We start from the raw sequence: 72,089 nt of genomic DNA, 5'->3' as shown, positions 1-72,089 counted from the left end.
AGTTTGCCATAGAGATGCTTTAGTTTTATTTGATCCAGGATCTACTTATTCCTATGTGTCCTCCTACTTTGCTTCATATTTGGTTGTGCCTCTTGATTCTTTAAGTGCTTTTCTGCACGTGTCCACACCGGTGGGGGATTCTATCACTGTAGATCATGTCTATAGTTCGTGAGTGGTTACTATTAGGAGTCTTGAGACTTAATGTGGATCTTCTACTTCTCGACATGGTAGATTTTGACGTCATACTGGGTATGGATTGGCTGTCACCTTATCATGCTATATTGGATTGTCATGCCAAGATGGTGACCTTAGCCATGCCGGGGTTACCTTGATTAGAGTGGAAAGAAACTTCTGGTCATTCTACCAGTAGGGTTATTTTCTTTATAAAGGCTCGTAGTATGGTCGAGAAGGGATGTCTAGCCTATTTGGCTTATATCCGCGATCCCAGAGCGGATGTTCCTTCTGTGGATTCAGTCCCAATTGTTCATGAATTTCCAAAAGTATTTCCTGCAGATTTGCCGGGGATGCCACCCGATAGAGATATTGACTTTTGTATCGATTTGTCTCCAGGTACTCAGCCCATTTCTATTCCACCATACCGTATGGCCCCGTCGGAGTTGAAAGAATTGAAGGAGTAGTTACAAGACTTTCTTGATTAGGGATTCATTAGACCTAGTGTCTCGCCTTGGGGTGCACCAATGTTATTTGTAAAGAAGAAAGATGGTTCAATGCAGATGTGTATAGATTATCGGCAGTTGAACAAGGCTACTATCAAGAACAAGTATCCATTGCCAAGAATCGATGATCTATTTGATCAACTTCAGGATGCCAAGGTGTTTTTGAAGATTGACTTGAGGTCTGGCTATCATCAGTTAAAGATTAGGGCATCTGATGTCCCTAAGACAGTTTTTCGGACCCGGTATGGGCATTATGAATCCTTAGTGATGTCATTCGGGCTTACCAACTCCCCAGCAACATTTATGGATTTGATGAATCGGGTGTTCAAGCCCTATCTGGATTCATTTGTGGTTGTATTCATTGATGACATCTTTATTTACTCCAGCAGTCGAGAGGAGCATGAGCAACATCTTCGGATTGTGCTTCAAACTTTGAAGAATAATCAGTTATATGCCAAATTTTCAAAATGCGAGTTTTGATTAAACTCAGTTGACGTTTTGGGGCATGTTGTATCTGCAGAAGGCATAAATATGGATCTTAAGAAGATTGAGGCAGTTCAGAACTGGCCTAGGCCTACTTCAGTTACAGAGATACAAAGTTTTCTAGGTTTGGCGGGTTATTATCGTCGGTTCGTGGAATGGTTTTCATCAATAGCAAGCCCATTGACCAGACTAACCCAGAAAGGTGTCCCATTTAGATGGTCAGATGAGTGTGAGTTGAGCTTTCAGAAGCTCAAGACTACTTTGACTACGGCGCCGGTGTTGGTACTGCCCACAAGTTCATGATCTTATACGGTATATTGTGATACATCTCACATTGGGCTTGGTATAGTATTAATGCAAGATGGTAGAGTGATTGCATACGCGTCACGACAATTGAAAGTTCACGAGAGGAATTATACTGTTTATGACTTAGAATTGCCAGCCATTGTTCATGCGATGAAAATTTGGAGGCATTATCTTTACGGTGTCTCGTGTGAGATATTTACTGATCATCGTAGCCTACAGTATCTGTTCAAACAAAAAGATCTCAATCTGAGGCAGAGAAGATGGTTGGAGCTGTTGAAAGACTATGATATCACCATTTTGTATCACCCCGGAAAGGCCAATGTGGTGGCCGATGCTTTGAGTAGAAAGGCTGTGAGTTTGGGCAGCCTTGCGCATATTCCAGTTGGTGAGAGACCATTAGTTGCATATGTTTAGACTTTGGCCAATCAGTTCGTGAGGTTAGATGTTTCAGAATCCAGTCGGGTTCTATTCTGCACAGTCATTTGGTCTTCTTTATATGAGCGCATCAGAGGGTGACAGTATGATGATCCTCATTTGCTTGTCCTTAAGGACATGGTGCGGCATGGTGGTGCCAAGCAGGTTGATGTAGGAGATGATGGAGTTCTGCGGATGCAGGATCGTATTTGTGTTCCTAATATGGATGGGCTTCGTGAATTAATTCTTGAAGAGGCCCTCAGTTCACCGTATTCTATTCATCCGGGTGTCACCAAAATGTATCAAGATTTGCGGCAACATTATTGGTGGAGGAGAATGAAAAAGGTTATAGTTGCATATGTAGCTCGGTGTCTGAATTCTCAGCAAGTTAAGTACGAGCATTAGAGACCTGGTGGTTTGCTTCAGAAGTTAGAAATTCCTGAGTGGAAGTGGTAGTGTATCACTATGGATATTGTTGTTGGGCTCCCACGGACTCAGAAAAAGTTCGATACAGTATGGGTCATTGTGGACAGGTTGACCAAGTCGGCACATTTCATTCCAGTAGCAGTTACCTATTCTTCATAGCGGTTAGCAGAGATTTACATCCGCGAGATTGTCCGCCTTCATGGTGTGCCCGTGTCTATCATTTCTGATTAAGGTACACAATTCACCTCACACCTCTGGAGGGCTGTACAATGTGAGTTAGGCACGCGGGTTGAGTTGAGTACAACATTTCATCCACAGACAGACGGACAAGCAGAACGCACTATTCAGATATTGGAAGACATGCTTCGCGCTTGTGTTATAGACTTTGGAGGTTCTTGGGATCAGTTCTTGCCACTTGTGGAGTTTGCCTATAATAACAACTACCAGTCAAGCATTCAGATGGCTCCATATGAAGCATTATACGGGAGACGGTGTCGTTCGCCAGTTGGCTAGTTTGAACCAGGAGAGGCTCGGTTATTGGGTACCGATTTGGTACAAGATGCCTTAAATAAGATCAAGATTATTCAAGATCAACTTTGCAAAACTCAGTCTAGGCAAAAGAGTTATGCCGACCGTAAGGTTCATGACGTTGCATTCATGGCAGGAGAAAGAGTATTGCTCCGAGTTTCACCTATGAAAGGTATAATGAGATTCGTAAAGAAGGGCAAGTTGAGCCCTAGGTATATCGGACCCTTTGAAATTCTTGAAAGGGTGGGTGAAGTAGCCTACAGGTTTGCACTACCACCTAGTTTATCAGCAGTTCATTCGGTATTCCATGTATCCATGCTCTGGAAATATCATGGTGATCCGTCCCATGTGTTAGACTTCAGCTCAGTTCAATTGGACAAAGATTTGACTTATGAGGAGGAGCCGATAACTATTCTAGATTTGCAAGTCCGTCAGTTGAGGTCTAAGAGTTATCCTTCAGTTCGGGTATAATAGAGAGGTCAGCCAATTGAGGTAGCTACCAAGGAGTCTGAGTCGGACATACGGAGCAAATATCCATATCTTTTCACCAGCTCAGGTACTTCTCTAATTCCGTTTGAGGACGAACGTTTGTTTTAGAGGTGGAGATTGTGATGACCAAAAATGTCATCTTTAATTTAAACATTCATTTCTGTGTTCTATGAAGATGTTGAGAGCTTACCTGCTATGAGTTACGTATCACCTGAATAGTTGATGTTAATGGCGCTCCTTTTCTAGTAATATATTGCTTATGATGCCACTATTAGTATTGTTTTCATGTTATGTTACGTTGATTGGATTATGTATGTGTTGTTAGGATTGGTTTCTGGGATTCTCTGGCTGGTGGATAGTCCCAGTTACAAAGGAAACTCTGGCAAAATATTTGGTAATTTTGGGAGTTAGAAAAAATTCGGGAAATTGAAATGGGTGACAGAAGAGATAAGTTATATTATGTGTTTGGGGGCGGACTCTACTTCTCATTTGAGTACTACTAATACTATGGATACCAATTGGATATGATAACAAGTGTACGAGGCATATTATAAGTGATGTGGGGTCTAAGGAGAGACCTAAGTCTAAGTCAAGTTGGAAAATTTCATAATAGACTAAAGTTTCAAATGGGTACGCACAAGACCAAACTTTGAACGAGCATATCTACCTATATATAAGGAATTATATGATGTACCTAGATAATGAAATATCTTCGAGTCTAGTTTCTAACTCTTCAAACCGTTTGTCATTTGGACACTCCTACAAGAAGTTATGACCAAATTACCAAAGGCTGGTAGAATGCGAGTCTGTGGCTAAATCTACGATCGCAGAACCATTATGCGATCGCAGAAGTGGTTATGCGACCGCAAAACTGGTTGCAGACCTGTCCAGAGAAGCCCATTTCTGGGCATCGATTCTGTGGTGCATTGTGCGACCCGCATACCCATTCTGCGGTCTATTATGCGACCGTAGACCCGATTTCGGAGGTTTAATTTACCTATTTTCATAACCCGTCCCCATTTTGATAAATAGGCTTTGGGGCTTATTTTGGGGCAATTATCTGATGATTTTAGAGAGAAGTGAGAGTGTTTTAGAGAGAGAAAGAAGCTCAAGTGCTTTGTTCATCAAAAATCTTGTTCAATCTTTGAAATCCAACAAGGAATTATGAGTGTGATTCTTGCATGTGAGAATATTAGTTATGCATGCTTGTACCAATAAGGTTATAGGAAGATTGTTGAGTTCAAATGGGTAAAGATTAGATTGAAAATGGTAGAAATCTTCAAACAAAACTTTAATTGAGGATTTGAAAGGCAATCTGATGTCGGAATTCGATAATCTTTGTATGGTTGAACTAGTATTGGAACGGGTGTTCGGATTTTGTGATTTTTTTTCGAGATTCGAGACGTGGTTCCCACTGTTGATTTTTAAAATAAATTTTGGATTTTAATCCAGAAAATTTATAATTTCATATAGAATTAGTTCCTACGATTCGTGTTGAGTATGTTGAATTGTTTGTGATTAGATTTGAAGCTTTTAGACACGAATTTGCAAGGCAAAGATGTATTGAAATCTTGAAATTTGTTTGCAAAGCGAGGTAAGTATCGTGGTTAACCTTGACTTGAGGGAATAGAACCCTTAAATTATTTGTTATGTGAAATGCATGTGAACAACGTATAGGCGAGGTGACGAGTGTCTATACGTCGTCAAATTAATTGTTTACATAATTACTTAAAAAATTATAAATCTTTTTAAATCATGAATTAATTATTATATTAATTGTTTCTCTCGTGTTCTTTGCTCAATATCATGCCTTGAATCCATGCTATAATTGCTACATGCTTATTTGATTTATGTGACTTAATTGCCACTTGACGTTTAGCATACTAATTATTAAAATGCCTATTACATCCTTAATTTCCACAATTAATTGTTACTTGTCATTACTTATTTCTAATAAATCATAATTATTGTATGCTTGTTGTCTTATAATTTCATATTAATTGTTGCATTTATTGGAGTAATTTCTTTTATAAGAATTGGTAAATGAATATATTGGAGGAGCGTGTAGCACGCCGAAACGGAAATGAAAGTGAATATATTGGAGGAGCGGGTTGCACGGTGCAACAGAATTGATTGAAATGAATATATTGGAGGAGCGGGTTGCACGCCGCAACAGAATTGATTGAAATGAATATATTGGAGGAGCGGGTTGCACGCCACAACAGAATTGATTGAAATGAATATATTGGAGGAGCGGGTTGCACGCCGCAACAGAATTGATTGAAAAGATATACTGGGATCGGGTTGCACGCTGCAACAGAATTGAATATGAATATATTGTGGGATCGGGTTGCATGCCGCAACGGAAACTGATTAAAATAATAATTGGTTTTGACTACAGAGTTGGCTTCAACTGTTGAAAAAAGATATTTGTTTTATTTCTATTATTGTTGTTATTATTGTTATTGCATACATATTAATGTAAGTGACCTGCCTTAGCCTCGTCACTACTTCGTCGAGGTTAGGCTCAGCACTTACTGGGTACATGGGGTCGGTTGTACTCATACTACACTCTACACTTCTTGTGCAGATACCGGAGTTGGTCCCAGCGGCGTATAGTAGATTTGCTCGGATTCAGCTATTCGCAAGAGACTTGAGGTATAGTTGCATGGCATTCGTAGTTCTGATATCCCTTTCCACTTTATCATAGTTGTGTATTTCTTTCAGAAAACTTTATTTTCATTCAGACCTTTATTTGTATTATTCTAGTAGCTCGTGCACTTGTGACACCAATTCTGGGATGGTATTTAGACATCGCTATTATTATGGATTATTCACTACGTTTCAGACTTTACTTCCGCATTTGTTTCTTTGTTATTAATTAATTTAAAAATTATTTTAAAATGGCTAATATTATTCTAACGTTGGCTTGCCTAGCAAGTGAAATGTTAGGCGCCATCACGGTCCCGAAGGTGAGAATTGTGGGTCGTGACACCGATAGGAGAGGCAAAGGCGTTGCCAAAGATGGTTATGAGACGGGTTCAGATATTGATGTAGCTGACCTGAGGATGATGAAGAAAGGGATTACCCAACTCGAGGTGAGGTAGGAGGGGTCTACGAGGACCATTGCGATCCACATGGATCACGATCTGTTAAAGAATACAGAGAACGTAGTCCCTTCCCTCGGCCCTCTTTGCTCCGACGTAGAAGGTGAAACCCTCAGAGAATTAGACGATGTTACTCTGTCGAGGAGTATAGCCGGTCTTGCGCTCAGGGTGAGTATTTTAGGACTTCGTTTTTCTTACTGTAGTGTTTTTTTGTTATAGTGTTTTGCCCTCGTTAGCGGAGACGTTCTCACTTTTGCTTTCCTTCTTTTTCTTATGATTGCAGACCATTGATGGTAGGCTATAATTACATATTTTAGTCGCTTATTTCACTCTAATTTACTGTACTTTAACTGAGTTTGAGCTTTAATTGCTAGTGTTTTGCATTATTATATGTTTTATGCCTTGTAGGAGTGATTCCGAGCGATGTAGATGTTATGGAGCTAATTCGAGAGATTTGGAGCTTTGAAGTCTAAGTAAAAGCCTAAGGGATTAAGCCGGGATCGTGTTCTGGTGTCGAGGACCAAGATTGGATGTCAAAATCGAAGCAAAATCCGTACTCTGAGAAATTTGCACTAATGCGACGCACTATGTCACGCACTGTGCAATGCGCTAGTGCAAATTCTGCCCAGAACTCAAATTGCAAATCGTATTGGAAATATCCACTACCGCGTCGCATGGTGCGGCGCGGCATGCGGCGCAGTAGTACAAGTTTGTTAGAGTATCGTCCCATTTCCGCTAAAAAGGGTATTTTCGTCCGTGGTTTATTGGTGGATGGCTTAAATACACGGCAAAATACCATTTTCGGTACTTTTGACACAAATTCAACCTAAGGAGGTAAAGGAGGCTAAGGAGGGGTTGGAAGAACACAATCACAAGGATTTCATCATTCCTTCCTCACTCAAGATCCGGGTTTGGATTATATTTATGTTTTCCTATACTTTTGTTACATTTGTGAAGAACTTCTCCATGTCTATGGAGTAGATCCTTTTGGGTTTTGATAGATTTGGTGTATTGATGATTGTTTGTGGATTATAACTCTATTTTTATGTATTTGAATCATTTTTGGAAGATTTAATTGTTGTATCTATATTCATTTGTTCTTGTAATCGAAAGAGGCATAACTTGTGATATTTTTGCACTATATTGTTGGTTGAGTTCATAGATTCTTCAAAGTAATCGAAAGAGGCTAGTTGAATCATTGATTAAATCTAGTTAGGAGAATAATCGAAAGAGGTTTTCCTAAAGACCAATCCACTACGCATTCTTGCATATTTTTACAGAGCTTAAATTGGTTCATATTGTGAGGTTGAGACTTAATCGAGAGAGGAGTTTCTAATAAACATTTGAACTGATAATTACGTGAATTCGAGAGACTCACTTGAAAATTAGAAGTGAATTATCTAGAGTTAAATCCCAGACAATTATCTTGCACCTATCTTATCCAAACCCTATTTTCTCCCGTTGATAACTTCCTTGCTTACCTTTATTGCGATTGTCATTAGTCAATAGCTGTAGATTTTATATTATTAATTATAAATCTCAAATGTTGATCCTACTGGATAGCAATCAAGCTATAAACTACGAGAATTCTATTTAAATCCAACCCCTGTGGACATGATAATTATATTATACTATCTTTGACTAGCGAGCACATTTTAAGTGTATGTTTTGCTCTTGTCAACCATGATCTTGGAGATTAAGAGCACTGAAAGGGAGGAGAGGTGTAAGAAAATATTTGAGAAGTTAGACCGCAAGTACTTTGAGTACCGCGGCAAGTACCGAGAGATTCGCAGGTGTTTTGGAGAGGGCGATAACTTGCAGGCCCTTCGTGATGAGTTGAAGGAGAAAGATGAAGAGATGGTGAGGGTTATCGAGAAGTGTACATGTCCTTGAAGTGATGTTGAGAGGTAAGGAGGAAGAGCTCGAAGTCAGCAAAGGGGTCGAATCCCAATGTAGCGATATCCACGCTCAGGTGGTTTTGTTGCATGCCCAGCTTGAGGAGTATCAATTCAGAGCGGATGCTCTAAGTGGCGAGGTCACTGAGAAGGCAGAGGATCTTGTGAAGGCAGATTTCGATCGGAGGCTCTTGAGGTAGTGATCTGGACTCTCCGTTCTGAGCGAGAGAATGACTTGGAAACGGCAAGGCTTAAAGAAGAGCGGATTGTTGAGAGGATTGGAGAGTTGGAGAGTTGGAGAAAGAGACCTCTAGCCTCTACGACCGAGTTGCTGCTCTTGAGGCTGAGAAAGCCCGATTACTGGCGCAACCATCCTCTTCCCATACTTCATATTTTCCTAATGTTCCTCCAGAGTTGTACGAGGAGTGGATTCATGGTGAGTCCCAGTTAGATGTGTTTCGAGATTTGCATGCGGCGGGATCCGTTTCTGAGGCCTCCCTCGAATATGCTCGGGTTAAGGCTCGCGAAGCTCAAGTCACTTGCGGGTATGACTCTGCTATGCCAAAGGCCGGCGAGGACAAGGGGGATGAAGGTGTAGACCGGCTGAACATAATGCCTGGTATGACGCTGCATATCCTGAGGGCAAAGGCGGCGATGGCAAGGATGTTGAAGGTCAAGGGGGCGACACTGTTGAGGACCAAGTTGGCGGGGATGTCGAGGGCCGTAATGGTGGTGGCCAGTAGTTTTCTCTTTTGCTTTTTGTATATTTTTACGTGTAGTTGGTGGCATCTTCATGAGCCTTAGTAAAAAATATTTCAAGTATGAAATGCCAACTTCGTTTTTTGCATCTGATTCTCTTCCTGCAGTTCGTTTTTGCATTTGTATGTTTTTTAATTCTGTCGCTTGGTTGCCTTGATTTTCTCTGATCGTGATCACTTAATGGCGAATGGCGGCCAGAGGTTGGTGGGCGTTTGTTCGAACACAATTTTAATTATGGTCGAGGGCTGGTAGGTGTCAGTTCGAACAAGGTCGAACATAACCTAAATTTTATTATGGTCGAGGGCTGGTAGTTGTCAGTTCGAACAAGGTCAAACATAACCTAAATTTTATTATGGCCGAAGATCAGTAGGCGTCAGTTCGACGAGGTCGAACATATCCTAATTTTAATTATGGCCAAGGGCCGGTAGGTGTTAGTTTGAACAAGGTCGAACATAACTTAAATTTAATTATGGCCGAGGGCCAGTAGGTGTTCCGATAAGTGCGAAGTTTGTCGAAATCATAAACTTTAAGCATTGTTGCTTTGGTCATACATTTGGAGAAATTTACAAATTTTGTTACTTTAGTCCCTTCATTGGTTGACATGGAGAGTGATTTAGAGGTCGAGCAATGAATTAGCTGCCTCGCCCCATCTTTGTGTACTTCGACTTAAAGTAGTCCCTTCGTCGCCTCGTTAAAAACCTCCTTGACAATACCCAATTGGGACAAAACTCAAGTGAGGGAAAAAAGAGTATGACTTGAGGGATGATTTATCTTTTAAAGTTGAAGTACTTGAGGTAGGTAATATTCTAGTTGTTTGGTAGTTGTTTTCCTTCCATTGTTTCTAGTTGGAATGACCTTTTGTTCTCTTTTTCCGTGATTTTGTATAGGTCATGCTAATTTTTTCCTAGTTTGCCTACCTGTGGGTATTTGCTCGCTTGTGTTTTAACTTTAAGCACGTAGTCTCCGACTTTGAGCATCCTGACCTTTGCCCTCTTGTTATAATAGCATTCTTCTTGTTGTTTTTGGGCGATCATCCTTATGTAGTCCATGTCTCTTCGTTCCTCAAGTTCGTCGGGCTCCTGCCTTCTTCTTTCGTCGTTCCTTGGTCCGCTCTCATGGGAGTACCTTAGGCTGGGCTCTTCGACCTCAACTGGTATTACTACATTGGTCCCATAGACCAAAGAGTAGGGCATCTCTCATGTGCTCGTCTTTGGCATTATTAGATAGGCCTATAGTACTTCTGGTAATATTTCTGGTCACAGTGTCTTGTCGTCTTCAAGCTTTTTCTTCATAATGTTTAGTATCGACTTGTTGGAGGACTCTTATTGCATGTTGCCCACGGGGTGATATGGCGTCGAGAGTATCCTTTTGATATGGCATTTCTCAAAAAACTCGGTGGTCTTCTTTCCCGTGAACTGGAGTCCGTTGTCGCAGCTGATCTCTTTGGGGAGGCCGAACCGACATATGATGTTTTTCCATATAAAGGCGATCACTTCCTGTGCACGTATTTGGTCGGATGCTTCTGCTTCCACCCACTTAGAAAAATAGTCAGTTAAAATCAAAAGGAATCGTACGTTACCTAGGCCTTCCTGGAGGGGGCCCACTATGTCCATTTCGCATTTGATGAACAACCAAGGTGAGGTGACCGAGTGGAGATGTTCGCCCGCTTGGTGAATCATCAGGGCATACTTTTATCATTTCTTGCATTATTTCACAAAGTATACGGCCTCCTTTTTCATGGTGGGCCAGTAGTATCCTGCCCATATGAGGCATCTGAACAGAGCCCGATTGCCGGAGTGAGCTCCACGATGGCCCCCGAGGACCTCTTCAAGAACACACCGCGTCTGGTTTGGGCCCAGGCATTTTGCTAGAGGGCTGCCGTAAGTCCTCTTGTACAAGTCGGTCTGGATGATACTGTACCCGGCCGCTTACATTCTCAGTTTCTTAGCTTCTTTTTTATCATCTAGGAGTGTGTCGTCCTGCAAATATGTAATAATACGATTGCGCCAGTCCCAAGTTAAGCTTACGGTTCTTACCTCAATTTGATCAAGCGATTGATCGGGTCCAAGCCTGCACTACTATTGAGTAGCAGGGATGGTCGATGCAGTTTTACCCAACAAGGTCGGGATCGAATCCACAAGGATTTAATTGATTTGGAATTAGGTTTATATCTAAGTGTAGAAGCGTGTTTTGTTCCTAATTACGCTTCCACACATTTTGGTTTTGATTCTACTTCTAATTCTATTATATTGTATGCAATGATTAAAGCTAAGTACAATATTTTTGATGTTGATTTTCAAGTGTTTAAAAAGGACTAGGGTAGTGACTTCCACCTAGGTGGATATCTAAGGGGTAGCAAGAATCTAGGGCAAGCTTGATTAATTTGGGGTCGTAATATAGCTATCACACTTAAGTACTCACTCTATACCTCTCGATAGTTTGAGTGATTTTGCCCAATTTGGCTTTCTCAAGTCCAAATGGGTATTCACGCAAGTGACGTGATATTAGCTCAAGTAGGGTATTACTATCTCTAGGTTTAACCTTTTAATTGGGGCTATCAATTTCTTGAGTTCACCCCAATTCCTTGTTAGCCTAGTTTTCCTAGACTTAGTCCCTCTTTCTCAAGCAGAGACTAAATCATAAATGCATGAATCAGTGTTTGCAACCACTAATTCTACAATTCTAGAAAGAACTAGGCTAAATATCACTAACCCATAAACATTCAAGCGCTAAAATTCAGTACCCATTAAATACCCACACTAGGGTTGGGTCACAACCCTAGCTATGAGTCTAGCAACTCATAGAAATAGCAGAAATCAAAGATGAAAAGAAGATAAAATTCATAATACTAGATTAAAAGATGAAAATCAAATGTTATAAGGTGAATCTAATACAAAATTGCCCAAAAAGGAAGTTCCAGCCGTCTCATGTGCTCATCAAATACACAACATAACCTAAAAGTGACAAAAAGTTCTATTTATACTAAGCTGAAATTTTCGGACAAAAATATGCCTGCGGAGGTTACGCGGCCGCATAATTCTAACCGCGGCCTCACTCTTGCTTTAGCGGCCGCGTAATTCTGATCGTGGTCCGCGTTCTTCACTTCTGGATCTGGGTTGAGCATGGTATCGCGGACCGTGTAATTTCCATCGCGGTCGTGTAGGAGACTTCCGCGGCCGCGTAATCTTTACGCGAACCGCACTTCTTGTTTTTTCTTAAAATGTAAGCTCTCTGAACCTCAGCAACCGCGGTTCGCATAATTCCAATCGCGGCCGCGCAGGACTTTCGCGGCCGCACCCTTCTGACATGGTCCGCGTTCATGTTTTAGACCAAAAATCCATCTCTCTGAATCTTCCTTTTGCTGACCTTGAAATAGTGCTCGCGACTGCGTTGTAGCTTTCGCGGCCGCACAATATTTGTGCGGTCCGCGTTTCACATCTTTTGGCCCAGTCTTGGTTTTTGTTCAAGTATTGACTCCTTTATGAGTTGAATATGACTCCTTTGGCTCATTGTGAACAATCCCTACAAGCAAGCATATTACATTAGTTTCCGGGAATACCTTCACGCATTTTTGGCCCTAAACACAAGTAAAAGAGAGCAAATAATAGGTTAAAATCCCTACTTATCAACTCCCCCAAACTTAAGCTTTTGCTTGTCCTCGAGCAAATAAGGTAATTCCCACCTCCACAAGAAAAAGAAAAGGATATTTCAGTTGGCCTAGGGTGACTCCATCAAACATCAATTGGGACTAACAATTAACCTTAACACAAATGAATTATCAACAACATCATGTTATGACCTTTTGAGTACTATAGTTCTAATGTGACACTAGAGCATCAAGGGTTGACTCAATTCATCAAGGGAGCTCGCTCTATCACTTAGGTCATTATGGATCCCAAACTCCTCCTCCTATACTCTCCATGAGCAAATCTCACTTTTTAGAATGTATCACTCAAAACAAGGATTGTGAAGAAGTGCGCTCATCACTCTCAAAAGAATGCCACAAGTCCGGCTCTAAGTACCATAAGCTTGCCCCTTATGTAAATCACCACTAATGTAAGCTCACTCAACTTGAAATCATATAGGGCTTTAATGGGATGTAATGAAGGCTTTTGGATCAAGGTAGGACTTATCGAACTATGATGGTTTCATCTTTCCTTAAGCACTCCATTTTCTCATTTCGGCTCATATTTTCTTGAATTTTTGAGTCATTTTCTTCTTCCTTAGGGGAACTAGAGAGACACACCGTCACTCTTTATTACTCATGACAATAATTTTTCTCCTTTTCTCATCATTCCATGTCTTTCATCATTGCGTTCTTTAAATCCCTTCAACCTTCACTTTCTTTTTGACGTATTTCTTTTTGGCTTTTCTTCCTTTTCTTTGCCTTTACTTTTCATCAATTCTTTTTCTTCTTTGAACCTTTTATCACTTTCAAATTCCTTGTCTCTCCCCCAAACTTATACTTTTGCCAATTGTTCATCATGAATGCTAAGGAAAGATTGGGTGCCAAGAGAGGGTCATTATAGAATGGATAAAGGCTTGTAGTGTGGCTATTGAATGAAAAAGGCTTAGGCTCAAAAGGGTTGACTGGGGATATCATATTGGCAGGCTACAGAAGCTTTCAAAGTTCAAATTGGACCAAGGAGAGCCTACAATCATTTCTCAAGTCGAGCTACACTTAGAATTTCGCCTAGACAAACATTTAGGGCAAGTTCTAGACTTATTGGCACGAGACTTGGACTTGCAATTCAATACCTCACCTCTCAAGCTACTGGATTATTAAAGAGAACAGAGTCGAGGGCCCACAACAACCCTAGCTAAGATTGAAAATTACAAATGGCTCAAGGAAACCACTCGATGATTGTTTTAGTCAACTCAAGAGTCTAAAGGTCACAACTAGAGCTAATCTTTGACAATCAACTTGTCTCTAACCATGAGGTCGAAGGTAAATGTGTTAGTACCAAGTGAAGCCTACCTGAGACACTTTTATTCATTACTAATACTATATATACCAAAACAAAAAGAAAACGGACTCGATCCCTTAAGAAGGTTGTCACGCCATCCATCATTGGGAAGAGCCACCCGGTTCACACAACATCCACCTTTGGAAATAACCATAGCATTAAGAAAACCAAAGGCTTATTGTTCACACAAAATATAAAAAGAAGCTAAAAACTTAAAAAGAAGCTACTAGAGGAAATAAGAAGCTAAGCTATTAAGGAAAAATAACGAAAGAAGTTATGAAGTAAACAACGGAAAGTAAACTGAATATGTACATAATGGAAATGAATATATACATCGAATGGTAAAATTATATACATACCAAAAGTGAAAATAATGGTAAATAAAGATAAAGAAAAATAGTATCATAGTTATTACATACCAAATGTCATCACAAATCAAATCAAAATGGACCACCCCTCCCCCCCCCCCCCAAAATAAAAAATAGCATTGTCCTTAATGCTAATATCAAAATAAGATCAGGGAAATGTTAGAGAGTAAAGAGAACTCCTTATGTGGTCTCTGTCTGCATCGGGTCAGGAACATGAGTGAGGTTCTCAGACTGCATAGGATCATCAGCTCCCTCCGTGTCCTCTAACTGGATCTCCACATCCTCTGACTGAGGGACCACGGGGTTGCTGAGCATTTGGATCATCTCCTCAGCAATATGTGTAGTGGCAGCCGGTTCCTCAGACTGGCCAACTGCTGCATCTGACGCCTCATGCTCTACTTCCTGTGCTGCTGGGGCTGTCTCCTCCATGATCAGGTCTAGTGGAATATCACCAGCATAAGCAATCTTCTCAACCTCTTTGCTCAACTTCTCCAACGACTCCTTAGATGCCTGAGTCTTACGTATCTTCTTCACCTGCTTTACCAATCCTTGATAATCTTCCCATGTGTATCAAGAGTCTCCCGGATATTTTTCTAGTCATCCAGAATCTTCTTCTGGTTGTCCAGAATCTTCTTCAAAGTGTCCTCCACTGATGGAGGTACCTGAAGCTCTGATGGGGCTGAAGACTGTGCTGCCACTGCACTTGATATGGCAGTCAGCTTTGTGGTAGTTGCATGTATCTAGTTGTTGAGACTAGATAGTGTCTGTGAAGCCCGCAGTGCAGTTTGAGGGTAGGTAGAAGATGTGGGCACTGACAGTGGCACTGAGAGTGAAGGTCTGGAGGAAGGAGAAGGCATGGCAGCTGCTCCGGCAAAAGTACCAACTGATGTGGAGGGCTCGGCAACTGATCTGGTGGCCACTACCCCTGGGTATTTAGACTGGCCAGTGGAGGTAGTGGCTTTACCCCTGAATTTAGGGTTGTCCGCTCCCTGGAGGTGGTACCATAAGAAAGGCTTTTTAGCCTTCACCTCCACATCAAAATGTCTCGGCTCTACCCCTTGGTCTTGGAAATACTCTATGAGGAAGTTGGGGTAGGGATACGATCTCTCTTCTTTCTGGACTGCATTGGAGATATTGTAGGACATCAAGTTTCCCATATTAATAGGATAGCCGGACATGATGGAAGCTACCAATACTGCCCGAGGGAGTGGAAGGACATTCTAATGTTGGCACGGGTCAAGACGGCTACACACGAATGTTTCCCACCCTTTTGCTTTAAAGTTGAGGGTGGCTCTGACAATTTGAACTCCTGTTGTGAGCCATGCAGGTGTTGTCCCCGGAATAGCAAGTATCTCAGCTAGCCATGGGCGAACTGTATCACCCAATGCTAGGTTCTCCAGGTATTACACTGCCTCGACATCCTCAAACCCTACATATGTGTTCAGTGCGTGGCCATCACCTTAGTACCTTTTTTGATGCAGGCAACATTGGCATAAAATTCCTTGACAAGGTATTCATTAGCATCATGCATCCGGCAGGTGAACCATTTCCATCTTTTTCTCTTCGTAAATTGCCGTAGGACATTTGGATTGTGCTGGCTTAGGTCTTTGGTTATGAATTGTCACTCAATAGGGAGCGACCTTTGGGGCCACCATTCCCGAAATTTTCCATACGCCTTCTCACTTACAAATCTATCAGCCCACACCTCCGGCCTCTTTGATCTAGCCAGGCCACCCATAATTGTGTCACCCTCTCTCCCGTCATCCAGGACCTCATCATACTCATCTAAAATAATTGGGGTAGCTATTGGGGCAGTTGTTGTAGCAGGTGGGGAAGATGGTTCGGATTCCTGACTACCTTCCTCTGAGCCATCAGAAGAACTAGAGGAGGAGGTAGGTTCATCGACTAAATGGAATATGTCGTGGAATTGTTGTGATTGTGCCCCCAATTATGGTTGTACAGAATCCCCCTCAGACGTTTTCCAGGATGGGAGGTATTCACTGGTGTCAGAGGAGTCGGTAGGAGGTCTAACAAGGGTAGCCTTTTTGCATACTACCCTTTGGGTTGCTAAGGGTAAGGTTTGCTTTCCTTTACCCCGGCCTCGGGAGGATTCTATCCTCTTCTTTGAAGTGTCTCCTCTCCCACGAGAACGCACAATTTTCTGCAACACACAAGTAGTGAAAGACAGTTAGAATTGGGGTTCAATCATGTGCTAAAGCAGTACAGATAAAATGAAAAACAATGCTTCTCAGAACAGGGCATCGCGGACCGCACAAAAATGAGTGCGGCCGCGAACTTCCCATCGCGGACTGCGTAAAAGTGAAAGCGGCCGCGAAGAGTCTAGGCTCAAACTACTAGCTCTCTGAACTTGATCAACCGCGGACCGCACAAAAATGAGTGTGGCCGCAAAAGGCTAATCGCGGACTGCATAAAAATGACCGCGACCGCAAATTCTAAACAACCATCAGTGCCTTGAAGCTAGGGTATCGCGGACCGTGTAATTTTGGATGCGGCTGCATACCCTATCGCGGACCGCGGAAAAATGACCGCGGCTGTGGAATTCAAAATAAATCGGCACTGATGAACTCTTAAAACTAAGGTTTTTACTAATTACCCAAGAATTGTAGCAATTAAACATGCAAAGTTACTAACCCCAACCCCCATTATACATACAAACACTACCCATATGTTGTTAATCAAAAATTAAGCATTAATTTGACATTTTGGCATGATTCTAACCCTATCTAAAAAGAAAAATTAAAACAAAGAGAAAAGAAAAAGATAAAATCAAATTATTGAAATGACCATATCAGTTGTAAAATGTGGTAGGAAATCGACAATTGATGAGAATAGGATGAGTTTGAAACCAAGTAAGGATGCACAGTGCTTTAAGTGAGTTTGAGAGGTTAGGGTTTGTAAAGTGTAAAAAGTTTCAAGAACTCCTATTTATACTCAGAACCTAGTGACCCCACCGCCTTACCTGAGTGCGGCCGGAAATTTTGTCGTACCTTTCTATAGATCTGCCTCAGATGCACGGGTGCGGTCCGCGAAAAACTGGCCGCGGTCGCACAATTTGTGCAGACTGCAAAAATTTGAACGCGGCCGCAAACTCTGAAGGAATTTGGACAGGCCAACTTCAGAGAGTGGCATTTTGCCCATTTCAGCTACGCGACCGCACGTAGAATTGTGCTGCCGCAAAGTGCTCATGCGGTCCGCAAAAGTTCACCACTTAGACAAATTTATTCCTTATCAATTTCCTGCACTGCACAACCAATTCCTACAAACACTTCACAACCAGTTATTCCAAAACAATGTCTAATCTACGAAGAAAATCAAAAGAAAGAAAAATACATAGGTTGCCTCCCAAGAAGCGCCTGATTTAATGTCGCGGCACGACGCATGTTACTATCATAATTTGAAATGGATCAATGCCACAACGTGGCTATCATCAATCTTTCCAAGGTAGTGCTTCACTCGGTGCCCATTAACTCTAAAGATCTCACGATTCTTGTTTTTCAAATCTAGAGCACCGAAAGGAGTCACATGTACCACTTCGAAAGGACCACTCCACTTCGACTTGAGCTTTCCCAGAAACATCCATAACCGAGATGTGAATAGAAGAACCAAGTCACCTTTCTTAAATTCTTTATTCCAGATATACTTATCATATAAGTACTTCATCTTGTCCTTATACAAGGACAAGCTGGAATAAGCATGGAACCGGAACTCATCAAGTTCATTTAGTTGCTCTACCCGGAGATTGGCAGCTACATCCCATTCAAGGTTCAATTTCTTCAGCGCCCACATGGCCTTGTGCTCTAATTCAACCAGAAGATGACATGCTTTCCCAAATACCAACTGGTACGGAGACATACCAATTGGAGTCTTATAAGCTGTTCTATAGGCCCTTAAAGCATCGTCAAGTTTCCTTGACCAATCAGTCCGGTTTGCATTGACAGTCTTGGATAGAATGCTCTTGATCTCCCTGTTGGAGACTTCAACCTGTCCACTTGCCTGGGGATGATAGGTGGTTGACACCTTATGATTGACACCATACTTAGAAAGTAAAGTGTCAAAGGATTTGTTGCAAAAATAAGAACCCACATCACTAATGATAGCCCTTGGGGTGTCGAACCTTGTAAAGATATTTTTCATTAAGAAAGCCACCACACTCCGTGCCTCATTGTTGGGCAAATCCAAAGCTTCAACCCATTTGGAAACATAATCCACAGCAACAAGAATATAAGTGTTCCCACATGAACTCACAAATGGTCCCATAAAGTTGATGTCCCACACGTCAAAATTATCAATCTCAAGGATGGTGGTGAGAGGCATTTCATTCTTCTTGGAAATTACACTGGCTATTTGGCACTCATCACAACGCCTAACAAGCTCGCTAGCGTCTTTGTACAAGGTAGGCCAATAGAATCCACAACTTAGGACCTTTGTAGCAATTCTCGCCCCACCATGGTGACCACCATAGGGCGAGGAATGGAAAGCTTCAAGAATACTCAATTGCTCTTCTTCCGAAACACATCTCCGGATAACACCATCATTGCAAATTTTGAAAAGATATGGCTCATCCCAATAATAATCCAAGCAGTCCCGTTTGAGATTCTTCCTTTGGTTAGAAGAGAGCTCATTCAGGACAATGCCGGTCACAAGAAAGTTAGCCACATCAGCTAACCAAGGTATCCCAGTCAAAGGCACGGAAAGGAGTTGTTCATCCAGAAATGAATCATTAATCTCGAGGCCATCATGGGGCCTCCCCTCCTCTTCTAAGCGGGACAAGTGGTCTGCCACTTGATTCTCACTCCCTTTTCGGTCTATGATTTCAAGGCCAAACTCTTGTAGAAGAAGAACCCATCTCATCAACCTAGCCTTAGAGTCCTTTTTACTCATCAAATAATGAAGTGACGCGTGATCGGTGTGCACAATCACTTTGGTACCCATGAGGTACGGGCAAAACTTTTCCATGGCGAAGACAATGGCTAATAGCTCTTTCTCGGTCACTGTATAGTTGACTTGGGCGTCGTTTATTGTTTTGCTTACATAATAGACCGGATAAAATATCTTGTTGATTCTTTTCCCCAATACCGCTCCTACCGCAACATCGCTAGCATCGCATATGAGCTCAAATGGTAAGCTCCAATTGGGTGCGGTAATGATGGGAGTGGTAGTCAACCTATACTTGAGTAGCTCAAAAGCTTTCATGCAATCATCATTGAACACAAACTTGGTATCTTTTTCCAACAACTTGCACAAGGGGTTCACCACTTTTGAGAAATCCTTGATGAACCTACGGTAAAACCCCGTGTGACCAAGAAAGCTCCTCACTCCCTTGACGGAAGTCGGAGGAGGGAGTTTTGATATCACTTAAATTTTTTCTTTGTCCACTTCAATACCATTCTTGGAGATCTTATGGCCGAGGACAATGCCCTCCTCGATCATAAAGTGGCACTTCTCCCAATTAAGCACTAAGTTGGTCTCTTTACATCGGGCCAACACTTTATCAAGATTATCCAAGCATTCTTCAAAGGAGTCCCCCACAACACTGAAATCATCCATGAACACCTCGAGGAAGTCCTCCACCATATCCGTAAATATTGCCATCATACACCGCTGAAAAGTAGCCGGTGCATTACACAAACCAAACGGCATCCTTGAGAACGTAAATGTGACATATGGACAAGTGAAGGCGGTTTTCTCTTGGTCTTTAGGTGCAATGAGAATCTGGTTATATCCGGAATACCCATCCAAAAAGCAATAATAAGCACGTCCGGCAAGTCTATCCAACATTTGGTCAAGAAATGGCAATGGAAAATGATCTTTCCGGGTCACTTTGTCCAGCTTCCTATAATCCATGCATACCTTCCAACCGGTGAAAGTTCTTGTGGGGATCAATTCATTTCTATCATTTGTGATCACAGTCATGCCCCCCTTTTTTGGGACATATTGTACTGGCGAAGTCCATGAACTATCAGAAATGGGGTACACAACCCCTACATCTAGCCACTTGATGATTTCTTGCTCGACTACCTCTTTCATGGCCTCGTTCAACCTCCTTTGATGTTCCATGGAGGGTTTGGCATATTCCTCCAATATGATTTTGTGCATGCAAAAGGCGGGGCTTATACCCCGAATATCCGCCAATGTCCAACCTATTGCCTTCTTCCTTTTTTGAAGTACCGCAAGGGTGGAATCTATATGCACGTTAGTTAAGCACGAAGAAAAAATAACAGGTAATGTGGAACAAGGGCCTAAGAACTCATACCTGAGGTGTGAAGGCAAGGGCTTCAACTCCAATGTGGGTGGCTCCTCGATTGATGGCTTTGTTGGTGGAGTCTTTCGGTTCTCAAGGTCCAAGAAAAGTTTTCGGGGTCCATATGTATAGGAACCCATTCCTTGCAAATCATTTGCACATTCTACCAAGCCTTTCTTCTCATCCTCATCATGATTCAACAACACAGCTTCCAAAGGGTCTTCCACATTAATCATATCATTTGTGTCATCAACAATCACCTCAGTCACAAGATCCACAAATGAACATACTTCTTTTCTATTAGGCTGCCTTATTGACTTGCATGCGTGGAACACAACGTTTTCATCGCCCACCCGGAAGGTGAGCTCCCCAGCTTCTACATCAACTAAGGCCTTCCCTGTAGCTAGGAAAGGTCTCCCCAATATGACTGGCACCTCATAGTTAACCTCACAGTCGAGTATCACAAAATCTGCGGGAAGTATGAACTTGTCGACCCGAACTAGCACATCATCAATTATCCCCAATGGCCTCTTCATTGTTCGGTCCGCCATTTGCAACCTCATGGAAATAGGTCTTGGTTTCCCAACCCCCAATGTCTTGAACACAGAATATGGCATCAAATTAATGCTCGCTCCCAAATCACACAAGGCTTTGGCGAAATCGGCACCACCAATAGTGCATGGAATTGTAATGGCACATGGATCTTTTAGATTTGGAGCCATGAAATGCACAATGGCACTCACTTGATGTGTCATTTTGATCGTCTCACAGTTCATTGACCTCTTCTTTGTTACCAAGTCCTTCATGAACTTGGCATAGCCCGACATTTGTTCTAGAGCTTCAACAAAAGGCACATTTATGGACAAACTTTTCATCATATCAATGAATTTATTGAATTGGTTCTCGTTGTTTTGCTTTGCGAGCCTTTGAGGATATGGTGGAGGAGGCCTTGGCAAAGGAGCCTTGGCTTTGGGCACTACCGGATCCGGTATGTCTATCACGTATTCCCTAGATGGGTTCATATCATCTTGTGTCTCCTCCACGTTTTCATCAATGTCTATCCTCACTTCATCGTTCACATTCTCATAATTTCTTAGCTCATCCTCTTCTTGCACAACCATATTACCATTCACGATCTTTCTTGGATTGGAGGTACTAGCAACTCCACCTCTACCACTTCTTGTAGTCACCGCCATAGCATGGCCTGTATTATTTCCACCCTTCGGGTTTACTACCGTATCACTTGGTAGTGCCCCCTTAGGGCGAGTATTCAAGGCTTGAGAAATTTGACCTATTTGGACTTCCAAGTTGCGGATAGAAGTGTTGTGGGAGGCTATTTGGGCATCAGAGTCGGCGTTTCTTTCCATCATTTGCTTGAACATACTTTCTATTCGTCCCATCTTATTGTTGGAAGAACTTTGCCCTAGTGACGGATATGGAGACGGGTTGTTGGGTTGTTGATACATCGGGGGCCTTTGAAAGCTCGACCCCCGGTTCCCTTGATTATTATTGTTCCAACCCCCTTGGTTTCCATTGCTTCCCCAATTACTATTATTGTTGCCACCCCAATTGCCTTGGTTATTTCCTTGATTCCCCCAATTTTGATTATTGTTCCCCCAATTGTTCGGATTATTGTTATTGCCACTATTCCAATTCCCTTGGCCTTGGTTGCCCCAATTTTGATTGTTTCCCTGTGATCTCCACTGTTGTTGATTTGGAGCATTGCTCCGTTGACCTTGGTAATTGTTCACATATTGAACCACTTCACTTTGATCATCATAAGAGTCATTTTGGTTGTATCCACTACCACTTTGCTCAAATTGATCCTGATTGTGTTGAACTTGTTGACCTCTTTGTCTCTTTTTGTTAACCATTACATTCACTCCTTCTATGGCATTTACTTGCTTTGCCCCCTGAACCTGCTGAAGCTGTGCCTTGGCTAACTGATTCATGGTAGCTGTCAACTCTGCTATGGCTTGTCTGTGATCATGAAGTTCCTTGTGAAGGTGGATAATATTAGGGTCACCCTGAGGAACGTTGGCCCGACTTTGCCAAGGTGAAGAGGTGTACGCCATCTCATCTAATATTTCACATGCTTCTGAATATGGCGTGTTCATGAAGTTACCCACTGCGAGCTGATTCACCACACACTGGTTAGTTGTGTTGATACCCCTATAAAAGGTTTTCTGGATCATTGCTTCAGTCATATTGTTGTCGTGGCATTCTTTGACCATTGTCCGGTACCGTTCCCAAATCTCATGTAACAGTTCATTTGGCTCTTGTTTAAAAGCAAGGATTTCATCTCTCAATGTTGCCATATGTCCCGGAGAAAAGAACTTTGCTATGAACTTCTCGGCCAACTCATCCCAAGTGGTGATGGAATGGTTGGGTAGCCTCTCAAGCCAATCCAAAGCCTTCCCTCTAAGTAAGAAAGGGAAAATCCTTAACCTCAAAGCGTTCTCAGATACATTCGTCTGCTTGCTCCCCCAGCATGTGTCTACAAAACCTTTGAGATACTTATATGCATTCTGATGTGGAGCTCCGGTGAAGAAACCCCTTTGTTCTAATAAAGTAAGCATGACATTGGTCATTTGAAAATTGCCCGCCCGAATCCAGGGCGGGACAATTGCACTTGCGTAGCCTTCATTGGGCAACACCCGGTGTGTTGCCCTTGGAGGAGGTGGGGGAGGGTTTGGAACGTTGTTATGAGGCGGGCGGCCTCTTCTTTGTACTTGAGGTTCAAGATGAACCTCATCCACTTCATTTTCATATACCTCCTCCCCCTGAGGAATATGCCCGAGGGCCTCGTTAAGAGCCATTTGGTACCTAAAAGAAATTGACACACAAAAATTAGAAAAACGGAAGGAAAGAAAAACAAAACACACAAATAGTTAGATATATAGCTAAGACCCTCTAACTTCCCAGGCAACGGCGCCAAAAATTGATCGGGTCCAACCCTGCACTACTATTGAGTAGCGAGGATGATCGATGCAGTTTTACCCAACAAGGTCGGGATCGAATCCACAGGGAGTTAATTGATTTGGAATTAGGTTTATATCTAAGTCTAGATGTGTGTTTTGTTCCTAATTACGCTTCCACACATTTTGGTTTTGATTCTACTTCTAATTCTATTCTATTGTATGCTATGATTAAATCTAAGTACAATATTTTTGATGTTGGTTTTCAAGTATTTAAAAAGGACTGGGGTAGTGACTTCCGCCTAGGTGGATATCTAACGGGTAGCAAGAATCTAGGGCAAGCTTAATTAATTTGGGGTCGTAATATAACTATCACACCCAAGTACTCACTCTATACCTCTCGATAGTTTGAGTGATTTTGCCCAATTTGGCTTTCTCAGGTCCAAATGGGTATTCATGCAAGTCACGTGATATTAGCTCAAGTCGGGTATTACTATCTCTAGGTTTAACCCTTTAATTGGGACTATCAATTTCTTGAGTTCACCCCAATTCCTTGTTAGCCTAGTTTTCCTACACTTAGTCCCTCTTTCTCAAGAAGAGACTAAATCATAAAGGCATGAATCAGTGTTTGCAACCACTAATTCTAGCAAGAACTAGGCTAAATATCACTAACTCATAAACATTCAAGCCCTAAAATTCAGTACCCATTAAATACCCACACTAGGGTTGGGTCACAACCCTAGCTATGGGTCTAGCTACTTATAGAAATAACAGAAATCAAAGATGAAAAGAAGATAAAATTCATAATACTAGATTAAAAGATGAAAATCTAATGTTATAAGGTTAATCTAATACAAAATTGCCCAAAAGGGAAGTTCCAGCCGTCTCACGTGCTCAGCAAATACACAACATAACCTAAAAATGACAAAAAGTTCTATTTATACTAAGCTGAAATTTCCGGACATAAATACCCCTGCGGAGGTTACGCGGCCGCATAATTTTGACCGTGACCGCACTCTTGCTTTAGCGGCCGCGTATTTCTGATCGCGGTCCGCGTTCTTCACTTCTGGATCTAGGTTGAGCATGGTTTCATGGACTGCATAATTTCCATCGCGGTCGCGTAGGAGTCTTCCGTGGCCGTGTAATCTTGACGTGGACCGCACTTCTTGTTTTTGCTTAAAATGTAAGCTCTCTGAACCTCAGCAACTGCGTTCCGCGTAATTCCAATCGTGGCCGCGCAGGACTTTCACGGCCGCACCTTTCTAACGCGGTCCGCGTTCATGTTTTAGCCCAAAATTCCATCTCTCTGAATATTCCTTTCGCAGATCTCGAAATAGTGCTCGCGACCGCGTTGTAGCTTTCGCGGCCGCACAATATTTGTGTGGTCCGCGTTTCACATCTTTTGGCCCAGTCTTGTTTTTTGTTCAAGTTTTGACTCCTTTATGAGTTAAATATGACTCCTTTGGATCATTTTGAACAATCCCTGCTAGCAAGCATATTACATTAGTTTTCAGGAATACCTTCACGTATTTTTGGCCCTAAACACAAGTAAAAGAGAGCAAATAATAGGTTAAAATCCCTACTTATCAGCGATGAGTTGAGGAGGTGGACTACGTTCTTGTCTTCGGTTGCGATGCTTTTGGTGGCTGCGACCAGTTTAGCAAGTCCGTCTCCCTCAACATTCTATACTCGGGGAATTTGGTCGAGTTGGCATTCGTCAAACTCGAGAAGCAGATTGCAGATTTCAGTCTGATATTTTTGCAATCTTTGTTCTTTGATTTGGTAAGTCCATGTGACTTGGTTGACTACGAGTTGGGAATCACAGCATAGTTTTAACCGCCTTGCCCTGTACTTTAGTGCCAGTCCCAAACTTGTGATTATGGCCTCGTTGTCAGTCATATCAGGGCACCTTATGGACTGGCGAATCACTTTGCCTGTTGGGACTTCGAGTATGAGTCCCAGTTCGGTCCTAGACACATTGGATGTGCCATCGGTGTATAGGACCCAGAGGTCTCGTGTTTGTGGGGAAGTTTGAGAGGTTTCTCTCTCAACTTCGGGCATTACTTTTGCGCTGAAGTCGGTGACGAAGTCAGCGAGCACTTGTGACTTATTGTTGTTCATGGCTGGTACGTGATATCGTGCTCTCTCAGCTTGATGACCTATTTGGCCAGCCTTTGCGATATCTCGGGTTTATGCAAAATGCTTCTCAGGGGGAAGGTCATGATGACCGAGATGGGGTGGCACTGGAAATACGATCTAAGCTTTCGCAAAGCTATGACTAAGGAAGGGCCATCTTTTCGAGGTGAGGATACCTCGTCTCGGTGTCAACTAATGTTTTGCTAATATAATAGATGGGGGATTGCGTACCTTTGTTTTCTCGATCCAGGAATGCGCTCACAGCTACTTCAGATACAACGAGATACATGAGGAGACGTTCTCCAGGCTCTGGTTTTGTAAGTAGTGGTGGCGGCGACAAGTATGCTTTTAATTCCTTCAGAGCTTGGACGCACTCTGAAGTCCATTGGAGGTAGTTATCCTTCTTGTGTATGGCAAAGCATTTGTGACATCTATCTGATGATCGTGAAATGAACCTTGATAGGGCGACGATCCAGCCAGTCAACCTTTGAACTTGCTTTTTAGTGGTCAAGTGTTTCGGTATCCCCTCGATGGCTTTGATTTGGTCAGGATTGACTTTGATCCCCCTCTGTGATACCAGGAAACCTAGAAACTTTCCTGAGGCCACGCTAAAGGCACACTTTTCGGGGTTCAGCTTCATTCCGTATCGCCTGAGTATGTCAAAAGTTTCTCTCAGATGGTCGATGTGATCTTCTTTCCTTTTGGACTTGACCAGCATGTCGTCTATATAGACTTCCATCGTCTTACCGAGTTGGTCCTTGAACATCCTCGTCACCAACCTTTGGTAACTCGCCCCCGCGTTCTTTAACCCGAAGGGCATGATCCTGTAGCAGTACTTCCATTGATGGGTGATGAAAGTGGTTTTTTCCTGATCCTCTTCTTCCATGAGGATTTGATTATAACCTGAATAAGCATCCAAGAAGCTCAGTAGTTCGTGCCCAGTTGTTGCCTCGATGAGTTGGTCGATGTGGGGTAATGGGAATGGATCCTTTTGGCATGCTTTGTTTAAATCTGTGAAATCCACGCACATGCGCCATTTCCCATTCTTCTTAACCATGACCACGTTGGCGACCCACTAGGGATACTTCGACTCCCTGATGGAGCCATTCTCCAACAGTTTTTAAACCTCTTCGCGTACCGCGTCATTGACCGTAGAGTTAAACTTACGTTTGACCTGTCTCACTGGGGGTGGAATGGGTCGACGTTCAGCTTGTGCGTGGAGATTTACTTTGGGATACCCGATATATCTACATGGATGAAACCAAACAAATCTACGTTAGTAGTTAAGAATTGGCGGAATTTACCTGGTTCCTGAAGTTTGCAGCCGATGTAAGCTTTCTTGTTGTGGTCATTGAGGTCTAATTGAACGGGGTCGAGGTCTTCTACAGTTGATCCTTCAGCTTCGACCATATCAAGGTCTCTGATGACGTCCTCGCTATCGTCACATATCAACCTCGACTGTGTTGATTGATATGCCTCTTTTTCTTTGTCCTTCATTTGTTGAGTGCTTGTGCTATCTAGGGTGATGCGGTAGCATTCTCGGGATGTGCGTTGTTCTCCTCGTATGCTGAATATTACCCATGGAGTCGGGAACTTGATGACCTAATATAAGCTGGAAGGGATGACCCTCATGGTGTGTATCCATGGTTGCCCTATTATGGCGTTGTATACTGTGTCTTGGTCCATGATGTGGAATGTGGTTTCTAGAGTGATGCCACCGGCCAGAATAGGGAGTGTGATTTCACCAGATGTTCGCTCGATTGCATTGTTAAAACCAATTAGCATGATGCAATATGACACTATCTTATCTTCGAGTTTTATTTGTGCAAATACTCGAGGATGGATAATGCACGCCCCGCTCCTATCGTCTACCATAATCCATCTCACATCGATATCAGAAATTCGTAAAGTAATAAAAAAGGCATCATAGTGAGGGAAAGCCAAACCTTTGGTATCCGACTTACCGAAGATGATGCTCTCTTCGGGTTCGTCATACCGTTCGCGGGTGATTGACCGTTTGAGATTGTGGGTAGTGGTGAACTTCATGTTGTTGATGGAAGCATCGTCGCTGCCACCGATGATCATGTGAATGGTGCGAGTTGGTGAGGGCGGTTTTGGCGGTCCTTGATGTTGTTCATGTCCTCTGGCAATGTTGGTCCTTCCCCGGTCGCTCAACAACTCTTTGAGGTGTCCTTGTTGTAATATATTTATGATCTCCTGCCTAAGGGCGATGCAATCTTCGGTTTTGTGCCCTCGTTCTTGGTGGAACTCGCAGAGGGCGTCTGACTTTCTAGTACTCGTATTTGACCTCATATTTTGTGGCCATTTCACCTTTGGTTCGATGTTTTCCAGGGCATAGACTATCTCTATAGGCGACACATAAAAGTTGTGAGCGAATAATAAAGGGAGCATACCCCTTTCATCCTAGTGAGTCACTGTCCTCGATCTAGGTCGGCCTTCTTCGTGGCGGGAGGAGGCAGCGGTCTCTCTGACATACGGTTGATGCCGTTACCTGTTAGGTCGCGGAGCTACGCGGTCTCTTCTAGTGTTATTTCTTCGATCTTTTCTAGGTTCGGCCTGTACCGAGGTCAGTCGATGAGTTGGTCCATTGAGGCCGTCCTCATATTCTCGGACCTCGGCACAATATGCGTTGTGTATTTCATCCCAAGTGGTTGTGGGGGGGTACTTCATCAGTCGACTTAACATCTTTCTAGTCGCCCTCGAACCATCCCTACTCAGCCCGTTCTGGAAGGCTGCTACCGCCATCCCTTCTGACACGTTCGGCAAGGTCATCCTTACTCGGTTGAACCGGGCGAAGAAGTTCCTCAATCCCTCTCCCAGAAAATATTTTAAAGCAAATATGTCTTTTACTCTCGCCTCGGTCTTCTTGTCCCCAGCATGGGACGTTACGAACTTGCCGGCAGGTAGTTGGGAAGACCATGTTAACGCTCCTCCTGTGAGGGTTTCACCGAATTATTTCAACAAAATGGACGTAGTGAGTCACATGATCTTCAGGGTCGGTCGTGCCATCATATATCCTGAAGCAGGGCGGTATATTAAAGGTTTTTGGTATGGCATGTGGGGCGGCATCATCACTATAATGCTGCTCGACGAATCGGCCGGCATCTCTCTTCGGCAAAGGCTTAGGGGCGCCCAGTATCTTATCGACCCTTTCTTGGTGTTTTCTCATTTGGTCCCGGAGTGCTCTGTTCTCATTCTCCATTTTCTCTATTCTTTTTAGAATGGCTGCGAGAGTGTCGTCGCCTGCATGCATAATTAACGACATTGTGAGTAATACATGTCGTTGGAGGAGGAGGCAGTTGGTTGTGCTGCTCATCTGCTGGTTGTATAACGCAAGTTCTTGCATTTTCTGTACCCGTGTCCCGAGCGGGCTTATGGAGGACGCTGGTTAATGTGTCAGTTAACCATGTCTCAAGGAGCTTTTTTAAAGATGGGGAGTTCCCTCCACCACAGATGTGGAGGCTCTCTTACCAAGAGATTTTGTGATGCTGCAGTGAGGAGGAGGTGACCCATCTCGCCTAGGGGAGGCATTGGGCGTTACGTCTCCGTCTGCTGTTTCACAGCTTTATTGATGACGTTCATGAGGTTGGTTGGGAGGTCACTTATTATTCTCGTCCTTTCTTCCGTGTTACCTGCCATGTTGGGATTTGTGCACACAAAGAAAGTAGATCTTGTTCTTGCTTTTTTTTTTTTTTTATGTTAGTGATAGATCTAGAAGAAACTAAATATTTAACTAGAAAATTCCCACAGATGCCGCCAAATTATTTGACCAAAAAGTGTAACCCTTAGCTCAAATAATTAAATTTATGTACTAAGGGGTTAAACCTAGTTAACAATAATATTTCTATATGCGAGTTCTGAAAGCGTGACTAACGCTGGACAGATCTGGTAGAAATATGATAATGATGTGTAACAATCATTCAAAGTAATGTGAGCAATAATAAAGCATTAAATAATAACGAACAATAATAAATGGCGTTTAAGTAAATAGAAAGAATGATTCACCCAATAAAGGAGGAACTGGGTGGTTATTACTCCTAACAATGATGAATGACAGACAAATCCTTGAATGCTTGAATTATCCTCAGATCTGGTGGAAAGTATAGAATAATATAGACAACAATCTTGGTGAAAATGTGATGTTTGTATCTTAGTAAGAGAGAGAGAAAATCTTTTGTCAAAGTGTGTTCTTATAAATGAATATCACATGCCTCACATTATTGGCCCCTTTATTTCTAACAAACCCTAACAGTACAAACTGCAGAGAATATTCGCTAGAATATTTCCTTTAATATCTTATTTTGAAAACTAACTGTTACAGGTTCATCAGTGATGCTCGACCTCGACTATTGTCGTCATCTCGACCACGACTCCCGTCGACTCTTCCGCTGCAAGTATTTCTGCTTCCTGGCCCACCTCGACTAATGACGACTCAATACTCCCTCCTTCTGGGTAATCTTATTTCGAATAGTACTATCAGGAGATTTCAACCCTTACACATATGCCAAACGTTCCGAAGCCTTATGGCTCTCCCCAGAAATTCATAAGTAGTAGCAAAGTTGGTTGGTGGACAGCCGATATCACATTTAAATAGACCTCTCATTATTTTTTTATAGAAATAAAAAGTCTTTATATTAGTCAAATCATCACCAGATCCGCACATAGGTGTAATTTTAGCACCATCATTAGATTTTATAACATTTCAAACGCTGTCCTTTTAATTTACTCAACCATGATCAGCTTCCAATTTATTCATTTTGTCATTGCCTAATAAACCTATCCAGTGAATGCAAAACATTGGTATACAGCAATTTTCGGAGCTTCACGTTCTCTTTTGCTAGTAAAAGACACTTTAGGAAATGTTTGATCACTCCAAGAAAAGTTTGAATTATTTGGGAATTTTACCTGGGAATTTTTTCCGCATGAATTTTCTACGGATTTTTATGTGGATATCTAAAATTCCTAAATTGATGAATACTTTACCTGCGAAAATTATTTTTCCAGGACAATTCCCATGTAAATTTGGCGCCACTTTGCGCCAAAATATTACCTGGGGAATTATTTGGAAATTTTTTCTGCAAGTACCATTTTCATAGGTAAATTCACAAGTAAATGAATAATAATGAATTCCTTTATTAATTCGTAGGAAATTCCCTAGATAAAGCTACCTGCGAATTTAGCTGCGGATCGTTACTAGGGAATTCACTTGGGGATTGTTTTACTTGAAAAATTTCCTAGGGATTATTGATTTGCGAAATTTCTGTTGAGGTAATATCGTTTAAACATAAACTAAATTGTTTATTTTTTATTAACGTAAGTATAGTTTTTAAGTAGAACAAAATATACAATTACATTTATCATTAACATCATTAATTTATAAGTGAGACTTAAGTATTGAGTGATCTTCTAACTTAAATATAGTAAATATTATGAGTGAGAATTAAGTATTGAGTGATCTTCTAATATTATTTTTAAGTATACTTTTGATTAACTTATAATATTATTGAACTATCTGAATCTTTTGTTCGTGTTATAATTGGCAAAATAATTTTTATCAATTGCTTAGTTATGTAAAGTGTGTTTAATTCTTGTTTAGAAAAATTATTACATAAAGATTTAATGCATTATTCAAGGTATATAATGTCTCATTATCAGTTTTTTTCTTTTTTAAGACTTCTAATTCCCAAAATTATATTCTTGTTCTTTTTTTTAAAAGAAAAAAAATACATTTTTGAACAGTCAATTAATTCTTAAAGAAACGATCATAATTCAATCCACCTGGTTATACTTGAATAAAAATTTTGTATTGTGGATTTTTGAATTCATGCTCACGATATATTTCTTAAAAAAAATGAAAAAAAAATGTATATATAAATTTTCATCTTGATTTAATGAATTGAAAATTTTTGAAAGAAATGGCTTAGGTCTGTCCCACTCCGGATAGAGACAATAGGATATGGGCATTTTTAGTGACCGGCTTCCAAGAATCAAGCGTAGTCAACGAAATTCGTTGTCAAGAGGATGCATTTGATTTTCTACACGGGGAATACTGCCTTTTCGCGAACATTTGCCAACGAATTTACTTGCATTTTTCCCTATAAAAATCCACAAGAAATTCCTTTTTCTCAGAATGTTTACCAAAAGTTTCTTGCGGATATTTAATGTTTCTTGCGATACAATCCGCGGGTAATTTACATGCGAATTCAAAATTCCAAGTACGTTACATGGGGATTTCAAAATCCGAAGGTTTTTTCATCGAAATTTTTTTTGTAAGAAAATTCGCAGGAAACTAAATTACATGTGAATTTTTCTGTATAATTCCTAAGAAAATTGTCATATAATTCACAATTTTCTTGTAGGGGATGTGTAATAAGTCAAAGATGTGCATCAAAGGAATTTAATTTGGCCTTAAACTCAGAAGGCAAATTATGTATTCTGCCTAAATATTAAGGCAATATGTTATTATACTTTGCTCTTTTATTTTCGAGAAGCAAAAGAATGCCGAGAGTAGAAATATATTGGCATACTTTTTTTCTTTCCAAACAGTTAAGTATAAATTACAATTATGCTAACTGAAACATTGGAGACAAAACTTTTCACGAACTGTATAAGCTACTCTATAGTTTGCAAGCAACCTTCTTTGAATTGGTTTCCCATAATTTCTTCTTTTCAAACACTTGACCAGCATGTATATTATTAGAGTTGGAGTCAGGATTTGAAATTTATGAGTTCGAGATATTAATTCTTTTAAGTTATTGAGTTCTAAATTAATAACTTTTACACATTCTAATAATTTCTTAAAGCAAATATCGGGTTTAGGATAAAAGCTATTGGGTTCGGCTGAACCCGTAACTCATATTCTAGCTCCGCTGTATAAACACATCAAACTAGATCTCTTATGGGTAAAAATAGCACGGGCTAGCCAGTTTTCGGACTGGTCATTCAAAAATAGCCAGCGTTTGCCAAGTCATTGAAAAATAGTCACTATTTTGCTGCAACAGAGACCGGTCCAGCATAATATACTGGGATTCGATGCACATGTGTATGGACTTCCAGCATATTATGCTGAAACTCCAACACGCGGAAAGTTCCAGCATAATATACTGGAGATTCAAGCATCTGTGTATGAACTTCCAACATATTATACTGGACTGATATACTTTGCTGGAACTCCAGTATATTATGCTGGAGTTCTAGTATACTTATGCTGGAACTCCATTATATTATGCTGGATTTCCAGTATACTTATGCTGAAACTCCAGTATAATATGTTGGAGTTCCAGTATACTTATGCTGGAACTCCAGTATAATATACTGGAGTATTTTTCGGATTTTGAACAGTATTTTCGTTCAGATTAATCTTTACATGAAAAGTGGCTAAATTTCGACTACTTTAAAAGTATATATATTTTTGAATGATCACTTGTAAATCTGACTATTTTTAAATTTCTTCCCTCTTTTGGAGAGATTTGAACCCTCTACTAACTTGCTAGAATTTTTTAATTGGAGGATATTGAACAGCGGTAGGATTAGGGAGGAGGAACTTTCATATGAAAAGAAGGAAAAAGATTTATATCACAGAATTTTCAAATGTCAACTGTTAGAAAATTATAAATTAGTACTACAATTAATGACCGTTGAAAGAGAAACAATGATCACCTAAATAATGTTCTCCCAAATCTTGGCCATGCATTTTCCTTTCACTTTTCCCATTCGGTATCTGAGAGTTACATAGCCCCAACTAATATGAATTTGTGTCGCGTGAGAATAATTAAAGGAGAAAGCGTTTTTTTTTATTCCTAAAATTCGAATTTGAAATCTCCTATTAATAATAGAAAGATATTGTTCATAAACTTTATGCTTGTGTACCATTTGATATCACTATTAGATGCTAAAGGCTAAAAATTTCAATCACACTCATCAAGGCCAAAGGCATTTTAAAGCATTATCTTATTTTTTTAATTTCTTTTTTTAAATATTAGTTTGACCGAAGAGCTGAAAATATCGTAAAATATCGACCATCTCCAAAAGCTTATCTAATTAGTCTATTTGGCTGTACAATTACGTACGAATAAGCAATGACGAATATTTTCACAAATGTCAAATATTTTCTCCATTTATTTCAATTATTGTCCCATGCATTTTTTCTTTGGCTAAATTTTTGTCAACATATTACTCCATTAATAACCATCAACATACCCGAATTGTCAAATATTGGAATTAATAAATTCTAAAGAAGTATAAGACAGTTGCAATAATTCTGAGTCAGTTGACATTATTGTTTAGTCCTTAAATCATTGAGCCTCAACGTCAATTATTACTTTGTATTTTTCAGATTGTATAATCTTGAATATACAATTGTGAAGCCGACAAACAAAATTAAATAAGTCTATCGTTGAACTTCAGATATATCAAATTGATAGGGTAATATAACCTTTGTATCCTCGTCATTCCTTTCCCTTAAATTATTACACACACGTTATGCAACTCTAACCAGTTTACATCAAGGATTTCAGTTATATACTAGTTAACATTGTCAAAAAAAATATATATTATAAATATAATTTAATCAATTATAGCATATTACTAACTATTGATTTATCAATTAATTAATACTTGTTAAATAAGATTGATTGATAATTAACTTATAGAATATTTTGATAATATAAATATTGTTATAACATCAACACATAAAACTAAAACTCATAGACATAAAAATAAAAATTGTGCAAGAAATTTTTTTTTTTTTGGGGGTTTTGCTAAAATACAAGCTTACCTTTTCCTCTTAAGGAGGAGTCAAACTTTCTGTTTAGAATTTCTTCAAGTTGGAAGCCGCCAGTTTCCTTTCTTATCCTCTTTATCTTCACATTACAGCAATTTTTTTGTTAACATTAATACGTGGGGAACCTTCCTAGTTCCTTGACTTTAGACACAGATCATTAAAAATTGTTTACACTTGTTGTAATATTTGACCAAGTATGTCTTGTCAAAATTTACCTGGTGACTACAATGATATCTCCCCCTTTTTCTCTGTAAACACCTGCTTCTCGTAATTCTATTCTTCATTAAAGTTGCCTGTGCTTCAATCTTAGAATGAACCAAGACCTAAAAACTCTTCTTCTCTACCTGCTGATAACTATACTATTTTCTAGTATTCAATCAGTTTCAGCTATTGATTTTGTCTTCAATGGCTTTAAACCATCAGATATATCACTGTATGGGAATGCTACAATTGAATCTCGAATACTTACTCTTACAAATGACTCAACTTTCTCAATTGGCAGAGCTCTACACCCTTCAAAGATTGTCACAAAAGCACCTAATTCATCCCAAGTTCTTCCCTTTTCAACATCTTTCATATTTGCAATGGCTCCTTTTAAGGATAGGCTACCAGGACATGGCATAGTTTTCTTGTTTGTGCCACAAACAGGTATTGATGGTACTACTTCTTCACAGAATTTAGGTTTTTTGAACTTCACAAATAATGGGAATCCTGATAATCATGTTTTTGGGGTTGAGTTTGATGTTTTCAAGAATCAAGAATTCAATGACATAAATGATAACCATGTTGGAATTGATGTCAATTCTCTTGCATCAGTCTTTGCTCATGAAGCTGGCTATTGGCCTGATAAGTACAATAAGTTTAGTGATGATGGTAGCTTAAATGAAGAGTCTTTCGAGACTTTAAAGTTGAATAATGGAAGAAATTACCAAGTTTGGATTGACTATGCAGATTTCCACATTAATGTGACTATGGCACCAGTTGGTATGAAAAGGCCTAAGCAACCTTTGTTGGATCTTCCCCTCAATCTTTCTCAGGTTTTTATGGAAGAGATGTATGTGGGGTTCACTGCTTCCACTGGAGATCTTGCTCAAGGTCACAAGATTTTAGCTTGGGGTTTTAGTAACTCAAATTTTTCGATAAGTGATGCTTTGATCACGCAGGGGTTGCCTTCATTTGGGCTGCCTAAAGATCCAGTTCATCGATCGAAGGGATTCATTGCAGGTATTACAGTGTCACTTTTGTTTCTTATTGTGGTCACTGCTGTAGTTTCATTGTTTCTCATAAAGAGAAATAGGAGAATGAAAAGGGAAAGAGAGGATATGGAAGATTGGGAATTGGAATATTGGCCACATAGGATTAGTTATCAAGAAATTGATGCTGCAACAAAGAGTTTTGCTGATGAAAATGTGATTGGAATTGGAGGTAATGGGAAGGTATATAAAGGGGTTTTGGCTGGGAGTTCAGAGGTTGCAGTAAAGCGCATTTCTCATGAAAGCAGTGAAGGGGCAAGGCAATTCTTGGCTGAGATTTCAAGTCTTGGTAGGCTAAAGCATAGAAATTTGGTGTCACTAAGAGGTTGGTGCAAGAAAGACCGAGGCAGCCTGATTTTGATTTATGATTATATGGAAAATGGGAGCTTGGATAAAAGGCTGTTTGAATGTGAAGTGACAAACATGTTGAGTTTTGAAGACAGAATTAGGATTTTGAAAGATGTGGCATCAGGAGTTCTATACTTGCATGAGGGATGGGAGGCAAAAGTGTTACATAGGGATATTAAGGCTAGCAATGTTTTACTTGACAAGGACATGAATGCAAGACTAGGTGATTTTGGTCTAGCCAGAATGCATGATCATGGTCAAGTGGCTAACACGACTCGAGTTGTTGGCACAGTAGGTTACTTGGCACCAGAGTTTGTCAAGACGGGCCGTGCCTCTACACAAACTGATGTGTTTGGATATGGAGTTTTAGTTTTGGAGGTGATGTGTGGAAGGAGGCCTATAGAGGAGGAAGGCAAGCCCCCTTTATTGGATTGGCTGTGGGAACTAATGAGACGAGGCGAATTGATTAATGCCTTTGATCGTCGATTAAGGATCAATCAGGATTTTAATGAAGAGGAAGCCTTAAGAGTATTGCAATTAGGCATGATATGCGCGAGCATGGACCATAAAGGTAGGCCAACCATGAGACAAGTAGTGAAATTCTTTGAAAGGAACAGTGAGGTTGATGAATCTGAAGCTGAGGATATGGATGTTTACCTTCTGGAGAGTTTGAGATCTAATACCATGTTGTCCAATTTTTCCTTAAGTTTGAGCCATGGTTCGCACCCAACATTTGAAGAAATTAGAGAAGGTTTGTCTTCTTCTATGTCTATTTCTTGGACAAATTCTTTGGTGGAAGGTAGGTGAATTTTACACATCTCTGCAGGCTGCAAAGAGGAATGGTTGGTTTTTGATCATCACTCTGCTTGAACTCTTGGTACCTGCATTTCCAATACTTTCAGGGCCTAGCATTACTTGAAATGGTAGTGCTGCTTCATGAACATATTTATAGGTTGGCTAAGGAAAAAGGGTTGGTTTTGAGATATACATGTATTAGTCATTTCTTTTTTTATACCTTGATACTAGTTGCAGTGGAAGAATTTGTTCTCTTAGTTTTAGTTTCCCCCATAAGAGAATCTGTTCCTTGTCTCTTTTATTTCCACTAGCTATGTTGATGATGTACATATATGAAACTCATAGTATGGTGATTATACTTATTCTTGATTTGCTTGGTTGGAACATTTCATAAAATAGGAGTAAGATGGCAAACAAGAAGCACCAGTGGTCTAGTGCCTAGTGATCTGGTGCATATATCTGTTGGGCAAGGGTACTGCTCCCAAGAGACAGCCAATTTCCTTTTAGTTCCACAAGAGAATGTGTTCCATATCTTTTTTATTTTCCAGAAGATATGTTGATGATGTACATATGTGAAACTCATAGGATGATGTTTATAATTAAATTATCTTGATTCGCTGTGTCGGAGCATTTCATAAATGATTTATTTTAACTTATTAAATAAGAGGATTATGTCACATAACAAGCACCAGTGGTCTAGTGGTAGAATAGTACCCTGCCACGGTACAGACCCGGGTTCGATTCCCGGCTGGTGCAAAATTATTTTGTTAAAAGGATAAAGCCTATTTTCTTTTATTTGAGTTTGAGGATTCCAAATAGGTTTCTAAAGACGAAGCCTGCTTTTGTTAAAGGGGCTAGAATCCATGATTTGTGGATCGTTCTTTCATGTTGCGGATCAGTTCTCTGCTATGCTCAATAGGCCTCAATAAAGTTGACCCATTCAAAAAGAGAGAAAAAGAACTTGTCTAAGATTAGCCACTGTTTTTTTGAGTATGGTGCACAAATAATGATTTTTATTTTACGCCATTTCTTTTCTCAGTCGATCACAATGAGACTGTGAAATGAGAACCTTGGTCTTGCAAATTTGTTCATTTTTTGGTGCCTCACTACATTTACTCCTTCATTCCCTAGTTTTCCTCTAAAATTGAAGATTTCAAGTCAAATTGACTGTGCTTATAAAGTTGGAAATTTTACATATGGCAAAGGTATACACCTTATTTATTATAAATCAAAATTATTTTAAAATATTATTTTCTATAGCTACCTTTTATATTTTATAGCAAAATAGGTATTTACGTATATAGTACCACTGAGGCATGAAATACGCTATTTATGTTTTTTCTTTCTCTTTCTTTCAATTAACACAAGATTCTCTCTCAGATTTTTTCTTCCTTCTCTCTCCTCCTTTTCTCTCTCTCTTCGAGCAACTCAAGCCCTAGTATTGATGGCTGACGAGAAAGAAGAATCTCTCTCTCTTCGAGCAACTCAAGGTGATTGTCGTTACTGTATTCATGAATACATGGTGCGAATACATGTGAATACATGCACGTACAACTGGATTGCCTTGATTTTAGGCATTTTTTGCTGCTGTATTCATGAATACAACAACGCGAATACAACGAATACACTACCGTAACTACTGAATAGTAGGTATAGAAAGTAATTATGTATATGATAGCTATAAGAAGTTAATAGCCACTAAACAATAGTGATTTCTGAAAATTCCTCTATAAAGTTTAACGTGTGGTCTACATTTCTACCATATAAAACAACTCTCGAGTAAGAAGAAAGTCTTTAATTATGTTTATAATAAGGAATTTTACCTACGAAGTATGATTTTGAGTCAAGAGAAAGTTCTTTGCTCAATTCATATGGTTTCTCATCTACGTTAACAATTTGATTATTCAGGAGGTCTCTCTTTGTTGGGCTTGCTTGAGAGTTGATATAAATGTGAACTTATCAAAATGGTGGCCCATTTCAAGAAATGGGACCAATGAATTTAAGAGTGTAACAACTGAAATACTTATGCAATTACCTCCGATTTATGTGAACCTATTTTTTTTGGTCCGTTCAAAAAAAAAATGACCCCTTTAAAATTTGGAGATAATTTAGCTTAAACTTAATATTCTACCATTAATGAGAAACTTTTATAACCACATAAATACTTTGAACGCCCTTCTGACTTGTTTAGGACCTTTAGGACCACAAATTCCAAAAGTTTTCATTTTTTCTTAAATTTCGTGCTCAATCAAACATGTTCACATAAATTGGAACGGAGAGAGTACTAACATAACGAAAGAATATATAGAGAGGGTGTACGGCATATCATGTTACACTAGAAAGTGTGTATGCAGTTTCTGAATTATACTGTACTGCGAAATCTGAAATAAATAAAATAATGGAACTTCAAATGTGATTTCCTGCAGCCATATAAGCATGCTGTGAACGGGACCTAGTTGTATTTGCGCCTCTTGCCTCAAGTTCCTCTCATAAACTTCTTAATCTTAATGATTCGTTAAGACATATTGACTTTTTTTGTTGTTCACATGGATAAGTAATAAAGATGAACATATATGTTATAGTATTTCTTTTTCTTGTAATCTTCTAATTTTAAGGAGTAAATTAATCAAGCAAAGCAACTCGCTCTTAAAAATGGTTTCTAAAAGATGGAGACTGGATTATGTAATTATTGATGATTGACTTTTATTGCATATTAGAACGACTAAATGACAGCTGATAAACACATGCGGGGATAGCTCAGTTGGGAGAGCGTCAGACTGAAGATCTGAAGGTCACGTGTTCGATCCACGTTCACCGCATATAATCTTTTTTCCTTTTTCATACGCCTCTTGAATTCTTGTCCCTTTCGGCCGTTCAAATGCTAAGTTGTTAACTAGTCTAGAACTGAAATGGTGATAGTTAACCCTCAGTTAAGGGATAAGATGTTTTCCTCTCTTTTCTTTATTAGTGTCAAACTCATCCAAAAACCGCACACAGTCGGCCAACTTCCACGGGTTACAAAATATAATCTATACTCGAGTTCATTAGCTTATTATAAGCTCAAAGGCCTAAAAGAGGAAAGCTACAAAACTGGAACACTCAATTGTTTACAGCAATCGCTCGATAGTAGAACTAATTAATGTCTATACATCTCTACTTCACACCACTTCAACAGCAGTACTATGTAAACTTGGAAAATTTTCCAACAAATCAACAGTAAGCATGGATGTCTTCGGCCGTGGCAATCGGCTTGAATAATATTCGTCAGCTGATAATTGAGGTTTAGCAGTCACACGTTCTGATGTTTTAAGCCACTTAGCTTGCATGTATTTTTGCTTCCGCCATGGCCCCATATGCATTTTCTTCTCCTTCATGCATTTCTTAGCAGCATTGCACAAAATCTTGATTACTGACATTAATCTTTCAATTTTTCCAACAAAGACTTCTGATAGGCATTTCACGAGTTGATTGTACTCTTCGCTTGCTTTGGCTATTTCAAACTCGGCTCGAAAATTTAATTCAATAATAACCCTCACTTCTCCTTTTTTAGGGTTAGAATTGTCCACCACGTCTGTGAATGTGTGTTCACCTGTGACATGGTAGAGGAACCAGTCAATGCTAGATCTTTGTCACAGGTTAAAACAAGTTACTGATTTGATTTATACTAGCTCCTTGTAGGTAAAAGAATATCCTAGAACTTTGGTCACAAACTTTTTAATATATTTAATAGTTTCATGGACAAAAATCATGTTGTACTTCACGTGCAGGTTTTTTTTTTTTTTTTTTTTTTTACAAAAATAACCATGAATTGTTTTGATATGGAAAGTGTGACTTGAAAAGTCTTATCATACAATCAGGCCAACTTAGGCCTAGAGGCCAGCCACAAGCAAACAATTACACGTTTAATGGAAAGAGATATATTGGTTTCATGTACTATATTTGATTGATAGTAACATTATTTTCTTTGTTCGAAGTAAACATAAATGAAGATTTTTTTAGATAGTAGATATTAATGGTAGCATAGATGAGTAGATGATGAAGCTGTTATAATATTTAAAGCTGTCACGATATATATTTAGAAAACATTGTCTTTTTACTTGATATATCTTTTCAAATGACATACCGAAACGTCTATGTCAATTTATAATATTTTAAAAAATATTGTTACCTGAGGGAATATCTGGTGAGCTCTTCCATTTAGACTTGCAAATCGCAGAGTTGAAACCTGCATTTTGGAGACGACTACATACCTCTTTCATGAGACAGTTGTGGCAGCCACTATTGACCATTTTACAGCTGCAATTAGAGCAACCATTTTCTGCAGAGTGCTTTGCCTCTTTTATTGTTTCTTTAGTAATGCTTCGAAGCTGTGACTCTAATGACGTCGTCCGGCATAATACAGACTGCAAATAAATAAATAAAAACAAAATAGAATTTGAGTTAACAATACATATGTTCCAAAATAGAAGAAATAAAGAAGTGGAATTCTCAGATAGCTGAATTAAGAATAATAGACCCTTGAGACTTCTAATTCAATTGTTTCCGTTTTGTACAATCTTGATTGCACTACAACTATTTCTTTTTCCATTTTTTGTTTTAAATTTGCGACAACTCACACCATAGGTGAAGTCATGAAAATTCTGCTACCCTCCCACTATAGAACTAAAGGTTTTAAAATTTTCAAGAAATTCTTTAATTTTGATTTGAAAAGTAAATAACAAAGTACCCTTTAAGTTCTTCTATTCATTCTTATAGGAACTGAGAACTGAAGAATTAGTGCTGATTTTTAAACTTTAAAAAAAAAATTGATAAGAAGGCAAAGGCATTATGCATTTCTGAGACCTTTTTTTTGGTTGGGAAAGGAAAAAAGAGTAAGAGGAGCTGAAACTTACTTGTAAAAGTTGATGTTGAGTTTCCCAGAACTGATTGTCTTCAACATTTTCAGAGTTTTCTTTCTCCTCATTTTCATCTTCAACATAATTAACATCATCATTCACACTTTCTAGTGATGAACCTTGACCCTCCTCATCGAGAAAGCTAAAAATTGTGTCAGAAACATTAATTGCAGGCTCGCCGGAAAAATCAGTTTCCCGGTTATCCCACGTCAAAATCCGGTGACTTAGAGGTCTCCTAGCCATTATTCCGACCAGAAAATAAATATTTGTATTTTGAGTTTTTGATCAATCTTGGGAACTGGCTTTATATATATCATGGCCTTTCCCAAATAACTAGTCTGACGTGGACAAAGGAAGGTTCGTGAAAATGAGGAGTGGAGCCCACATTACAATGGCATAGGAGTATTAACCTACTCATTCGAATACAGTAGAGTGCGAAACAATGGATCCGCGTCAGTCTATGTCAATTATTTCTCAAAATTTCACTTATTTTCTGTGGATATACTCGAATATCCTTGCAGAATTTTTTTTAGAAAACTTGAATATCCTCACCATTAAAATAGTTGTCATGAGCAGCGCATATGAATTGTGGGTCCAACTTGCCTCTTCACCTAAATACAGATGATGTTTTTGGAGGGTACCGCCACAATAGATTGATAAAAATAGAATTTACCTTTTAGCATAAATAATTTTTATATTATTAATGATTTAATATGTTAAAGTATGCTATTTATTATTTTTGTATTACTTAATTAATTTAAATCATTATATTAGTAATTATTTGTTTTTATATATTATCTTAATCTACTTATATAAATAAATTTCTCTTTCAAAAAGGTAAACTCTTAGAATATACTACTACCCTTTTGCCTTGTTACCAAAAAAACAAAAAACTTATAATAATATGTATTCGTTAGGGTTAATATATAATTAATGATGTGTTGACCTGAGCGATTTTGGTTTTGATGATTGACAAAGGAACACATGCATGAACCAGGTCCATGGACAGTGTACACAGGTGACATGCAGAATCAAGCAAAAGGCATGCACGTGAAAGGGATACGTATAAGTGGTTATTTCTGATAATCCTTGAACGAAAATGTTGCATATTTGATAAGAGAACTCTATCCAAGATAAGGAAAGAGTTAGAAGTTGAAGATAACTAAAACTTTTCCACCAAGGAAGAGTAAAGCATTAGACTTCTAGTTAATCCTTATTCTACTAACTCAATAAATATCAGCTTTGTTTTCTTTTACAGGTGATGCACACATACGGAAGTTAAGCACGAATTGAAAGCAAAATAGCAAGGCATTTTGGGAGCAATTTCTATGAGATTTAAGAGTGCGATCCTGAAGCTACACGAACCAGATTGAAGAACCATCTCCATAAAGAGTTTTATGAGTCTTTCTTTATTTCTAGTTCAAAGTGTAGTAGGCTTTTTGAGTTGTACCTTTCAGCTTTCTAAGAAGCAAATTGTACTAGGTACGTGAGTTGTATCTTTCAAGTTAAGAGTTAACTTGAAGTAGTCGCAACAGCCTGTGGTGTGTTGCTATAAAGATTAGAGTTAATCCTTAAGTTTGCAAGAGGTTGTAAACTCTAGTTGTATTGTTCAAGTTAGAGTTAACTTGAAGCAGACGCAACAGCCTTTGGCTCGTTGCTACAAGCGTTAGAGGTAATCCTTAGGTTTGCAAGAGCTTGTAAATTTTGTTGTTTGCTCAGAGTTGTAGTGAAGTGTTTGGGAAAAATCCTACTGGGTAGTAGGTCATGGTTTTTTCACCTTTTGAGACGAGTATTTTTCACGTAAAAATCATTGTGTTCTTTACTTTCTGTATTATTTATTCCGCAACTGTAGTGTAAGGAACACATAGAATAACTAGGTCCTTTGATAATCCAGTGCACGTAAAAATTGGACACCACACAAATCACCCCTCTCTTGTGTGGTATTGAAGTATAAAACAACAATTGGTATCGGAGCAGGTTATCATTAAAGAGGCTAACGCCTTAGGAATAGATCAAGATGAGTGCACTACCTGAAAACTGTACAGATCAATCCACCACTAGACCACCACTATCCAATGATCACTACTATTGCTTATGGAATGAGAGATCTAAAAGAAGAAATAGAAAGAAGGAACATGTTCATGATAAGAAGAAACACAACAAAGGGCCATCCAAAGCAATGGTTGCTGCCTGGGAAGAATGTTCAGATGAGGACATTGATGATGAAAATGATGATACTGAAGAGCTCGTATAGCAAGTCAAGAATCTAAAAATGAACCTAATGAAGAATCTTAGATAAGTCTTCTGGACCTAAATGATAAAATTAAATTCCTTTCTAAAGATAGACTATTAGAACTATTGCTAACTTTAATTGATGAATCTAAGAATATAAGTTCTAAAAAAGAACAGTTGTCAAAAGAGTGTAACTTTTTAAAAGCAAAGTGCAAAAACCTGGAAATTAGGGCTCGTGAAACTGAAAAAGAAAATACTGTTTTGAAGAACCAGGTTCATGCACTTGACACAACTGTCTTAGAACTTACATCTGATAATCTAAAATTGAAGTTAGGAACATGTAAAGAAATAGCTAGTGTCACACAACTCTGCCACGACCCAAAACTCCCTCCGTAAGATGTCGTGACGGCACCTAGTCTCTGCGACTAGGTAAGCCTAAACAAATGCGGAAATAACAAAAATGGAAGTAAAACTTAACAACTAACTGCAACAGATAACTAAATAACTGGTAGCAATACTACTCGGCATGTACAAAAACCAACACTCTAGTAGTACACAATATTCCCAAAACACGGAACATCATAAGTCACAAGCTACATAAGGAAACTAGTATCTCTATACACCAGAGTCTAATAAAATAAGTACGGAAGTTAAATGACATAGGAGAGAATAGAGGGGGACTCCGAGGTCTACGGACGCGGCAGATGTACCTTGAAGTCTCCGTACAACAGCAAGCATCCTCAACTAGTAGCGGGGTTGATAAGAGGTGCTGGATCTGCACACAAAAACATGTGCAGAAGAGTAGCATGAGTACACCACAGCGGTACCCAGTACGTGCCAAGCCCAACCTCGGTCGAGTAGTGATGAGGTCGGGTCAGGCCCACTGGTATATAATAAATAAAGCAGGTGAATATAATAGTATATGAAGAGACTGGAATTTAACAAAAGGAAAACACAGCAAAAATAGCAGTACAACACACAGGGGGTAAACAGTAGGGGATCTCCCGAGATACCGTCTCGTAGTCCTAAAGTAAATAAGCAAAGAGATCTCCCGAGGTACCGCCTCGTAGTCTCAAAAGTAAATGTGCAGGGAGAACTCCCGAGGTACCGCCTTGTAGTCTCAAAAATAAATATGCATGGAGAACTCTCGAGGTACCGCCTCGTAGTCTCAAAAGTAAATATGCATGGAGAACTCCCGAGGTACTCCCTCGTAGTCTCAAAAGTAAACATACAGCTCAAACCAATAAATACAACAGTTAACAACGAGAATTCTACAGTTAAGACTGATAAAGAATAAGGAAAAATAGGAAATCAACTAGGCATGTTGCAAAAAGTTCAAGTAAGTAGTTAAAGCACATAGACATGCGATATTAGATTAAACATGATAACTATACATGTTGGTATAACTCAATTAAGAATGAAAACAGGTTACTACTTAGTAAAAATGGGGTTTTTCAACAATAGCCCGTGTACGCACCTGTCATCTCGCGTACACGATGCTCACATATCACAACAGTACCAAATACTAAGGGGATTTCCCCCACACAAGGTTAGGCAAGCCACTTACCTCGAACCAAGCTCAATCAATCCGTAAGAATGCCCTTTCCTCGATTATCTGACTCCGAATGGCCCAAATCTAGCCAAACACAATTACATATCATAAATACAACTATAATAGACTAATCTAATTAATGAAATCAAGACTTTAACAAGAAATTCAAAAATCGTCCTAAAAAGTCTACCCGGGCCCACGTCTCGGAATTGGGTAAAAGTCACAAAATATGAACATTCATTCACTCACGAGTTCATTCGTATCAAAATTATCCAAATCCGATATCAACATCCCAATCAAAACTCAAAAACTCAATTAAAGAACTTCTCCCATTTCCCCCAAATTTCTCAACCAAATTCCTTAATTAAATGATGAAATCAACTATAGATTAGTGGAATATAACCATAAACGAGATAAGAATCATTACCCCAAAGTTCTCTCTGAAAAATCCTTGAATTATCGCCTCAATCCGAGCTCTCAAAGACCTAACAGGAAAACGAGGTCAAACCCTCGAAATTTCCCCTTCTCTGCCCCAGCGATCTCGCACCTGTGGACCTCTAGTCGCACCTGCGACGCCGCACCTGCGATGCCGCACCTGCGATGCCGCACCTACGATGCCGCACCTACGGAAATTCCATTGTAGGTGTGGAAATGACTTAAGAGGACTGGGTCCGCTTCTGTGATGAGGTGGCCGCACCTGCGCGCCTGCTTCTGCGTTCTCTTCACCGCTCCTACGAGTCTGCTTCTGTGAGACTCTAACCGCTTCTGCGATCCCGGCTGGGCAGGCCCGTAATCGCTTCTGCGGCTCGATGGCCGCTTATGCAGTGCCGTACCTACGACCCAAAATGCGTAGGTGCAATTACACTAGGTGCATCAACTTCAGCCAATCCAACACATTTCCAAATGATCTGTTAACAAACCGAAATCTACCAGAGGCCCCCGGGGCCTCAACCAAACATACCAACAAGTCCTAAAACATATCATACGAACTTAGTCAAGCCCCAAATCACACCGAACAACAATAAAAACACGAATCACACTCCAAATCAAACTTAATGAACCTAAGACTTCAAACTTCCACAACCGATGCCAAAACCTATCAAATTACGTCCGATTGACCTCAAATTTCGCACACAAGTCATAATTGACATCGCAGACCTACTCCAACTTCCGGAATCGAAGTCCGACCCCGATATCAAAAAGTCCACTACCGATCAAATTTCTCAAAAATTCGACTTTCACCATTTCAAGCCTAAATCAGCTACAGACCTCCAATTCACATTCTGGAAACGCTCCTAAGTTCAAAATCACCCAACGGAGCTAACAAAAACTGAAAAAACTCCATTTCAGAGTTGCCTTCTCACATTTCCAGCTACAGTCAAAATCCTAAGACTTAAGCTTTCGTTTTAGGGACTAAGTGTCCTAAAACACTCTGAAACTACGAACAAAACCTCCCGACAAGTCCCATAACCAGAAAAAGATATGAGGGAAGCAGTAAAGAGTTGATCAGGGCTATTACTCTCAAAACGACAGGCCTGGTCGTTACAAACTCACACTAGAAAAAGCTTTATGAAATGTAAAAAATGAGCTATACAAGAGGGATGAACAGGTAAGATCCTAACGGAGAATCCAAACAAGGTCAAGAATGAGCTAGGCAGAACTTGTAAATGGAATAGGTCCTCTGATGCACTTTCATGGCTACAAGAACATCATAGTAGCAACAGAAGAGGACTTGGCATTGGGAATTCTGCACCTAAGTGGGATCCCAAAAGCAAGTACCCCACACTCCCTGAGAACAAGATTTGCACGCACTGTGGTAATACTGATCACTATAAAAGTGAATGCAATGCAAAAGAGAATGCAAGTCAAAATAACAAAAAAATTGTTCTAGGGAAAAATAGGCTGCCAAGTTGGGCTAAAAAAAATGAGATTTATCCTTTTCCCTATAGAAAGGGACCCAAACTAATTTGGGTTCCTAAGACTAACCCCTGATTTCTTTTTGCAGGTCCAAGTGAAGGGGAGCAACCAAATATGGTACATGGATAGTGGCTGCTCAAAGCACATGACACGAAACAAGAACCAGTTCCTTTCACTTGAGGACCTTAAAGGAGATAATGTCTCCTTTGGAAATGGGAATAAAGGTGAGATCATTGGGTTGGAAAGGTAGGTAAGACTGATTCTCACTCTATTAAGAATGTCTACTTGATATATGGAGTGAAGTACAGTCTAATAAGTGTATCACAATTGTGTGATGGAGGTAACATGGTAGCATTCACCTCTACAGAATGCTTTATGATTAATCTTACCACTGACAAGATAGTTTTGCATGGAAAAGGAGTGAACAACATATATGTTGTGAATCTATCCATACTCTCAGATAATGAACTCACTTGCTTAAGTGTGTTGGATAATGATCCCCTCCTTTGGCACAAAAGACTTGGATATGCCAGTCTAAGCCAACTCAACAAATTAGTCTCCAAGGACTTGGTTGCCTAACATTAAGTACAAGGAAGATAAAGTTTGAGAGGCTTGTGCAAGGGAGAAGCAGGTAAGATCCTCTTTCAAAAGCAAGAAAATAGTAAGTACCACCAGGACGATGGAACTGGTCTATATGGATCTCTATGGACCAATGAGAACATTGAGTAGATGTGGTAAGAGATATATTATGGTTCTTGTTAATGATTACTCTAGGTTTACTTGGACATTATTTTTAACATCTAAAGATGAAGCATTTGACATGTTCACTTCTTTTGTTAGAAAAACTCAGAAACAACTAGGTAATCAACTTGTATCAATTAGGTCTGATCATGGTACTGAATTTGAGAATGCTAAATTTGCTGAATTTTGTGATGAGAATGGCATAAATCATAATTATTTTGCTCCTAGGACTCCACATAAAAATGGAGTAGTTAAAAGAAAGAATATGACATTGGAAAAAATGGCTAGGACTATGCTTCTATCTAGTAAATTGCCCTATAGTTTCTGGGCAGAAGCTGTGATCACTGCATGCTATATCATAAATAGGTCATGACTAGACCTCTCTTTGAGAAGACTCCTTATGAGTTACTTAAAGGGAGAAAGCCAAATATATCTCATCTTAGGGCATTTAGATGCAAGTGCCTTGTGCACAATAATGGTAAAGACTCCCTAGGTAAGTTTGATCCCAGAAGTGATGGGGGGTATTCTTGGGATATTCTTCACATAGTAAAGCTTATAAGATTTATAACAAAAGAACTATGTGTATAAAAGAAAGTGTACATATGGTTTTTGAAGAAACTAACATTTTTTCTGAGAGGCGGGAACATGGTGATGAAGAAATTGAACTGTTAAGAAACTCAAATGAAAGCACAGCCCAGACTGAAGCTGCACCAGAGGAAGGAACAGGTGATGGAACATGTCCTTCCATCCAGGGCAACCTGATAGGGGGAACTGAACAAAGAGAAACTGATCCTCAAACCTAGAGGGAACCTGTCCATGAACTTGTTCCTCAATAACAAAACATTGAAGGAACATATATGGGAAACCAACTGGTTGTGAAACCTTACAAGTATCAAATTTCTCATCCCATTGAGAACATAATTACTGATCCAACCTCTGGAATCAAAACCAAATCTTCTTTGAAGATTTTTTGTGCTTTTGATGCTTTTTTATCACTTATTGAACCTAAAAATGTTGCTGAGGCTTTGTAGGATGCAGACTGGGTGAATGCAATGCAAGATGAACTCAAACAATTTGAGAGAAGTCGAGTTTGGCATCTGGTACCAAGGCCCAAGAACAGATCAGTAATTGGCACAAAATGGGTCTTCAGAAATAAACTTGAGGAAGATGGAATAGTTATAAGGAACAAGGCAAGATTGGTGGTTCAAAGATATAGTCAAGAGAAGGGCATATACTATGATGAGGCTTTTGCCCCAGTTGCAAGATTGGAAGCAATTAGACTCCTTATAGCCTTTGCTGCCTACATGGAATTCACTCTCCATCAGATGGATGTCAAGAATGCCTTCCTCAATGGCTATCTAAAGGAATAAGTGTTTGTCAAGCAACCTCCGGGCTTTGAAAGCAAGGAATGTCCTCATCATGTGTACAAGCTTGACAAGGCATTTTATGGGCTCAAGAATGCTCCAAGAGCATGGTATGAAAGATTATCAAAATTCTTGCTTGAGCATGGATACAAGAGAGGTCAAATTGACAATACATTATTCCTGAAAGAAACAGGTAAAGATCTCTTGGTAGTTCAGATATATGTTGATGATATAATCTTTGGAGCAACTACTGATAAGTTTTGTAAAGAATTTTCTAAACTAATGGAGAGTGAATTTGAAATGAGTATGATGGGTGAGCTTAATTTCTTTTTAGGCTTACAAATTAAACAAAAGTCAAATGGAATTATGATCCATCAGCAGAAGTATATGAAAGAGTTACTTAAAAGGTTTAAAATGAATGATTCCAAAGAAATTGACACTCCTATAGCAACAACCACAAAATTGGATGTAGATGAACTTGGTTCATTTGTTGATCAGAAGTTGTATAGGAGAATGATTGGCTCCTTGTTATATGTCACTGCTAGAAGACCTGACATTATTTTCAGTGTAGGCCTTTATGCTAGATTTCAGGCAAATGCAAAGGAGTCTCACTTGACTGCTATCAAGAGGATCTTGAGATACCTAAAAGGCACTACTGATCTTTGTCTATGGTATCCAAAAGGTAGTAATTTCAACTTAGTGGAATATGCTGATGCTGATTATGCAGGTTTTATTGTGGATAGAAAGAGCACCTCAAGTATGAAACACTTTCTTAGCTCATGTCTTGTGTCTTGGGCTACCAAAAAGCAAAATTCTATAGCCTTGTCTATTGTTAAAGCTGAGTATGTTGTCACTGCCTTATGTTATGCTCAATTATTGTGGATCAAACAATAATTAATGGACTTTAGAATTGATGTAGGTTATATTCCTATCTTTTGTGATAACACTAGTGCAATTAGTATGGCCAAGAACGCGGTTCATCATAAAAGAACTAAGCACATAGATACTGGGCATTATTTTCAAAGGGATAATTTTGAGAGGTGTTGATCACTGTGGAATTTTGTGCTACTGATAAGAAAATTGCTGACATCTTCACAAAAGCTTTGAGTAGGGATCACTTTGAAAGGAACATGTTAGAATTAGGGATGATTAAGATCACCTAAAAAAATCGGTTCTAACTCAATGATTGGTTAGATAATTTATGAATTTTATAAATAATTAGATTAGATATTGCTTAGTCTCATGCTTTTATTAGTATACTTGTGTGCCATGTGCTAAAATATCTCACTAATGTCTAATGATATTATTCTTATTTTCTTGGAAAAAATGAGTCTTACATAAGAGAATTTCAGCGAAGAACCTGGTTCATCGAGCTTATAAGGTATGTATTCTACACTCCACATAATTTGAAATAATTGCATATGGATCATGAACTGAAAAGAGTCCCACTTTATCCCAAACTACTTTTGAACCAATTAGTTACAAATGAACCTGTTTCATCAAGAGTCCCTCGCACCATAATTGCCGAACTATTTGGGGAAGAGTCGAACGTCTTTTCAAACTGAAACTTCCAATGTGATTAGACTTCTAGACTTCAAAATTCAAAAGGGTGTCGTTATACACTCAAAATTTCCCTCTTTAAATTGATTTGACCTTACCCTTTTATGTATAATTTTTTCGAAAGATCAAAATTTCGAAAACTCTCTCGATTTCTCTCAAGTTTCTGAACTGATCAAATGGCAAATACCCATGAGAATCCCAAAAACTCTGAAAACTCTTCCCCACCACCTAAAGAACATTCACCCACACTTTCAACGACCCAAACCACCAAGAAAATGAGTATCAAAATGATTTCATGCAATACAGTGACCAATAGAGAATAAGTTAAGAAATTGAGTGAGATGCTACAAGCCAGTCAAGCAGAAGAACCCTAAAAATCTGACGACTCCTTCAAGTTTGTGACTGAGGGGGAAGAACTAGTTTCATCTGAAACTGAGCAAGTAACTTATGGGTTAAAAATTTCTGATGTTGCCTCTAAAATTGCTGAGAATCTTGAAAATAGGTTTGTGTTGGTTGGTACGATTGCTGGTGTAGAAACTGGTGGGTCTGGAAATATTGGTGGTAAAAATGAAAAAAGAAAAACAAAAGAGTGAGGGTGTCGGAGTAGATGTGAGAGGAAAGGGAGAAGAAAGAGTGGATGGATCTCCTTCACCCACTCTTGTTGGTTGACTGAAGAAGTTGGAGCAATGATTGTATTAAGTGTAAAGATTAGTGATAATGAAGAGACTATGAATGAAAGTATGGGGATAGAATTACAAGAGATAGGTGATGGTTCTGGTGATAGAAATGTAGCAGATAGGATGGTTAGGTTAAGGAAATGGTTTTATGAACCAGTTCCTTCTCTTGCTAAAATAGACAAGAGTCGTGATCTGCTACAAAAGGTGTCAGATAGTTACAATCAAAATAAGAAGAACAAAGTTGGAAAGATTGGAGGAAAGGGCATGAGTGGCACTAAGATAAAGAGTACTCCTTCTATCCCTGTAGCAACTCCTCCCACAAGAGGAAGAACTACATGGAGCCGAAAGAAGCAGAGTGAGGCCAATGTAAAAAGGGCCTAAGCTGAGAATGCCAAGAAAGTCGCTTAAAAAAACGAAGGATGGTAAGCCAAGTGGTGTAATCCAAATTGAGGAGATGGTTCTTGAAGATGAATATGAGGATGTGGAAGTACCCACACCAAGTGCCAAAAAGAGAAAGACTTCTCAAAAGAATTCTCGAGAAACAGAGGCTGACGCTGAGGGCTCAATTGTGTCTAAAAGAACTAGGTCTGCCAAAAGGAGCAATGAGGCTCAAATAGTGGAAGAAAATGGCTATAGATGCTGAGATTGAAAGGCTGCAGAAATGATTGGCTGATAGAGACACTCTCAAGTGTGAGCTTGCAAAGTAAAAGGAGAATAATGACAGTATTCTTCAAGATATGTTGAAACTGCTTCAAGCCAAGAACCAAGAACCTGGTCCTTCCCAGTTTTAAACCCTTCATAATCCTAGTTTGTAACCAGTAACCCAAATGGGATATTTTTTGTTTTTTGCTCATGGTTCTATGTTTTTATTTCTTCTTATGCCTTATGGTATGATATTATCAATCAATGAAATTCACTGCTTTTTCTCTAATTGTTTGTTGATATTTCTTAGATGGATAATATCCTTAGATTGAAAAAGAGAAAATTAAACCCATGATGGCATTTGAAGTAGCCTCAGTGGCCATGAGTGATATTTGTTAAAATCTGGTTACTTACCTTAATTGTGCAACTTTTCGATGATGCTAAAAGGAGGAAGATAAGGTGTGCTTTTGCTTCAGACTGTGATGTTTATAACCAAATGAAATTAGTCCTTGATAATTTGTGACTTTAAATGAAAAGTGTTCTAGCATTATGTTGATGTTGAGATGAGTTGAAACATGTTTCATGCTTATGAAAAGCACTAAGTATGTCATCATCAAAAAGGACGAATTTGTTGACCTGAGCGGTTTTAGTTTTGATGATTGACAAAGGAACACACACGTGAACCAGTTCCATAGACAGTGTACACCCGTGATGGGTAGAATCAAGCAAAAGGCATGCACGTGAAAGGGATAAGTATAAGTGGTTATTTATTATAATTCCTGAATGAAAAGGTTGCATATTTGATAAGGAGTAGGAGTCCTTACTTGAAGAGAACTCTTTCCAAGATAAGGAAAGAGTTAGAAGTTGAAGATAACTACAACTTTTCCACCAAGGAAGAGTAAAGCATTAGACGTCTAGTTAATCCTTATTCTACTAACTTTATAGATATCAGTTTTGTTTTCTTTTACAGGTGATGCACACATACTGAAGTTAAACACTAATTGAGAGCAAAATAGCAAGGCATTTTGTGAGAAATTCATGTGAGATTTAAGAGAGCGATCCTAAAGCTACCCGAACCATATTGAAGAACCAGCTCCATAAAGATTTTTATGTGTCTTTCTTTATTTCTAGTGCAAAGTATAGTAGGAGTTTTCAGTTATACCTTTTAGCTTTCTAAGAAGCAAATTGTACTAGGTACCTGAGTCGTATCTTTCAAGTTAGAGTTAATTTGAAGTAGTCGCAACAACTTGTGGCGTGTTGCTATAAGGGTTAGAGTTAATACTTAGTTTTGCAAGAGGTTGTAAACTCTAGTTGTATTGTTCAAGTTAGAGATAACTTGAAGCAGTCACAACAGTCATGATCTGTTGCAAAAGGTGTCAGATAGTTACAATGAAAAGAAGAAGAACAAAGTTGGAAAGATTGCAGGAAAGGGCATGAGTGGCACTAAGATAAAGAATGCTCCTTCTATCCCTGTAGCAACTCCTCCCACAAGAGGAAGAACTACAAGGTGCCGGAAGAAGCAGAGTGAAGCCAATGTAAAAAGGGCCTTAGGTGAGAATGCCAAGAAAGTCGCTTAAAAAAAGAATGTTGGTAAGTCAAGTAGAGTAGTCCAAATTGAGGAGATGAACCTGGTTCTTCAAGATGAATATGAGGATGTGGAAGTACCCACACCTAGTGCCAAAAATAGAAAGACTTCTCAAAAGAATTCTCGAGAAACAAAGGCTGAGGCTTAGTGCTCAATTGTGTCTATAAGAACTAGGTCTGCTAAAAGGAGCAAGGAGGCTCAAATAGTGGAAGAAAATGGCTATGGATGTTGAGATTGAAAGGCTGTAGAAATGATTGGCTGAAGTAGAGGCTGAGAGCAAATCTCTCAAGTGTGATCTTGCAAAGTAAAAGGAGAATAATGACAGCATTCTTCAATACATGTTGAAACTGCTTCAAGCCAAGAACCAAGAATCTGGTCCTTCCTAGATTTAAACCCTTCCTAATCCTAGTTTGTAACCAGTAACCCAAGTAGGATATGTTTTTGGTTTTTTGCTCATGGTTCTATGTTTTTATTTCTTCTTATGCCTTGTGGCAGGATCTTATCAATCAATGAAATTCACTGCTTTTGCTCTAATTGTTTGTTGATATTTCTTAGATGGATAATATCCTTAGATTGAAAAGGAAAAATTGAATCCATGATGGCATTTGAAGTAGCCTCAGTGTCCATGAGTGATATTTGTTAAAATCTGGTTACTTTCCTTAATTGTGCAACTTTTCGATGATGCCAAAAGGGGGAAGATAAGGTATGCTTTAGCTTTGGACTGTGATGTTTATAACCAAATGAACCTGGTCCTTGATGATTTGTGACTTTAAATGAAAAGTATTCTAACATTGTGTTGATGTTGAGCTGAGTTGAAACATGTTTCATGCTTATGAAAATCACTGAGTTTTTCATCATCAAAAAGGAGAAATTTGTTGACCTGAGCGGTTTTGGTTTTGATGATTGACAAAGGAACACATGCATGAACCGGGTCCATGGACAGTGTACACAGGTGATGGGCAGAATCAAGCAAAAGGCATGCACGTGAAAGGGATAAGTATAAGTGGTTATTTTTGATAATCCCTGAACGAAAATGTTGCATATTTGATAAGGAGTGGGTGCCCTTACTTGAAGAAAACTCTATCAAAGATAAGGAAAGAGTTAGGAGTTAAAGATAACTAGAACTTTTCCACCAAGGAAGAGTAAAGCATTAGACTTCTAGTTAATCCTTATTCTACTAACTTTATAAATATCAGTTTTGTTCTCTTTTATAGGTGATACACACATACTAAAGTTAAGCACAAATTGAGAGCAAAATAGCAAGGCATTTTATGAGCAATTCCTGTGAGATTTAAGAGTGCGATCCTGTAGCTATATGAACCATAGTGAAGAACCAGCTCCATAAAGAGTTTTATGTGTCTTTCTTTATTTCTAGTTCTAGGTGTAGTAGGCGTTTTGAGTTGTACTTTTTAGCTTTCTAAGCAGCAAATTGTATTAGGTACCTGAGTTGTATCTTTCAAGTTAGAGTTAACTTGAAATAGTCGCAACAGCCTGTGGCGTGTTGCTATAAGGGTTAGAGTTAATCCTTTGTTTTGCAAGATGTTGTAAACTCTAGTTGTATTATTCAAGTTAGAGTTAACTTGAAGCAGTTGCAACAGTCATGATCTCCTACAAAAGGTGTCTGACAGTTACAATCAAAAGAAGAAGAACAAAGTTGGAAAGATTGCAGGAAAGGGCATGCGTGGCACTAAGATAAAGAATGCGACTTCTATCCATGTAGTAACTCCTCCTACAAGAGGAAGAACTACAAGGAGCCGGAAGAAGCAAAGTGAGGCCAATGTAAAAAGGGCCTTAGTTGAGAATGCCAAGAAAGTCGCTTAAAAAAAAGAAGGTTGGTAAGCCAATGTAAAAAGGTTTGTTTCTACTTTTGATAATTTTCGGAGTGATTGGTTATGGAATTCGGGGAGTTTTGGGACACTTAGTCCCTAGTTGTGAGTTTAAGCCTTAGAAATTGGACCGTAGTCGGAACTGTGTGAAGACGGATCCAGAATGGAATTCTGTTGACTCCGTTATCTCCGTTGAGTGATTTTGAGCTTAGGAGCGCGTCCGTAATGTGTTTTGGAGGTCTGTAGTAGATTTAGGCTTGAATTGGCGAAAGTTAGATTTTTCGGCGATTTCGACCGATAGTGGAAATTTTGATATCGAGCTCGGAATGGATTTCCGAAAGTGGCTGTAGGTTTGTAGTGTCATTTGTGACCTATGTGTAAAATGTGCGGTAATTCAGACTAGATTTGTCATGGTTCGACATCGTTTGTAGAATTTGGAAAATTCTAAGACTTAGGCTTGAATCCGTGCTTAATTCATGATTTTTGGTGTTGTTCGATGTGGTTTGAAGGCTCGACTAAGTCCGTATGGTGTTATAGGATTGGTTGGTAGGTTTGGTTGAGGTCCCGGGGGCCTCGGGTATGTTTCGGATGCTTAACGGAATGAAATTGGACTTAGGAAAATCTGGTGCTTTTGCTGGTTCTGCTGTAATTGCACCTGCGCAAGGCTGCCCGCAGGTGCGAGCAAATTGGCGCAGAAGCAGGAAAATAGAGGAGTGCCAGGGGTCACAGGTGCGAGGTATTTTCCACATCTGCGATTCCCGCAGATGCGTTAGGGGTCTTCGCAGGTGCGCAAGGTCCGCAGAAGTGGGAGGGAATTCCGCAGGCGCGCTCGCGCAGATACGGCCATTTCATCGCAGGTGCGAAGGCAGAGGGGGCAAGTGAATTGCGCAGATGCACACAATTTACGCACAAGCGCACCCGCAGGTGCGAGCCCAGGTTCTGCAGGTGCGGAAATACCTGGGCAGTGGTTAAAATCAAAGGGCTTTGTGATATTTTGTCATTTTTGACTTTGCAAACTCTGATTGGGGCGATTCTTGAGAGCATTTTCGAGGCATTTCTCGAGGTAAGTCCCTTGTGCTTATTTTTGATCAATAATCTTGCTTTGCCATGTATTTTTCCACCTAGTTAGTGTGTAGTTAAGGTAGAAATTGAAAGTTGGAGGCTAGGGATTTGGAAGTTTGATTTGTGGATTTGGAGGACCATTTGGTATTGAAATTTAGTAATTTTAGTATGGTTAGACTCGTGGTGGAATGGGCGTTCCTATTTTATAACTTTTACCCGATTTCGAGACGTAGGCCCCATGGACAATTTTTGAGTTAATTTCGGGATTTTTGTTAAAGTGTTGATTTCATTAATTAGATGAGCTTATTATTATTGTATTTATGATATCTAATTGCTTTTGGCTAGATTTGGGCCATTCGGAGCCGGATATTCATGGGAAAGGCATTGTGATCGATTGATTGAGCTTGGTTCAAGGTAAGTGGCTTGCCTAACTTTGTGTTGGGGAAATCCCCTTAAGATTTGGAACTATTGTGATATGTGAGTGCCGTGTACGGGAGGTGACGAGTACGTACACGGGCTAGTTGTGGTAAAACCCAATTTTTTTCTTACTGAGCAGCAACATGTTTTCCTGTTATTTTGAGTTATACCATTTTAATGAGTACTAATCTATTTTCATTCTTAATTGAGTTATTCCAATATGTGTAGCTATCATGTCTAGTCTAATACAACATGTCTACGTGTCTTAATTGTTTATGTGAATTATGTGCATCATGCTTAGTGAATTTCCTGCTCCTTCCCTGACTAGTACTTAGTCTAAACTGTAAGAATTTCGTGATGTAGTTGTATTGCTATCATTCGCGCTGCATATTTACTTTGGGACTACGGAACGGTATTCCGGGAGATCCCCTTGTACTGCATATTTACTTTGGGATTATAGAACGGTATTCCGGGAGATCCCCCTGCCCTGCACATTTACTTTGGGACTAAGGAATGGTATTTCAGGAGATCCCCCTGCACATTTACTTTGGGACTACTGAACGGTATTCCGGGAGATCCCCCTGCACATTTACGTTTGAGACTACAAGACGGTATCTCGGGAGATCCCCTGTTGTAGTTTTGTGTACTAAGCTGTTACTTTCTATGATTTCATTGTTGTTAAATTTCAGCCTTTATTTTATTGCGGTATTACACTCTATATTGTTTTATTATATATTTATCAGTAGGGCCTTGACCTGACCTCGTCACTACTCGACTGAGGTTAGGCTTGGCACTTACTGGGTACCGATTGTGGTGTTCTCATGTTACTCTCTGCACATGTTTTTCGTGTGCAGATCCAGGTGTACCTTATCAGCCGCACTATCAGTGAGCTAGGACAGCTTTGGAGACTTCAAGGTATATCTGCCACGTCCGCAGACCTCAGAGTCCCCTTCTATTCTTTCTCATGTCCCTTATCTTTTGTATTTTTCCTTGTTAGATTCTGTTGTATAGAGACACTAGATTTTTCCTTATGTAGTTTGTGGTTCACGATGTTTCGGGTTTTGGGATTTGTTGTGTATTTTTGAATAATTGGTTAAATTTATATTTTTATTTCAATATTCTGCAAAATGTTAGGCTTACCTAGTTGTAGAAACTAGGTGCCGTCACGACGTCACACAGAGGGGAAATTGGGTCGTGACAAGTTGGTATCAGAGCCCTAGGTTCGTAGGTGTCGTGAGTCACAAGCCATTTTTTTAGAGTCTCGCGGATCGGTACGGAGACGTCTGTACTTATCTTCGGGAGGCTATGGAACTGTTAGGAAAATTTCACTACTTTGATTCCTTGTCGTGCGAAATTGTTGACTTCAGAGATTCTAAATTTCTGTATTCTATTCTCTCACAGATGGTAAGGACATGTACAAGAGGATCTGATGAACAGGCACCCGCGCCCCCTGCTAGAGCCGTGAGAGGCCGGGGCTGGGGTAGAGGCCGAGGACGTCCACGTGGTGCAGCCAGAGCACCCGCACGAGCTGCTACAGAGGAGCCCCCAGTAGCTCAAGCTAGAGGGCAGACACCTTCGATACCTGTTGCTGCACTAGCCCTCCAGGAGACTCTAGCCCAGTTTCTGAGCATGTTCAGCACCTTAGCTCAGGCTGGATTGATTCCACTTGCTCCTGCCACATCTCAGGCTGGGGGAGGAGCACAGACTCCCGTTGCCGATACTCTAGAGCAGCGGATTCATGTAGACCAGGTTTCAGAGGTTGTACCAATGCAGCCGGTAGCTCCAGCTCAGCCCGAGGTTAGGGCAACAACTTATGAGGCGGAGCAGCTCAGACTTGAGAGGTACAAGAAGTACCACCCACCTACCTTCAGCGGATTGGCTACAGATGATGCTCAGGGTTTTCTGGAGGAGTGTCATCGTATTCTCCATACTATGGGCGTAGCGGAGATGAGCGGAGTTTCTTTTACTACATTCCAGCTTAGAGGAGCAGCCTATCAGTGGTGGCGTGCTTATGAGTTGAGTAGTCCGGCTGAGGCAGCTTCACTTACATGGACTCAATTCTCGGACATGTTTTTGAGAGAGTATGTCCCTCAGAGCCTCAGGGACTCATGGCGCGCGAAGTTTGAGTAGCTGCGCCAGGGTGTTATGATTGTGTCAGAGTATGCAGTTCGCTTCAGTGATTTGGTCTGACATGCACCAGCCTTAGTTGCCACAGTTCGAGAGAGGGTTCGACCGTTTATTGAGGGTCTCCATCCAAGCATCCGGAGTAGTATGGCCAGGGAATTGGAGATGAATATTTCTTATCAGCAGGTTGTGGGTATTGCCAGGAGATTCGAGGGCATGTTTGCCCGGGATAGAGAGGAGAGGGAGGCCAAGAGGTCTCGAAAGGCTGGTTATTATTCGGGAGCTCGTGCCCCAGCAGCTCGCCATGGTAGGGGTTATGTGAGCCGCCCCGTTCATTCAGCTCTTCCAGCCTCCAGCGGTGTTCCAGCTCCTTCTAGACCCCAGGAGCCTTATTATGCACCACCACTATCTAGTGTGCCTCCTGCACGGGGTGTTCCTAGCGACCAGTCTAATAGACTTGGCCCGAGCCAGTCACGGCAGCCACGCCCGCCCAGAGCTTGTTTTGAGTGTGGCAACACTCGCCACTTGGTGAGGGATTACCCCAGGATTAGGAGGGGTGTACCTTTATAGACTTTTCAGCCACAGCGTGCCCCACTGGGTCCTCAGGCTATGATTACAGCACCAGCTACCACCCCACCTGCTCAACCAGCTCGAGGTGGAGGTGGGGAGGTAGAGGTCGCCTTAGAGGGGGAGGCCAGGCCAGATATTATGCACTTCCTACTCGTACAGAGGTAGTTGCTTCTGATTCTGTCATTACAGGTATTGTTCCGATCTGTCATAGAGATGCGTCGGTATTATTTGACCCAGGATCTACATATTCTTATGTGTCCTCTTATTTTGCTCCGTATTTGGGCGTACCTCGGGATTATTTGAGTTCCCCTATTTATATATCTACTCATGTGGAAGATTCTCTTGTTGTGGACCACGTGTATCGTCCGTGTTTGATTGCTCTTAGTGGTTTTGAGACCAGAGCTGATTTATTATTGCTCAGCATGGTGGACTTTGTTATTATTTTGGGCATGGACTGGTTGTCACCCCATTATGCTATTCTTGATTGTCACGCAAAAATCATGACACTGGCTATGCCAGGTTTACTACGGTTAGAGTGGAGAGGTACCTTAGAGTATACTCCCACCAGAGTTATTTCATTTCTTAAAGCTCAACGAATGGTTAAGAAGGGGTGTGACGCGTATCTAGCTTATGTGAGAGACGTCAGTATTGATACCCCTACAGTGGAGTCAGTTCCAGTAGTGAGGGACTTTCCAGATGTGTTTCTAGCTGATCTTCCAGGCATGCCGCCCGACAGAGATATTGATTTTGCATTGATTTGTTGCCGGGCACTCAGCCCATCTCTATTCCTCCATATCATTTGGCTCCTCCTGAATTGAAGGAGTTGAAAGAGTAGTTATAAGAATTGCTTGATAAAGGCTTCATTCGGCCTAGTGTGTCACCTTAGGGGTGCTCCTGTCTTATTTGTGAAGAAGAAGGATGGTTCTATGCAGATGTGTATTGATTACCGCCAGTTGAACAAAGTCATAGTGAAGAACATGTACCTATTGCCTCGTATTGATGACTTATTTGATCAGTTACAGGGCGACAGAGTGTTTTCCAAGATTTACTTACATTCAGGTTATAATCAGTTGAAGATTCGGGAGCCGGATATCCTGAAGACTGCTTTCAGGACCAGATATGGTCATTGTGAGTTTCTTGTTATGTCTTTTGGGCTGACCAATGCCCCAGCAGCTTTCATGCACTTGATGCACAGTGTGTTCCGGCCTTATCTTGACTCATTCGTTATTGTGTTTATTGACGACATTTTGGTATACTCCCAAAGTCGGGAGGATCATGAGCAGTACATGAGGACTGCACTTCAGACCTTGAGAGAAAAGAAGTTATATGCAAAGTTTTCAAAGTGTGAGTGTTGGTTAGACTCAGTGGCATTCCTGGGTCATATAATATCGAGTGCGGGAATCCAAGTGGATCCGAAGAATATTGAAGCAGTGCAGAGTTGGCCCAGGCCGTCCTCAGCTACATATATCCAAAGTTTTCTTGGTTTGGCGGGGTATTACCGTCGCTTTGTAGAGGGATTCTCATATATTGCGGCACCTATGACCAGGCTAACCCAAAAGGGTGCTCCGTTCAGGTGGACAGAGGAATGTGAGGAGAGCTTTCAGAAGCTCAAGACAACTTTGACTACAGCCCCAGTATTGGTATTACCTGCAGGTTCGGGGTCTTATAATATATATTATGATGCATCGCGGATTGGTCTCGGCGCGATGTTGATGCAGGACGGTAGGGTGATTGCCTACGCGTCTAGACAGCTAAAGGTGCATGAAAAGAACTATCTTGTCCACGATCTTGAGTTAGCAGCTATTGTTCATGCCTTGAAGTTATGGCGGCATTATTTGTACGATGTTCCTTGTGAGATTTACGTCGGTCATCGGAGTTTGCAGCATCTGTTTAAGCAGAAAGATCTTAACTTACGTCAGCGGAGGTGGTTGGAGCTACTTAAGGATTATGATATCACTATTTTGTACCACCTTGGGAAGGCCAATATGGTGGCCGATGCTTTGAGTCGCAGGGCAGAGAGTTTGGGGAGTTTAGCATATCTACCAGCAGCAGAGAGGCCATTGGCATTGGATGTTCAGGCCTTAGCCAGCCAGTTTGTGAGATTGGATATTTCTGAGCCGAGTCGAGTATTGGCTTGTGTGGTCTATCGGTCTTCTCTTTATGATCGTATCAGGGAGCGTCAGCATGATGACCCTCATCTGCTTGTCCTTAAGGACACGGTCCAGCACGGTGATGCTAAGGAGGTTACTATTGGAGATAATGGTGCATTAAGGATGCAGGGCAGGCTATGTGTGCCCAATGTAGATGGTTTGTGTGAGTTGATTCTTCAGGAGGCTCACAGCTCATGGTACTCCATTCATCCGGGTGCCGCAAAAATGTATCAGGACCTGAGGAAACATTATTGGTGGAGGAGGATGAAGAAAGACATAGTAGAGTATTTGGCTAGATGTCTAAATTGCCAGCAGGTAAAGTATGAGCATCAACAATAGGGTGGGTTGCTTCAGAAGATAGAGATTCCAGAGTGGAAATGGGAGTGGATCACTATGGACTTTGTTGTTAGTCTCCCACAGACTCAACGGAAGTTTGATACAGTTTGGGTGATTGTGGATAGGTAGGCCAAGTCAGCTTATTTCATTCCTGTGATGACTACCTATTCTTTCGGGCAGCTAGCTCGAATCTACATCCGTGAGATCGTCAGGCTTCATGGCATACCGATATCTATTATCTCTGACCAAGGTACGCAGTTTACATCACAGTTCTAGAGAGCTGTACAACATGAGTTGGGTACGAGGGTTGAGTTGAGCACAACATTTCACCCTCAGACGGACGGGCAATCCGAGCGCACTATTCAGATATTAGAGGATATGCTCCATGCGTGTGTGATAGATTTTAGGGGTGCCTGGGACCAGTTCTTGCCACTTGCGGAGTTTTCTTACAATAACAGTTATCAGTCTAGCATTCAAATGGCACCGTATGAGGCTCTGTACGGTAGGCGGTGTCAGTCCCCAATGGGTTGGTTCGAACCCGGTGAGGCCGGATTATTGGGTACAGACTTGGTTTAGGATGCCTTAGAAAAAGTGAAGGTGATTCAGGATAGACTTCGCACAGCCCAGTCCAGACAGAAGAGTTATGCAGACCGGAAGGTTCGCGATGTGGCATTCATGGTTGGAGAGCGAGTCTTGTTCTGGGTTTCGCCTATGAAGGGCATTATGAGGTTTGGAAAGAAGGGCAAGCTGAGCCCAAGGTTCATTGGTCCATTTGAGGTGTTGCGTCGAGTTGGGGAGGTTGCTTATGAGCTTGCCTTGCCTCCCAGTCTAGCAGGAGTTCATCCGGTATTCCATGTTTCTATGCTCCGAAAGTATCACGGAGATCCGTCCCATTTGTTGGATTTCAGCTCAGTTCAACTGGAAAAGGATCTATCCTATGTTGAGGAGCCAGTGGCTATTTTTGACAGGCAGGTCAGAAGGCTAAGGTCAAAGAACATTTCTTCCGTGAAGGTTCAATGTAGGGGACAACCGGTCGAGGAGGCAACTTGGGAGGCCGAGCAGGATATGCGCATCTTTTCATAGTTTCAGGTATGTGTTTGTACTCGTTCGAGGACGAATGATTTTTTAACAGGGGGATGATGTAATGGCCCGGTCGGTCTTTTTGTGAATTAGAGCCCCGATCCCCTAATATCTGCTTTCCCCACATTTGTTTCTACTTTTGGAAATTTCCGGAGTGATTGGTTATGGAATTCGGGGAGTTTTGGGACACTTACTCCCTAGTTGTGAGTTTAAGCCTTAAAAATTTGACAGTAGTCGGAACTATGTGAAGATGGATCCGGAATGGAATTCCGTCGATTCCGTTAGGTCTGTTGAGTGATTTTGAGCTTTGGAGCGTGTCCGGAATGTGTTTTGGAGGTCTGTAGTAGATTTAGGCTTGAATTGGCCAAAGTTAGCTTTTTCGGCGATTTCGGCCGAGAGTGGAAATTTTGATATCGAGCTCGGAATGGATTTCCAAAAGTGGTTGTAGGTTCATAGTGTCATTTGTGACCTGTGTATAAAATTTGAGGTAATTCAGACTAGATTTGACGTGGTTCGGCATCGTTTGTAGAATTTGGAAATTTCTAAAGTTCTTAGGCTTGAATCTGTGCTTAATTCATGATTTTTGGTGTTGGTAGATATGGTTTGAAGGCTCGACTAAGTTCATATGGTGTTATAGGATTTGTTGGTAGGTTTGGTTGAGGTCCTGGGGTCCTTGGGTGTGTTTCGGATGCTTAACGAAATGAAATTGGACTTAGGAAAATCTGGTGCTTTTACTGGTTCTGCTGTAATCGCACCTGCGCAAGGCTGCCAGCAGGTGCGAGCAAATTGGAGCAGAAGCGAGAAAGTGGAGGAGTGCCAGGTGTCGCAGGTACGACGTGTTTTCCGCATCTGCGATGCCCGCAGATGCGTTAGGGGTCTTCGCAGGTGCACAAGCTCCGCAGAAGCGGAAGGGGATTCTGCAGGCGCGCACGCGCAGATACGGCCATTTCATCGCAGGTGCGAAGGCAGAGGGGGCAAGTGAATTGCGCAGATGCACACAATTTTCACACAAGCGCACCCGCAGGTGCGAGCCCAGGTTCTGCAGGTGCGGAAATACCTGGGCAGTGGTTAAAATCGAAGGGCTTTGTGATATTTTGTCATTTTTGACTTTGCAAACTCTGATTGGGGCGATTTTTGAGAGCATTTTCGAGGCATTTCTTGAGGTAAGTCCCTTGTGCTTATTTTTGATCAATAATCTTGCTTCGCCATGTATTTTTCCACCTAGTTAATGTGTATTTAAGGTGGAAATTGGAAGTTGGAGGCTAGGGATTTGGAAGTTTGATTTGTGGATTTGGAGGACCATTTGGTATCGGAATTTAGTAACTTTGGTATGGTTAGACTTGTGGTGGAATGGGCGTTCCTATTTTGTAACTTTTACCCGATTTCGAGACGTGGGCCCCATGGACAACTTTTGAGTTAGCTTTGGGATTTTTGTTAACGTGTTGATTTCATTAGTTAGATGAGTCTATTATTGTTGTATTTATGATATGTAATTGCTTTTGGCTAGATTTGGGCCATTCGGAGCCGGATATTCATAGGAAAGGCATTGTGATCGATTGATTGAGCTTGGTTCGAGGTAAGTGGCTTGCCTAACTTTGTGTGGAAGAAGTCCCTTTAAGATTTGGAACTATTGTGATATGTGAGCGCCGTGTACGTGAGGTGACGAGTACATCCACGGGCTAGTTGTGGTAAAACCCAATTTTTTTCTTACTGAGCAGCAACATGTTTTCCTGTTATTTTGCGTTATACCATTTTAATGAGTACTAATCTATTTTCATTCTTAATTGAGTTATTCCAATATGTGTAGCTATCATGTTTAGTCTAATACAACATGTCTACGTGTCTTAATTGTTTATGTGAATTATGTGCATCATGTTTAGTGAATTTCCTTCTTCTTCCCTGACTGATACTTAGTCTAAACTGTAAGAATTTCATGATGTAGTTATATTGCTATCATTCGCGCTACATATTTACTTTGGGACTACAGAATGGTATTTCGGGAGATCCCCCTGTACTGCATATTTACTTTGGGACTGCGGAACGGTATTCCGGGAGATCCCCCTGCCCTGTACATTTACTTTGGGACTACGGAATGGTATTCCGGGAGATCCCCCTACACATTTACTTTGGGACTACGGAACGGTATTCCGGGAGATCCCCCTACACATTTACGTTTGGGACTACGAGACGGTATCTCGGGAGATCCCCTGTTGTGTTTCTGTGTACTAAGCTGTTACCTTCTATGATTTCATTGTTGTTAAATTTCAGCCTTTATTTTATTGCGGTATTACACTCTATATTGTTTTATTATATATTTACTAGTAGGGCCTTGACTTGACCTCGTCACTACTCGATCGAGGTTAGGCTTGGCACTTACTGGGTACCAATTGTGGTGTACTCATGCTACTCTCTGCACATGTTTTTCGTGTGCAGATCCAGGTGTAACTTATCAACGGCACTATCAGTGAGCCAGGACAGCTTTGGAGACTTCAAGGTATATCTGTCGTGTCTGCAGACCTCGAAGTCCCCTTCTACTCTTTCTCATGTCCATTATCTTCTGTATTTTTCCTTATTAGATTCTAATGTATAGAGACATTAGATTTTTCCTTCTGTAGTTTGTGATTCATGATGTTCCAGGTTTCAGAATTTGTTGTGTATTTTTGAATAATTAGTTAAACTTATATTTTTATTTCAATATTTCGCAAAATGTTAGGCTTACCTAGTTGTAGAGACTAGGTGCCGTCACGGGGTCACACTGAGGGGAAATTGGGTCGTGACAAGAATTCTCGAGAAACAGAGGCTGATGCCGAGGCTTTTGCTCTAATTGTTTGTTGATATTTCTTAGATGGATAATATCCTTAGATTGAAAAGAGAAAATTGAATTCATGATGGCATTTGAAGTAGCCTCAGTGGCCATGAGTGATATTTGTTAAAATATGGTTACTTACCTTAATTGTTTAACTTTTTGATGATGCCAAAAGGGGGAAGATAAGGTGTTGTTTTGCTTTGGACTGTGATGTTTACAACCAAATGAACCTGGTCCTTGATGATTTGTGACTTTAAATGAAAAGTGTTCTAACATTGTGTTGATGTTGAGCTGAGTTGAAACATGTTTCATGCTTATGAAAAGCACTGAGTTTGTCATCATTGAAAAGGAGGAATTTGTTGACCTGAGCGGTTTTGGTTTTGATGATTGACAAAGGAACACATGCATGAACCAGGTCCATGGACAGTGTACACAGGTGGCGGGCAGAATCAAGCAAAAGGCATGCACGTGAAAGGGATAAGTATAAGTGGTTATTTTTGATAATCCCTGAACGATAATGTTGCATATTTGACAAGGAGTGGGTGCCCTTACTTGAAGAGAACTCTATCAAAGATAAGGAAAGAGTTAGGAGTTAAAGATAACTAGAACTTTTCCACCAAGGAAGAGTAAAGCATTAGACTTCTAGTTAATCCTTATTCTACTAACTTTATAAATATTAGTTTTGTTCTCTTTTACAGGTGATGCACACATACTGAAGTTAAGCACGAATTGAGAGCAAAATAGCAAGGCATTTTGTGAGCAATTCCTGTGAGATTTAAGAGTGCGATCCTGAAGCTACACGAACCATCTTGAAGAACCAGCTCCATAATGAGTTTTATGTGTCTTTCTTTGTTTCTAGTTGAAAGTGTAGTAGGAATTTTGAGTTGTACCTTTCAGCTTTCTAAGAAGCAAATTGTACTACGTACTCGAGTTGTATCTTTCAAGTTAGACTTAACTTGAAGTAGTCGCAACAACCTGTGGCGTGTTGCTATAAGGGTTAGATTTAATCCTTAGGTTTGCAAGAGGTTGTAAACTCTAGTTGTATTGTTCAAGTTAGAGTTAACTTGAAGCAATCGCAACAGCCCGTGGCTGGTTGCTACAAGAGTTATAGGTAATCCTTAGGTTTGCAAGAGTTTGTAAACTTTGTTGTTGGCTCAGAGTTGTAGTGAAGTGTTTGGGGAAAATCTTCCTAGATAGTAGGTCGTGGTTTTTAACCTTTTGAGACGGGTGTATTTCACATAAAAATTCTTGTATTTTTTACTTTCTGCATTATTTATTCCGCAACTGTACTGTAAGGAACGCATAGAAGAACCGGGTCCTTTGATAATCCAGTTTACGCGAAAATTGGGCCCCATACAAATCAACCCCCTCTTATGTGGTATTGAAGTATAAAACAACAATTGGTATCAGAGCAGGTTATCCTTGAAGAGGCTAATACCTTAGGAATATATCAAGATGAGTGCATTACCTGAAAATTATACTGAGCAATCCACCACTAGGCCACTACTATCCAATGATCACTACTATTGCTTATGGAATGGGAGATCTAAAAGAAGAAATAGAAAGAAGGAACATGTTCATGATAAGAAGAAATACAACAAAGGGCCATCCAAAGCAATGGTTGCTTCCTGGGAAGAATGTTCAGATGAGGACATTAATGATGCAGATGATGATACTGAACGAGCTCTTGTAGCAATTCAAGAATCTGAAGATGAACCCGATGAAGAATCTGAGATAATTCTTCTGGACCTAAATGATAAAATTAAATTCCTTTCTAAAGATAGACTATCAGAACTATTGTTAACTTTAATTGATAAATCTAAGAATATAAGTTCTGAAAAAGAACAGCTGTCAAAAGAGTGTAACTTTTTAACAGCAAAGTGCAAAAACCTGAAAATTAGGGCTTGTGAAACTGGAAAAGAAAATATTGTTTTGAAGAATCAGGTTCATGCACTTGACACAACTATCTTAAAACTTATATCTAAAATCTAAAATTGAAGTTTGGAACATGTAAAGAAATAGCTAGTGTCACACAACTCACACTACAAAAATCTTTAGGAAAGGTAAAACATGAGCTATATAAGAGGGATGAACAGGTAAGAGTCCTAACGGAGGATCTGAACAAGGTCAAGCATGAGCTAGACAGAACTAGTAAATAGAACAAGTCCTCTGATGCACTTTCATGGCTAGAAGAACATCATAGTAGCAACAGAAGAGGACTTGGCTTTCGGAACACTGCACCTAAATGGGATCCCAAAAGCAAGTACCGCACACTCACTGAGAACAAGATTTGCACGCAATGTGGTAACACTAATCACTATAAAAGTGAATGCACTGCAAAAGAGAAGGCAAGTCAAAAGAACAAAAGATTTGTTCTAGGGAAAAATAGGCTGCCAAGTTGGGCTAAAAAGAATGAGATTTATCCTTTTCCCTATAGAAAGGGACCCAAACTAGTTTGAGTTCCTAAGACTAACCCCTGATTTCGTTTTGCAGGTCCAAGTGAAGGGGAGCAGCCAAATATAGTACATGGATATTGACCTGAGCGGTTTTGGTTTTGATGATTGACAAAGGAATACATGCATGAACTAGGTCTATGGACAATGCACATAGGTAACGGGCAGAATCAAGCAAAAGGCATGTACGTGAAAGAGATAAGTATAAGTGGTTATTTTTGATAATCCCTGAACGAAAATATTGCATATTTGATAAGGAGTGGGTGCCCTTACTTGAAGAGAACTCTATCGAAGATAAGGAAAGAGTTAGGAGTTAAAGATAACTAGAACTTTTCCACCAAGGAAGAGTAAAGCATTAGACTTCTAGTTAATCCTTATTCTACTAACTTTATAAATATTAGTTTTGTTCTCTTTTACAGGTGATGCACACATACTAAAGTTAAGCACGAATTGAGAGCAAAATAGCAAGGCATTTTGTGAGCAATTCCTGTGAGATTTAAGAGTGCGATCCTGAAGCTACACGAACCATCTTGAAGAACCAGCTCCATAATGAGTTTTATGTGTCTTTCTTTGTTTCTAGTTGAAAGTGTAGTAGGCATTTTGAGTTGTACCTTTCAGCTTTCTAAGAAGCAAATTGTACTACGTACTCGAGTTGTATCTTTCAAGTTAGACTTAACTTGAAGTAGTCGCAACAACCTGTGGCGTGTTGCTATAAGGGTTAGATTTAATCCTTAGGTTTGCAAGAGGTTGTAAACTCTAGTTGTATTGTTCAAGTTAGAGTTAACTTGAAGCAATCGCAACAGCCCGTGGCTGGTTGCTACAAGAGTTATAGGTAATCCTTAGGTTTGCAAGAGTTTGTAAACTTTGTTGTTGGCTCAGAGTTGTAGTGAAGTGTTTGGGGAAAATCTTCCTAGATAGTAGGTCGTGGTTTTTAACCTTTTGAGACGGGTGTATTTCACATAAAAATTCTTGTATTTTTTACTTTCTGCATTATTTATTCCGCAACTGTACTGTAAGGAACGCATAGAAGAACCGGGTCCTTTGATAATCCAGTTTACGCGAAAATTGGGCCCCATACAAATCAACCCCCTCTTATGTGGTATTGAAGTATAAAACAACAATTGGTATCAGAGCAGGTTATCCTTGAAGAGGCTAATACCTTAGGAATATATCAAGATGAGTGCATTACCTGAAAATTATACTGAGCAATCCACCACTAGGCCACTACTATCCAATGATCACTACTATTGCTTATGGAATGGGAGATCTAAAAGAAGAAATAGAAAGAAGGAACATGTTCATGATAAGAAGAAATACAACAAAGGGCCATCCAAAGCAATGGTTGCTTCCTGGGAAGAATGTTCAGATGAGGACATTAATGATGCAGATGATGATACTGAACGAGCTCTTGTAGCAATTCAAGAATCTGAAGATGAACCCGATGAAGAATCTGAGATAATTCTTCTGGACCTAAATGATAAAATTAAATTCCTTTCTAAAGATAGACTATCAGAACTATTGTTAACTTTAATTGATAAATCTAAGAATATAAGTTCTGAAAAAGAACAGCTGTCAAAAGAGTGTAACTTTTTAACAGCAAAGTGCAAAAACCTGAAAATTAGGGCTTGTGAAACTGGAAAAGAAAATATTGTTTTGAAGAATCAGGTTCATGCACTTGACACAACTATCTTAAAACTTATATCTAAAATCTGAAATTGAAGTTTGGAACATGTAAAGAAATAGCTAGTGTCACACAACTCACACTACAAAAATCTTTAGGAAAGGTAAAACATGAGCTATATAAGAGGGATGAACAGGTAAGAGTCCTAACGGAGGATCTGAACAAGGTCAAGCATGAGCTAGACAGAACTAGTAAATAGAACAAGTCCTCTGATGCACTTTCATGGCTAGAAGAACATCATAGTAGCAACAGAAGAGGACTTGGCTTTCGGAACACTGCACCTAAATGGGATCCCAAAAGCAAGTACCGCACACTCACTGAGAACAAGATTTGCACGCAATGTGGTAACACTAATCACTATAAAAGTGAATGCACTGCAAAAGAGAAGGCAAGTCAAAAGAACAAAAGATTTGTTCTAGGGAAAAATAGGCTGCCAAGTTGGGCTAAAAAGAATGAGATTTATCCTTTTCCCTATAGAAAGGGACCCAAACTAGTTTGAGTTCCTAAGACTAACCCCTGATTTCGTTTTGCAGGTCCAAGTGAAGGGGAGCAGCCAAATATAGTACATGGATATTGACCTGAGCGGTTTTGGTTTTGATGATTGACAAAGGAATACATGCATGAACTAGGTCTATGGACAATGCACATAGGTAACGGGCAGAATCAAGCAAAAGGCATGTACGTGAAAGAGATAAGTATAAGTGGTTATTTTTGATAATCCCTGAACGAAAATATTGCATATTTGATAAGGAGTGGGTGCCCTTACTTGAAGAGAACTCTATCGAAGATAAGGAAAGAGTTAGGAGTTAAAGATAACTAGAACTTTTCCACCAAGGAAGAGTAAAGCATTAGACTTCTAGTTAATCCTTATTCTACTAACTTTATAAATATTAGTTTTGTTCTCTTTTACAGGTGATGCACACATACTAAAGTTAAGCACGAATTGAGAGCAAAATAGCAAGGCATTTTATGAGCAATTCCAGTGAGATTTAAGAGTGCGATCCTGAAGCTACACTAACCATATTGAAGAACCAGCTCCATAAAGAGTTTTATGTGTCTTTTTTTATTTCTAGTTCAAAATGTAGTAGGCGTTTTGGGTTGTACATTTCATCTTTCTAAGAAGCAAATTGTACTAGGTACCTGAGTTGTATCTTTCAAGTTAGAGTTAACTTGAAGTAGTCGCAACAAGATGTTGCATGTTGCTATAAGGGTTAGAGTTAATCCTTAGCTTTTCATGAGGTTGTAAACTCTAGTTGTATTGTTCAAGTTAGAGTCAACTTGAAGCAGTCACAACTACCTGTGACCTCTTGCTACAAGGGTTAGAGGTAATCCTTAGGTTTGCAAGAGTTTGTAAACTTTGTTGTTGGCTCAGAGTTGTAGTGAAGTGTTTGAGAAAAATCCTATTGGATAGTAGGTCGTGGTTTTTTCACTTTTTGAGCCGGGTGTTTTTCACGTAAAACTCCTTGTGTTCTTTACTTTCTGCAT

At 40.1% G+C, this 72,089-nt stretch overlaps 2 protein-coding genes, 1 long non-coding RNA gene and 2 other non-coding genes across 6 annotated transcripts; 3 read left to right on the top strand and 2 right to left on the bottom strand.

The window, feature by feature from the left end:
• Window positions 1-34,595: 34,595 nt before the first annotated feature.
• On the bottom strand, window positions 34,596-35,607 carry LOC138906544 (uncharacterized). Its single transcript, XR_011413984.1, has 2 exons — window positions 35,468-35,607; window positions 34,596-35,381 (listed from the first exon to the last, which is right to left on the bottom strand). It is a non-coding gene; the product is annotated as an uncharacterized lncRNA (long non-coding RNA).
• On the top strand, window positions 34,850-37,303 carry LOC104088554 (L-type lectin-domain containing receptor kinase VII.1-like). The gene is made up of 2 exons (XM_009593255.4): window positions 34,850-36,890; window positions 36,966-37,303. The coding sequence occupies exons 1-2, from the start codon at window positions 34,850-34,852 to the stop codon at window positions 37,007-37,009; spliced, it is 2,085 nt and encodes a 694-aa protein (XP_009591550.1). The 3' UTR covers window positions 37,010-37,303.
• Window positions 37,304-37,619: 316 nt separating this feature from the next.
• TRNAG-GCC (transfer RNA glycine (anticodon GCC)) lies at window positions 37,620-37,690 on the top strand. The gene has a single exon. It is a non-coding gene; the product is annotated as a tRNA-Gly (tRNA).
• A 1,990-nt stretch (window positions 37,691-39,680) lies between these two features.
• On the top strand, window positions 39,681-39,753 carry TRNAF-GAA (transfer RNA phenylalanine (anticodon GAA)). Its single transcript has one exon. It is a non-coding gene; the product is annotated as a tRNA-Phe (tRNA).
• A 196-nt stretch (window positions 39,754-39,949) lies between these two features.
• On the bottom strand, window positions 39,950-42,099 carry LOC104088555 (uncharacterized). 2 transcript variants are annotated; one of them, XM_009593256.4, is made up of 3 exons: window positions 41,827-42,099; window positions 41,103-41,337; window positions 39,950-40,523 (listed from the first exon to the last, which is right to left on the bottom strand). In XM_009593256.4, the coding sequence occupies exons 1-3, from the start codon at window positions 42,070-42,072 to the stop codon at window positions 40,093-40,095; spliced, it is 912 nt and encodes a 303-aa protein (XP_009591551.1). In that variant the 5' UTR covers window positions 42,073-42,099; the 3' UTR covers window positions 39,950-40,092. The 2 variants fall into 2 exon arrangements, with proteins under 2 accessions (XP_009591551.1, XP_070051677.1); XM_070195576.1 differs by having other exon boundaries at window positions 40,393-40,523; window positions 41,185-41,337.
• Window positions 42,100-72,089: the final 29,990 nt, after the last annotated feature.

This window comes from Nicotiana tomentosiformis, chromosome 2 (genome assembly GCF_000390325.3).
Source record: "Nicotiana tomentosiformis chromosome 2, ASM39032v3, whole genome shotgun sequence".
Lineage (NCBI taxonomy): Eukaryota > Viridiplantae > Streptophyta > Magnoliopsida > Solanales > Solanaceae > Nicotiana > Nicotiana tomentosiformis.
This window is presented reverse-complemented; position numbering and strand designations above follow the sequence as displayed.

Coding starts and splice junctions, on each gene's coding strand:
- LOC104088554 (XM_009593255.4), top strand. CDS start 34,850: ATGAACCAAGACCTAAAAACTCTTCTTCTCTACCTGCTGATAACTATA. Junction 36,891..36,965: donor ATTTGAAGAAATTAGAGAAG/GTTTGTCTTCTT, acceptor ACATCTCTGCAG/GCTGCAAAGAGGAATGGTTG.
- LOC104088555 (XM_009593256.4), bottom strand. CDS start 42,072: ATGGCTAGGAGACCTCTAAGTCACCGGATTTTGACGTGGGATAACCGG. Junction 41,338..41,826: donor CTCAACATCAACTTTTACAA/GTAAGTTTCAGC, acceptor ATTTATTTGCAG/TCTGTATTATGCCGGACGAC. Junction 40,524..41,102: donor CTCACCAGATATTCCCTCAG/GTAACAATATTT, acceptor ACCATGTCACAG/GTGAACACACATTCACAGAC.